This window comes from Zalophus californianus, chromosome 12, assembly GCF_009762305.2.
Source record: "Zalophus californianus isolate mZalCal1 chromosome 12, mZalCal1.pri.v2, whole genome shotgun sequence".
In the NCBI taxonomy this organism is placed as follows: domain Eukaryota; kingdom Metazoa; phylum Chordata; class Mammalia; order Carnivora; family Otariidae; genus Zalophus; species Zalophus californianus.
Window position 1 is genome coordinate 10495491 of NC_045606.1, and position 71623 is coordinate 10567113.

Sequence of the window (71623 nt, forward strand, 5' to 3'; positions counted from 1 at the left end):
ATGGAACCTTGCCTATCTACCAGGATATTCACTAAAAACTCTGAGAACCCCAAAGCAGTGTTTTGTGGTTGACCCAAATCAGGCCCTGTTAAGAACCCTGACCATATACAAGTCCCTGAAAGCACACATGCCCACAGTACCTATTGGGGATGGTAAGGAGAGCAATTGTGTCCCTGTGAGTGCCTGACTACCTGATAACTGTTGTTCAGTTATGGTTAAGCCCACCTCTTATAACTCTTAATATTAAAAAGTTGTTTTTTCTTTTCTGTCATGAGACTAAACTCGGTTAAGATAAGTTTTGGCTTCAGTGGAGAGCTGCCTTCAGGATTTTTAATTCCTTCATATCCACCTGATCTCAAAAGCTCGATATGGTAAGTAAATTATAAGAACAAGATGGAACACACTTGTCACAGAATCATCCACAGACGTTGAAGAAGGATCTACACTAACAAGAAAAGATGTTCATAACATTAGAAGTTAAACAAGCAAGTTATAAAACAATATATAAACCAGATCCCTTGTTAATTTAAACATTTACTGTGGGGGCACCTGGGTCGCTCAGTTGGTTAAGCGACTGCCTTTGGCTCAGGTCATGATCCTAGGGTCCTGGGATTGAGTCCCGCATCAGGGCTTTGCAGGGGAGCCTGCTTCTCCCTCTCCCTTTGCCTGGTGCTCCCCCTGCTTGTGTTCTCTCTGTCAAATAAATAAAATCTTTAAAATAATTTACTGTGGGTTTATAGCTGTGTGTAGATCTATATTAACAGATTTACATTTCGAAGCATATACACCAAAATATTAACATTGGTTAACAATGGTTATTTCTGATTGATAGGATTAGAGGGACTTATGCTTTACTTTTTGCTTATTTCTTTTTTTTCTAATTTCTCAGTGATAAATACATATTGTTCATTTTATAAAATAGTTATTCCTTAAGGAAGAAAGTCTGGGGACAGCAGAAATACACTGGAAAGTATGGTTACTTAAGTTATTGTGTTAGTGTCAAATGACAAAGCTAAAATAATTCATAATGAGTTTTATGTTCTTTACTTAAGACAACCCATGGATGGGGAGAGTGCTCACAGACAGTGGAGCACTCTCCCCAAGGGATTTAGGGTAAGAACAAGTTGTACACAGTTAGAAGAGGTAATATAGAAACAGATGGCTAGGAGGTCCTATTTTCTAGGATAGAGTAAGCTAGCCAAAGCTAAGTTGGAGGATTTCATTAGATAGGTTAGGTTTCCTTGACATGAGGCATTTCCTGTAAGTGCTGCAGCTGACTCAGGTTTAGGTTTGTAACTTGAGTCAGCAGACTGGGATGGCCTCTATCTTGTGGGTGCTGATATACAAATTAACTTTATCATTATAAACTTTAAAATCACTTAAAGACTGGATTCAAAACCTTGTTTGGATCCTGATGTGAGCTGAAAAACCAGCATGATATTGCAATTTATAAAAAGAATTATATATTTGGTTTTCCTCCCCATTTCTGGCACAGAACTCCTAAAACAATTGGGATTTCCTAAGTGATGAGGGCAATACAGATGTCTTTTGTTATGTTAATGAAGCAACTTTTGAGAAGCTCCTATAAAACCCAAGAATGGGATGGTTGCCAGTGAAGCCAACCATGAGATTAGAGGATTGGAACTTTTGGTCCCAACTCCAATCTCTAGGGAAGGAAAAGGGGCTGCAGATTAAGTTCAATAACCAATAGCCAATGACTTAATCAATCATGCCTATGTAGTAAAGCCTCCATAAAAACCCAAAAGGACAGGGTTCAGAGAGCTTCCAGGTTGGTGAACACCTGGAAATTTGGGGAGAATGGAGCACTCAGAGAGGGCATGGGAGCTTTTGTGCCTTGCCTTATGTATCTCTTCCATCTGACTCTTCCTGAGTTGGTTTATAATAAACCAACAATCTAGGGAGAACACTGGTTTCCTGAGTTCTGTGAGCTGCTCTAGCAAATTAATTGAGGGGAGTCATTGGAACCTGCAACCTAAAGCCAGTTGGTCAGAAGCACAGGTAACAGCCTGGACTTGTAATTGACATCTGAAGTCGAGGGCAGCCTGTGGGACTGAGACTTTAGCCTTGGAATCTGATACTGTCTCTGGGTTGGTAGTGTCAGAACTGAGATGAATTTTAAGACACCCAGCTGGTGTTCCAGAATTGCTTGGTGGTGTGGGAAAACCCCCATCAGAATTGGTGTCAGAATCATTAAATAGAAAAAAGACATTTTTGAGCCAATCTGGGAAATTTGATTATGGACTGGATATTAGATTGGGTTTTGCAAACTATGGCCTGATGCTTGTTTTCATAAATAAAGTTTAGCAGAACACAGCCACATTCTTTCATTTATGTATTGTCTAAGACTGCTTTCTCTCCATAGCAGTAGAAGTTGAGTCATTACAATAAAGAACATAGCGCTCACAAAGTCAAAAAGTTTACTATCTGGCCCTTTACAGAAAAAAAAAATTGTTCATCCATTGATGCTATTTGAAAAACATCCATAACATTTGGAGATGCAAACTGAGTAATCCCTATACCCTTTACTATGCATGTCTGCAATTTGCCTTAAAATCCTTCAGCAAAGGGAAAAAAAAAAAGCAAAACAGGTTTGATGAAACAAATCTTAATTATTGTTGAAGCTAAGTGAAGACTATATGGGGAATCATTGTATTATCCTCTCTACATTTGTTTGATTTTTTTTTTTTGTACAAAGGATACAGAACTGTGTTTAATTTGAATCAGTTAACATGTGTGATGGATTGTTTGCCAAAATGGCTGCCATCGCTTTCCTCCTTGTCCCCCAGCTGGGGACTGGATAAATAACTGCAGTACATCTATACAATGGCATGGTATTCAGCAATGGAAAGGAAGAACTACCAATACACTCAGCAACATGGATGAATCTTCAGTGCAAATTGCTAAGTGAAAGAAGCCTAAATTCAGAGGACTACATATTGTATGATTCCATGTATATGGCTTTCTGGAAAAGGCAAACTAGGGGTATAAAGAAGCCATCAGCGGCTGTCAGGGCTTAGGGGTTGACTGCAGAGGGGACATTTTGAGACATACGGAGACTTTGCAGTATCCTCACTGTGATGTGGCATGATTTTACACCTAGTTTCAGGTGGTTCTAGTTATTGTCAGTTCATCACCAGTGATCTGATCAGTTCCACATTAGAGAGAACATCAAGTTTCAGAGAGGCTGACACTGTAACCCTCACTCTCTAATGAGGTACTGCCTGCCTTGAGAAGTTTACAATCCTTTATATTATATTCCTTTTGTTATGGACTCCCCTCCACACAAAAACTGTCCATACAAGGTTTTCTCTGATAGCCCCCTCTCTCATCTGAATGCTTACTTGCCTTTGCGTTTGCCTCATAACCCTTTGTCCCTGGAATAGAGAGCTTTGAATGCAGAACCTTAGGTTGTCACTTAGGTGTCTTAGGACCAGCTGCTGGGGATTTGGGTCTAGTTCTTAAGGAAAAGGTGACTGAAATAAGCTGAACAAGTCAAGTGAGGGAACTGTACCTCAGAGGGTGATGCCAGAAAACTAAAGACCTGCCCTGCTTTATAGTTTAACAACAACAATAACAACAACAAGTATATTTACCCTGGGAGGCAAACTTTGGAGTGTAAGAGAGACTAGTCCCACAGAAGGAGGAGTTCTGACAAGTGAACCAGCCGGATGAATTGGATGGTGACTGAAGTGAGGCCACCAGGGGCCCTTCTGGGTACAGCAGCCATGACAAGTAGGACCACTGGGGTGTCTGTGGAGCACAGAGGGGTCCCAAGAGCACAAAAGGGTGACTCTGTTGACATCGTGGTGGAATCTAAGCTGCTCTAGGATCTTGCTGTAAGGAAAAATGAGATAGAGGACTGAGAGGCATTCAGGTAAAGGATTCCATGATGATGAAAATCACTTAACTGTATCCTGTACTACAGAACCAGGAAATGCAGTGTCATGACCAGGATTTTCATAGATGTGTATGATGTGATGGACACTCCTGGAGACCATCCCACCCAGGATCATTCTCACCCTTGCTATCTAAGCAGGGGAGGTGAGGCTTCTTACTACCATAGACAACCTCGAATGCCAGCCCCATGGGGAATAAAGCCTTATCAGCTTTTCTGAGAGAAGATGTGTGTTCCATCTGCACCTGCTCAGAATTCCACCCGCCTTTGGCCAACAGCGACCCTCAGTGCAAATCTCTCTTATCATCTAACTTTTCATTTACTATGCTGTGTCTTCTTCCATAATTCTTCCTAATTATGACATTCCTTTGATCCATCATTTTCTGAATCCTTCATTCCATCCCAATAAACTTTCCTTCATCTTCATCTTCTTCAAAGAATATTCTCTCCATGCCCATGCCTGGGCACATCGTCCTATCTCTGCGTTGTTCCTTCCTCTCCCTCCATAGGCTTAACCTCTTCCACCTTTGAGGTCTTGTCACTTAACCCTATCTCCCTGCTGCAGATTCCTGGCCACTCTCCCTCATTCACTGAGGACTAAGGTACCTGAATCTTCCAGCTCAAGGCCTGTTATCACTGGAAAACTTCAGCATTCATTTGTTCTCTGAACTCTGTGTTGTCTTTACTACCATTCCTCATTAGCCACCATTCCTGTGACCATATCCTGCATTGGGGATGGCAACCACGTAGCACTACTGCCCAAATTCCCACAGCCTGAGATCTCTGAGATGTCATATTATTCTTTCCTCTGACTGGATAGGGTACTAGAGCTCTTCCCAACTTAGAGGAATCTTAGCCACATTCCTATACTAGATGATTAGTCAGAACTGCACAAAGCCTGAGATCTTAAATTCCAGGAAACTATTCTCACTCTTTTTACCACCTGCTCTTCCAATTCATTGAGAACATCATTACTTCATCTACCTCTTTCTAGGCCACTTGATATCTAGTAGCCTTGTTCTTCTGGCAACCATCCCAATATGCCAAACCCAGGACCGAACAAACCGTCCCTGGTCTATGTTCCCACCTGTCTTTGCTCAGCAAATCACAGCTGGGAGTGATTTCACAATCATGCTAAAACAAAAGCATGGCCTCCATAAAGGATCAAGTGGTTCTTCAGTGTCATTTTGAAATCTTTTATGTGCCATATTTTCTGCCTGGCACATTTTAAATGCCTTTCTAGTAGTTGGAGAATTAAAAAATTTGCTTCCTCCTTTCCCTGGTCTTCTTTACAACTAAACCACAGACCTATGATCTAGGTGCCCCCAGTTGAACTCATTCATGTGAGACCTTAATTTGAAAGTCAACTATGAAAAGAAATGGGCTCCTGTGAGGTATCAGTTCGACTGGTGAGGGCAGAAGCAAAAACATCCAGATGTTGAAGTTGGCAGTGGCTACAAGATTGAAGGGACAGAAGTTCCTTCCACTGTGGGCCAAGGTAGACACATCAGGGGAATGGGAAAACATTTCCCATATTGCAATACAGTATGTCCCTTGATTGTCCATAATTTACCTTTTACAACCTCCATTCTTATGTACTTGGCTCACAGTAGGTGCTTAATAAATTTTTAGTATTGATGACTTGCCCAAAGTCACTCAAGGTAGAGAAGCCAATGTCAAATTCATTCTTACAACTCTAAAGCCACTAATCTTTCCCAGACATAGCTGGTAGAGCTATTCTCTGTATCTGACTCCCACCATTAGGCCTGGGATAAATAATGATGGGTGCTTACAATGAAGTGCTCACATCCTCTGGCCTTCCTGCTTCTGGCTCAGCAGCAGACATGGTAGGATAGTTGCAGAGGACATAGTGCATTCTATATTTGCTAAGGGGGATGATTCACTGTACCTTCTAAAAGAAATAGCTAAACTTGTGTCCTGAGACACAACCTTGAGGAAAGTGTGAAAAGCACTGTGGGAGGTCTGACTGGCGAGAAATGACCAGTGGCTTAGAGGCCTTCCCAGTGCCAGAGAGAGTTTGCAGAGGAAACATTCAGGGTTAAAGGAAAACAGTTCTCTTCCATCTCTAAATGAAAGAACCATAACACCTTGAAATGCATGCAACTAAATCTTCAGTTGTTTCAAAAGTATTTTTACAATAGTGTTGCTCAAGACTCTGCATGTGTTGCACTTTGAAACATGTGGTAGAGACAGTGGTGTGTCTTGGCCCATCCATTTCCTTTTTCTCCTACTACAGAAAAACTGCTCTTCCCAGGAAGTGTTTTTCTCTTCCATAAGAGGTCTACATACTGCTGCTGGTGCCACCACCCTGTCTCTGGTGGTCTCTGAGAAGTTCCAGCGCATTTGTGAGTACTCAACACCAACACCGATGGGCAGTGGAAAATAGTCTTTGCCATCATCATTGCAGTTGAGAGTATGGGGACAGATATGCTCCTGTGGTGTTGAGGAAAGCAGATGTCAGCCTCACCAACACTTCAGGGTTGCTCACTGAGGATGAGGTGAAACATATGATCACCATTACACAGAATCCAAACCAGTACAAGATCCAAGACTGGTTGCTAACAGATAGGAAGTGATGGATGGAGATTAGAGCCAGGTCAGGCCAAGGGTCTGGACAACAAGCTCTGTGAAGACCTGGATTGACTGAAGATTTGGGCCCATGAGGGCTGCACCACTTCCCATTGTATCCCCGTATTGCAGTAAATTTCTTTCTTTTCTTTTCTTTCTTTCCTTTTTTTTTTTTTTAGATTGCATTTATTTATTCGACACAGAGAGAGAGAGCACACGCACAAGCAGGGGAAGCAGCAGGCAGTGGGAGAGGGAGAAGCAGGCTCCCAGCTGAGCAGGGAACCCGATGAAGTGCTCAATCCCAGGACCCTGGGATCATGACCTGAGCTGAAAGCAGATGCTTAACCAACTGAGCCACCCAGGCGCCCCTGTAGTAAGTTTCTTAATTGTCCATAATTTACCTTTACAACATTGGCCTTTGTGTCAAAGGTCAGCACACAAAATCACAGGCTGCTGTGGCTGCACCATAGGTATGTCCAAGAAGAAATAAAACTGTAGGACTTTTCTGTTAATATATAGTTTATACACCTACAAAAGAAATCGGGTCATGTGACTTCTAGCCAACGGAAGGCAGATGAAAGTGATGTAACCACCGTTTGTGCGTCCAAAAACCTATGAGGTCCTCCAATTCCCCTCTGTCCATGGCTAGTCACACAGTAGAAGGAGCCAGAATGTCTGATGTCACCACTTGGAGAAGAGGCTCCTGAGGAATCACCCTGGAGACCTGACTAACTAAACTCTTTTTTTAGGCTGTGATGTGCTTGAGATATAACCCTTTCATTGAGATAGGACAGACACATTATGGATTGTATCAGTGACTGGCATCAATCATCCTGACTAACATAGACCATGACCAAGATTTTCATCTACTGCTTAAAAACCAGTGGATGGTACCATTTAAAATAAAGCTTACATTAGGGCAATTCAGTTTGGAAAATATTTATTAAGTGTTTACACTGTAAGTTCCTTTTTATCTTGGGAAACTCCTATCTGCCCTCTACATGGAATTTTCTTCTGCTCATGAGCCACCTCTCACTCACGCTGCAACTCTCAGCTTACTTCCCATGCCCACAGAGAAGGTTTTTCCAAAGGCAGGCTCCCTCACCATTTTCTCTCATAACACCTTGTTGGTTTCCTTACACAACACTAATTACAATTTATTTTTTTTAAAGATTTATTTATTTATTTTAGAGAGACAGAGCACACAGCAGGGGGAGAGGCAGAGGGAGAGGGAGAGAATCTCAAGCAGACTCCCCCACTGAGTGTGGAGCCTCACACAGGGCTTGATCTCATGACCCTGTGATCATAACCTGAGCCAAAATTAAAAGTTGGCCGCTTAACCGACTGAGCCACCCAGGTGCCCCTACAATTTCTAATAATACAGTTTTCTCTGTGTGTGTGTTTATTCTCCATTAGAGAGTAAGCTCTGTGAGACTGAAGCTCATCACTGCAGAGTCCTTACTCATGGAATGCAGCACATGGTGGGAGACAGTTGTATGAATGACTAAATGAATGAATACATACATGCTTTGGTCATTTGCACTGCAGAGAACAAAGATGAATACAATGAATTAATGATTAATAGTGAGGCTTAGTCAAGTATATAGAAAAGGACAAGATAAAATGCAATGTGGTATTTTTCAAAAGTTATAGAATAAGAAGCCAACCTAAAGGAGTTCTCAATGGCAAACACTGGAACAATTTGAGCAACCAAATAAATAATATAGTATTGTATTATAATCCAAAGTATAAAATAAATATCCATGAGTCCATACTGACATAAGTAAATGCTTGAATAAATAAATAAATGGGAAGAAGAGACAAACCTCACATACAGAAGAATTCTAAATAGCTCATGCAGGTCCTTCCCCTCAAAGAGACAGCATCTAATCCCTGCCACTTGAGTGTGGGTGTGCTTAGTGATTGCTTCCAAAAAGCAGAGTATGGAAAGAGGGGAGAAAGTAGCTTGGCAGTGGAGGAACCTGGCAAAAATTACCTCAGCTAGGTATTTTGTTATAGCAGTCTGAAGATAGTAAGCCTAGGTATGTGTATGTGTGTGTGTGCGCACACACTCACACAGGCAGATGCGCACGCGCACACACACACACACACACACGTATATATGAATTAATTATAAAGAATTGGCTCTTGTTGTTATGAAGGCTGGCAAGTCCAAGATCTGTAGAGCCAATATATGTACCAGTTCAAGTCCAAAGGCTGGCATGGCAGACTACTGTAGAACCAGGAAGAGCTGATGCCCTAATTCAAAGGTCATCAGGCAAAAGAAATTCTATGTCACTTGGGGGAGGGTCATCTTTTTAGTATATTCAAGCCTTCAACTGATTGGATGAGACCCACCACATTGTGAGGGCAATTTGCTTAACTCAGTCTACTAACTTAATTGTTGTTCTCATGTAAAAACACCCTCACAGAAACACCCAGTTGGTTTGCTCTGGGTTTCAGCACAAACAAACAAACAAACAAAAAGCAAAAATAAAACCATCCAAACAAACAAAAACACCCAGAATAATGTTTGACCATTAAATTAACCATCACAGAACCTAGGGAAACATGATAAATAACTGTAATGTGGTTTCCTAAATTGGATCTTGGAACAGAAAAGAACATTAGGCCAAAGTAAGGAAATCTGAGTAAAGTACAGACTTTATTTAATAATAATGTATCAATATTGGTTTATTGATTGGGACAAATGCATTACATTAATATAAATTGCTAGTAATAGAGGAAACTGTGTGAGGGGTATATGGGACTCTCTGTACTAATTTTGCGATTTTCCTAGAACTCTAAAACTATTCTAAAATAAAAAATACGTTTAAAAAACTGATAGAGTAGTATGTGTATAGGAAACACCACATCTGAGTAATGGTGTCAAGAAAGGTTTCCTGGACAAGGTAGTTTTTGAAATATCTATTTCAAATGCAGGTGAGCACCAGAACATGGAAGCCCTTGAATGTCAGGCTGGAAAGTTTTTATCTGAATGTCTTAGTTGGAGCTCTAGATATTAAAAATTAAATCAGAGAAAAAAGTGGGGAAAGGGAAGCCAAACAGATTATTGCTGGGTCCAAGGGAAGGTATGGAGGGATCCAATATGGTGCTAACAGTGGAAGCAGAAAGAAACTAATGGATTTGAGAGACACCAAGGAGTGAATTGATGGGATTTAGGAGCAGACTGGATATAATGAAAGATCCAAAGGATTTTAAAGGATTTTTCAGGGATTTTTAGCTTGAGAGACCTGAAGAATGGTGGTGACCAAAATTAAGGTAAGACAAGACCAAGAGCAGATTTAGAGAAGAATGAAATTTTACATTTGCGTTATCCTCAAACTATTCTGGACAGGACATCTGGAAAGCCTTGGAAAATATACATGTGGTATCTGGGACGGTGCCTCTGGTATTGGAGTCCTTGCCAGAGGTGGGAAATAGCTGGAGTCCCGGACATAGCAGAGACTGCTCAAAGGAGGTGGAAGGAAGAAGGTAAAGAACACAATGCTGGAGGACATGGATCTATAAGGGGAAATAACATAGAAACCAGAGGACTTTAAGAGGTCAGAGGAGAAATAGTGATGTAACTGAAGCTTAGTATAACCGTCTGCCCCCTCCTTGAAGAAATAAAGCAAAAGAAAACCAATAGCCCTGTAAAATATGCTGCAATTGATCAATCCAAACAAAAAAAAAAATCAGGAAAGGAGAAGTTATAGCCTATTGGGAAGTCCGTTACTGTTAAGTAAAAATGACCATTGAAGGTGTGTTTAACAAATTGAATGCAAAGGCAAAAAGAAAAAAAAAAAGATTTGGGGGAATGGGCAGTTGTTGATATAAAGAAGGGGACATTACAATAATAATCTAGACCTGTAAGTCAGAAATAAAATAGTGAATCATAGAATTAAAGGTACCTTTATAGTTAAAGAATAAGTGGGGCCCCTGAGTGGCTCAGTTGTTAAGCGTCTGCTTTTGGCTTGGGTCATGATCCTGGGGTCCTGGAATCGAGCCCCACATCGGGCTCCCTGCTCAGCGGGGAGTCTGCTCCTCCCTCTGACCCTCACCTCACTTGTGCTCTCTCTCTCTCTCTCTCAAATAAATAAAGTTTAAAAAAATAAGAGAAAAAAGAATAAACAAAATTTATCATATTATCCTGATACAGTTTATTATTTACTTTATACTCAAGTGCAAATGGTATTAAGCTGATGGTTTAAAGCATGATTTTTAATATCTGTTACTTCAAAAGAGAAAATAAATGAAAATATATATCAGATAGAAAACAAATTATACAGCAAAGAAGAATAAAGAGGAAACAATGTTTTAATATGCTTTAAGAAGCACCAGAAATATAGAAAATTTACTAATTTGATTGCAAGTGCAACTCAGTTAATAAACACTATTAAAATGCAAAAATATCAGATTAGGCTAAAATGCTAGTTCAAAAGAAAACAAAATATTATAACACAGAAAAGTTAAAAAACAAATAGGCAAAAATGTAAAATGTAAAATGATTTGTACACAAGGTTGTTCATCACGACATTAATAATACCAAAGCAATACAAACACCCGGTGTCTACCACTATGACATTTGTTGGATGAACTGTGGCACATCTACACAGTGCAGAACTATGTGCCCTTCAGGCCTTTACTGGTATAAGGATGATCTCTCTATCCTGCTGCAGAGATGCTTCTGGGACACATGGCTACAGGAGTCATTTAGGTATTCTCTCTCCCCAGACAGTGACAGGAGTGCACTTCCATGCCCACTTGAATTTTGCTATTGCCAATTCAGTGTGAGTGGAAGCATTGTGCCTCACCTCTGCGTGGAGTTGCTGCGAGGCAGTGTGTGACTGGACTCCTTTCTTTTCCTTCTGCTGAGCCCACACAGTGGTTCCAGATGGTAGTTAGTCCTTTAGCTTGGGGTTCCTAGCTGACTGGCAAGGGGCATGTAACATGGGTGAGACACAGACTTTTGCTGCATAAAGCCACTGAGGTTTTGTGTCAGTTTGTTGCTGCATCTTAACACAGTATCTTAGCAGATACATAAACTTGTAACCAGAAGTAGGGTGCCTTGGGATAGGATATTGTCTAAGGCCCAGCAGTAGAGGGTTTGGAAACTTAGTGGAAGCTGGAAGGATGGCGATCCATGCTATGCAGTGGTAAAACATCTGGTCACATTTGATCAAAGAGGATAATGCATAGAGAAGGACCTTCTTGAGGTCCAAAGAGTCATAAAAACAGTGGCCGGGGAGCCCCTGCAGAGAGCAGAGCAGTCCTGCTCAAGAAACAGCCCCTAGGTAGAGGGTCCTCATGACTGCTGCCCAGTGGGATCTCAGAGTTACTACGGAGATTGCTATGTTCCTCCCATTGGTCCACTTTCCAAATAGGAATGTCCACCATGACAATCTTACTCCATCCCTTCAGGGTATGTTGTTGGGTGTATGAGTGTGTGTGTGGTGGGTAGATGGTCAGATAACTTGTCATTTTGGCTCGTAAGTCTCTGGATCCAGGAAGCATAAAATGTGAATAAATACAACCACCTTAGAGAACTATTTGATAGGTAAACATAAATATGATATGAATTATTAAAAATAAAATATATTTATATCCCATAGCCCAGCAATTTCACTCCTAGATAAAAAACCCAAGAATGCATATAACCACCAAAAGACAGGTACAGCATGTTTATCCAAAATAACCCAAAATAAGAAACAGTCAAAATGTCCATCAATAGTAGAGTGAATAAATAAATTGTGGTAGTTTTACAATAGAATAGTATTGAACAATATACAGGAATGAACACTTACTACATAACAACATCTCACGGATATGATGTTGAGTGAAAGGAGTCAAACATAAAAGATTATATACTGTATGATTCCATTTATATGAAATTGAAGAACAGGCAACTATATTGATAGAAATCAAAATAGTAACTATCTCTGTGTTGGGAAAAGGGCACAAAGAAACCTTCCAGGGTGCTAGAAGTGTTCTGTTATACCTCAGAGACAAAATTTCAAATAAAATAAAATATAAACAAAATAAGAAAAGCCACTTCTGGATCCAGTGTAGAGACATACACTGACTCCCAGTGTAGGGGCTACCACCAATCAACCAAAGAGTCTGGACTTGGAGACTAAGTCCAGGAATGGGTTAGTTAGCATCCTCAGGTTAGACAAGTGTATTTGTATGCAGGAAAGAATTTGAAGCAAATATTTACTGCCAAGAAAAGTGGGCTCTGATAGTTATTATGACTGTTCACAGGTGTGCTGGCTTTCTCTCTTCCCAAGCATATTATAAGGTTGCACTTCTCTGAAAATAGCTATGGCCATATTTTCTACGGCCAGTGAAATGTGAGTGAAATGTGGTGAGTCCTTTGAAAAGCAGAGCAGGATCTGCCACATTCCCTTCCCTCTGCAACTCACCAGGTAGAGCTGCTCCCTCTGCTCGGGGCCAGAGGGAGCGCCTGAGAGGGACGCGGACTCTGAGATGGGAAGGCAACTTGTGTTTCAAACCACTGAGGTCTCGGTATTGTAGGCAGACGTATGCACACAGGCAGACACCAGCCTATCCTGATAGCTAGCAATCTTTAAGTAAAAAAGGCCAGTGGTAAGAAAACTATTTTTTATGTAACCTTATATGAAAGAAGGGGGAGGAATAGGAATAGATATGTATATTTGCTATTTTCAGAAAGAAACAGTGGAAGAATACCACAAAAACTAATTTTTAAAAAAATTATTGATAATGGAAAAGAAGAAAGAGTTAAGAGGACACAGGAGAAGCCAGAATTCTTTGACTATACCTTAACACACAGTTCTCTTGAGAGCGGCAAAATTATTTAGAGCTAAACACACACACACACACACACACACACACACAGAGTATAAACTGGCAGAACCCACAGAACAAGATCAGTGGGTTGAACAATGTTGATATTCTGGTTGTGATGTTATACTATAGTTTTACAAATGTTACTGTTGGGGGAAACTGAGTGAAACGTGTGCATGATCTCTCTGTATTATTTCTTACAACTGCATGCAAATCTATGAATATTTCATTAAATATCAAAATAAATCAAGAAGAATAAAAAGCATTCCCTATATATGAAAGCAAATTGTATCAAATGATTCAATTGTAGTTCAAGTTAGTGACCTAGTCATATGAAGAACAAAATTATTTCAAATAACTTTAAATATTTTGATTGCACATCCTCAGTGAAATATATTACAGAGGTAATTTAAGCTATGAAGAAAACTTTTTTTTTTTTTAAGATTTTGCTTTTAAGTAATCTCTACACCCAATAGGGGGTGCGAACTTACAAACCTGAGATCAAGAGTCACACATTCTACTGACTGAGCCAGCCAGATGCTCTGGCTATGAAGAAATCTTAAACTTTATTTAGTAACCTTACCATCCTTAATAATAGTGGTATGACTATGAAATACATTTTTCTAAACTGTAAGTTAAAGCAAATAAATACTTACATTAATACTGTTAGGAACTAAAATTCTCAGCATTCTGCAACAAAGCTGCAAGTGTAAAAATCAAAGAAATAAGAGTCCTGTAACACTGCATTCAAAATGAAAATAACAGTATGAAGTCATTATTATTTTCTTTTTAAAAACAATATACTTCTGGGCGCCTGGGTGACTCAGTTGTTAAGTGTCTGCTTTCAGCTCAGGTCATGATCCCAGGGTCCTGGGATAGAACCCCGCATCGGGCTCCCTGCTCCTCGGGAAGCCTGCTTCTCCCTCTCCCACTCCCCCTGCTTGTGTTCCCTCTCTCGCTGTGTCTCTCTCTGTCAAGTAAATAAATAAAATCTTAAAAAATATATATATATATTTCTCAGTTTTTTTCCATTTAAAAATCCTGAAGGCAGTGACAACCTGGGAGCAATCAGCACCCCAAGCAAACAGATCAGAACCTCTAAATATTATTCTCTCTGGTGATAGATTGCTTGCAATAATGGTCACAACCATTCCCCTGGTATTCATATGCTCCAGTGTTTCCCCTGGAGTCTAGACTTGGCCATGTGACTTGCTTTGGCCAATAGGACATTAACAAATGTGATGTAAGCAGAGACTTGAAAGCACTTTCTCCTTCAGATTTATTCTCTTGCTGCCCTTGGTGACTTTGTGACTGTCAACATATGAAGAACCCCCATAAACTGACTGGATGAAAGAAATATAGCCTATTTGCCCCTGGTGTCCTAGCCTACTGCCCACCAAAAGCTTGCCATGTGAGCAAGACAATCTACATAAATTTCAGGATTAGTACAAAATGAAAATGTGGGGCCCTTTGTTTAAAACATATTAAGGAGAGCATTTGTTATGATGAGCATTGGGTGTTGTATGTAAGTGATGAATCCCTGAATCCTACTCCAGAAACCAATATTGCACTGTATGTTAACTACCTAAAATTTAAATAGAAAGAAAGAAAGAAAGAAAGAAAGAAGAAAGAAAGAAAGAAAGAAAGAAAGGAAGAAAGGAAGGAAGGAAGGAAGGAAGGAAGGAAGGAAGGAAGGAAGGAAGGAAGGAAGGAAGGAAGGAAGAAGGAAGAAGGAAGGAAGGAAGGAAGGAAGGAAGGAAGGAAGGAAGGAAGGAAGGAAGGAAGGAAGGAAGAAAGAAAGAAAGAAAGAAAGAAAGAAAGAAAGAAAGAAAGAAAGAAAGAAAGAAAGAAAGAAAGAAAGAAAGAAAGAAAGAAAAAGAAAGAAACAAGAAAACCAGCAACAGCAGAGCCCTGGGGCCAAGTATGAGTCCTTTCAGAGCATGGGGCTCTGTGTGCCTGAAATGGTCACAAACCTGGCCCTGCATGCAAATAAGACTATCTTAGATCATCTAGTTACCTACATTGTTTATGACAGATGTGTGAAAGAGCTCAGCAGAGACAAGATGAGCAGTCTCAGAAAACCCACAGAATCATGAGCTAAAATATTGGTTAGTTTCAGCCACTAGGTTTTGGGACAGTTGCAGCAGAAGCTACCTGACTTAAGCACCAGGGTCTAAAATATTATGAACTACTGTCTAAACAACATCAGAAAAAAACCTATAAATATATATTGAAATCTAATTAATAATATCCTCAATGAAGTACTTAAGGGGAAATGTACTGATTTCTTTTTTTTTTAAGATTTATTTATCTGACAGAGAGATAGAGAGAGAGCACAAGTAGGCAGAGCAGCAGGTAGAGGGAGAGGGAGAAGCGGGCTCTCCGCTGAGCAGGGAGCCCGATGTGGGGCTTGATCCCAGGGCCCCAGGATCATGACCTGAGCCGAAGGCAGCCACTTAACCGACTGAGCCACCCAGGCGCCCCAAAATGTACTGATTTCTATAAGTTACTTTGAAATTCACTAGAAAAATAGCAAGGATTCATGGATCAATACAGCATGGATAGATGGATACATGTGAAAAAACAAGTATACTGAAATGTTAATGGCTGAATCTAGGAGATGAGTATATCAATGTTCACTGTACAATTCTTCCAAACTGTCTTTATGTTTAAAAATTCTCAAAACAAAATCTTGAATAAGAAGGGATGCAAGAGCCAAACACTGACTGAAACACATATTAAATAAATAAAACCCTGTGTAGTTACAATGATACTCAAAAAATGACTTAAGACTGGTCACCATTATTGATAACAAGGACACCAACTCCGTGTTCTAAAAATTGGCCGGTAAAGGGAAGGAATTCCATATCTATCCTGCTTTTCCTATATGACTAATATTTATCCTCATTGATAAGGCAAAGTTTGTTTATTTACAGGATAAGTCCAACTACTAAAAATGAGTAGGTGATAGAAACCCATCATTTTGCAAGTCCTAATGAACTAATTGATTCAGGCAAAGCTCCACTAATAAATGAAACCCTTAGATGAAAAGTTAATGGGGTACTTGACAGTGGAAGAATCAGACTGTTGCCACCAGAGCCCGCTGATCAGACTTCACATCACTGAGAGTGGGTCAAACACACATCAGGTGCCTTCTGATGTAATATACCAAGGACACAGAACTACCTATGTATTAATTGTGCCAAATACAATTGAATCTGCATCCAATCAATCACTAAGGTTAACTTCCTGTTTACATGGAAGGGGACAGTGGAACAAGCTGAATAACATAAGGCAGTGAACATAAAAATTCAAAATGTGAAACATTCTGCATAACAATAAACCAAGGCATGACAAAGATGGGGGTGGGGACCACACTAGATGAGCAATATGTAAGAGAACTAATGATCAAATGTAGTGTGTGGGTTTGTTTGCTTCCTAACTCAAACAACCTACCTATAAAATGATATTTTTAATTAATTAATTTATTCTTTTTAAGCTGGATGTGGAGCCCAGCGTGGGGCTTGAACTCAGGACCCTGAGATCAAGACCAGAGCTGAATTCAAGACTTGGACACTTAACCAACTGAGCCACCCAGGTGCCCCTAAAACGATATCTTTAAGCAGAGAAATTTTCATTTAGATTGGGTATTTGAGGATAACAAGGAATTGGTATATTTTGTTAAGTGTGATAACATTGTAACCATTAATAAAAATATCCATATTTGTAAGGGTAAAATGATAGAATGTCTGGGATTTGCTTGAAAGACTTTAAGAAAAAAGTTAATTCAAAAAAGGAAAAATGAAGTAAGTATAGCAAAATCTTGATACTTGTTGGCATATGGGGGAGTTGTTATAGTCCTTTTTTTAAATTTTATTTTATTATGTTAGTGTTATGTTCCTTTTGAAAAAAATTTATTTATGTTTGAAAAACTTTTTCAAAATAAAAATAGTAGTCTTCTGGATATTCAGGTGAAAAACAGCATCACAAGAAATTTTTAAATATCCAAAATACAAGGAGAAAACTTCCGAAACTCAATCATCACAGAAAGCTTTAACACATTACTCATAATTTGTGACAAGAGATTAAAAACATAGTTAGATTTGACTCATTTTACTATCCTTTGGATAGATGGTTATTTACAAAATAATGAAGGCAAAATTCGAATTGGACAAACAAAAGAGGGTTACTCTTATAAATGAGTAAAGTTGCTTCTTTCATTTTTAATCTTTTTTTTATTTTTTAAAGATTCTGTTTGTTTATTTGACAGAGAGACACAGTGAGAGAGGGAACACACGGGGGGGAGGAGGGGAGAGGGAGAAGCAGACTTCCTGCCGAGCATGGAGCCCGATGCGGGGCTGGATCCCAGGACCCTGGATCATGACCTGAGCCGAAGGCAGACGCTTAACAACTGAGCCACCCAGGTGCCCCAAGAAGTTGCTTCTTTTAAAGAAAACTTAATAAAACAGAAAAAAGTCTATAAAATATACTCAGGGTTGGTGATGTTAACAATGAGATGGTTTCACATATAAACCGGGGGAATTGTAAGTTAATCATTCATTTAACTACTATTGTCTTATGTATAAAAGAGAGAAATGAGTACAAGATGTTTGGACCTCAACATTTTGACACTAAGTACATTTTGAAGATACTTGATAGAGGAGTGTTCAGAATAAACTCCATTAGTTCCACTTAATTCCTTGATCAGTTTCTATCCAGCAGTGCCGACCTATAGAACTTTCTAGATGATGGAAGTATTCTATATCTGCACGATTTAATATGGTAGCCTCTAGCCACACAAAGCTACTGAGGACTTGGAATGTGGCTATGGCAACTGAAAAAGTGAACTGTTCATCTAATTTTATTTGCAGGCATTATTTATTTAGGTGTAAATAGACACATGTGGCTCATTGCTACCAATTGGATAGCAGCTACCAACACAGTCAAATCATTGCCAGTTATTCAAATATTTATTTTTATTTTGCTAAAATAATTTTCACAGAGATGAACTATTTTCCATTAGTGTTTTAGAAAAAATGTTTGATTCATTAGGCTTTATTTGTTTGTTTCTACCAAATTTTACACATTATAGCTTCTACTACCGTGTGTGTTGTTTTCATTTTTGCATTCTTTCTCCCAAGTCCACTTTTCTCAAGTAAAAATGTTAAGATCTATATTTTACCAAGAAGATTTAATTCGTCAACTTTTATTCAAAAACAAAATTTACTTTTGTAGCTTTGTCTATTTTAGTGATAAGGTTTAGACAGTCACTATGAATTGAATACAAGTTTACGAGTTTATAATTATTTCTTAGACACTAAGAAAATTGTGAAAATTTTTGTGATAGATATAAATAAGGAGATAAATAAAAAGACACAGAATCTGAGAAACAGATGCGCATAGGGTGAGGGGTGACAGAGAAAGACATGGTGACACAGAGTGACAGATACACAGAGGAAAAGCATGAGCTGTAGCATTCTAGGCCTCACATCTGCAAACAAGGTAGGAGAGGAAAGAGATCTCCCTTGCAAGATATCCCAAAGAGCTGGCACTTCTTTCCAGAAGTCTTCTGGAAACCTATCCTTACTCCTCACTGGGTGACATGCAAAATCTCTGTAACCAGGAGATTGCCCTGATCTGACAGGCATTCCCTTTTTTTTTTTAAAGATTTTTAATTCATCTGACAGAGAGAGACACAACGAGAGAGGGAACACAAGCAGGGGGAGCGGGAGAGGGAGAAGCAGTCTTCCTGCCGAGCAGGGAGCCCGACGTGGGGCTCTATCCCAGGACCCTGGGATCATGACCTGAGCCGAAGGCAGACGCTTAATGGCTGAGCCACCCAGGCGCTCCCTGACAGGTATTCCTGAACCAATTTCGCCTGTAAGGATGAGGAGGTAATCTTCAGGCTCTTAAATTAATCAAAGCCCAGCCCTGGCATGGATGTGAATGGAATGGTTGCTCCATCTTGGGGTCATGAGTGCAACGGATGTTTGGAAGGTAAGGTGATAGGTAGGGTTGGCCTGGGGCAGTCCCTGTGTATGTCCATTGCCCTAGTGTAATGATTTATATATCCCTCCATTTCACTTTCAAAAGCAACTTGGTTTAGATGACAAATTATATGGCAATCCTGTTAGGAAAAACCCACAAGGTCAATTGCACTTATTACTCTTTGTATAAACTGATACTAACTCTGAGAAAAGCAGTGTTACCTCCAGAAGTTACAATGAGAATGTGTGATTATCTCAATTTTCAATGAATCTTGGTATTTATATTGTTAAAGAATTAACATTTAAGGGAAGCCTGGGTGACTCAGTTGGTTAAGCGTCTGCCTTCGGCTCAGGTCATGATCCCAGGGTCCTGGCATCGAGCCCCGCATCGGGCTCATTGCTCGGTGGGGAGCCTGCTTCTCACTCTCCCTCTGCCTGCCGCTCCCAGTGCTTGTGCTCTCTCTCTCTGACAAGTAAACAAATAAAATCTTAAACAAACAAACAAACAAACAAACATTTTAAAAAGTCAAGCATGGCTGGGATTATGGTCCAAGTAGATAGTCCTAGACCCACCTCTAATATTCACTAGCTTTGTGATCTTTGTTAGGTCTAGGGTTAAATTTCCTGAGCTCCAAAATGAAGCCACTGGACTACATCATTTTCTTTCAAGCTCTAACAACCTATTCTACTATAAATACCCATATGCCATCTGGGAGGCTGGCCAGCATTTGTTCTATAGAATTAAAAAGTATAGCTTTTAGATTAGCACGTGCCAACACCAAGGAGGCAATGAGGCCCATGGGAGAGCCCAGGCTGGCTTTAGCTACCAGCTCCCGTCCAGAAGCTCCAGGCTGGGGGCGAGTTTGTGTCAGGTTTGCCATCTGTAAGTCCCAAGGCAGTCTACCATAGTGAGAAAGCCCCTAGGATTTAGGTTTTAGAATCAGTTTAATCTTAAACCTTAGCCTTTTTGCTCGTCTGACAATGGCAAGGCTTTGCTTGTGTGCCTCAGTCTACCTCACAGCGTGGCTTAATTTCTATTGTGAGGCTCCAGTGCTCCTTCCAGGGGTAGAGTTTGACAGGGGTCTGGGTGGGATGGGCAGGGCACAGACTCCTGCCCACTGTCTCAGACTCCTGCCCTCCTCTTCTCTGGCCTAGGGCTTTTCCATATGGTCCCTGGGGCAGGGCAGCCAACCTACTAAATAAATATGTGCCTTCCCCAATCATTCTCCCTGATATAATTCTTTGCTTTCTCCCCTAAAGGCCAAGATTTTGAAAAAGCCTCTTTCCCTCTCTTTCTGCTTTTCCTTCCTTGAGAAAGTAAATAAAATGTTCTGGCTCCCCAAATCAGATAAAAACCAAAAGATACAGGAAGTATCACAGAAAAAAAAACATTAAGTTTTTACAGCAATATATGCTATAAAATTTTAATTAGTAGTCTATATAAAACGTTCAACACTGTGCCTCGCGCATTGTCCACACGCATCTGTAATTATGAGTATCTGCTCTACAACGTTATTTTAAAGGGTATTTAAAACATATGCAAAATGCTTGACATGTTCAATAAACATCACTCATATTGAAGAAAAATGATTTTGACCTTAATATAAAGACTAAAATTGTTTTTGAAGGAGGAAGTTAACTGGACATAATAATTCTTTAAAAGCTTTGAGAATTTGTCTCCTATTGCTCATTTTTATCTCCTATAAACCACATCCTATGCTAACCTCCAGAATGTACAATTAGATGTCCCCGGCCTTCATGTTCTGGAAGCTAGTATCAGCAAAAATAACCATTAAGCCTCCCAAATGATACCTGACTTATAACACCAGCCATTAAATCATCAATACACTGGACTGAATGGAATTATTTGCTTTACCTAAATCTAATGGCAGGAAAATGGGCAAAGCAAAAGCATAGATTAGGCTGTGGTGAGAACAGATTCAGAGACCTAGGCTTCTAGGCATATTCCAGAAAAGTATGAAAATGAACCAGGCTTCTCAGATTTCTTCCAGCTTCTGGGGCTACTTCAGTAAACAGAACATGTCTGAGGGAGGTGAAAGCCATTCTGGCTAACTCACAGGACACAACCTCTCTCCACTGCCAACGGTTTGAGTCAAGGGCCCTGGGGTGGCCCTTGCAATGAATGTGTGGGTCTAAGGGAGGAAAACCAAAGAACCTTCATGAAGGCTAGGAAATAAGATTGGAACACATAAAGAAAAATGCCATGTTGCTATGCAGAAAGACTATGCCGAATTCACTAAGTTTTACGGTTAACATCCCATGCAAAGTCTCAAAGAATACAAAAGTAGACCTCTGTCTGTCCATCCATCATTTCATCACCAGTCTCCTCTTTTACTGTATAATGCCCATGAGCATAAACATGTTTGAGCTCTAGGTGTGCAGCACTCCTCTAGCTTTTACCTCATTTCTCGACTACCTTGCAGAGGAAAGCTTTTGGAAAGAGCTCTCCGGAAACACTGCTTCCCTCCTCAGTCTACCTATTCTTCAGTCCAGTTCAGTCTGGCTTCTGCCGCCAACACTCAATGATACGGGTTTTGCCAGATCACAGAAGAGATTTGTCATGATCATGGGGCCTCTTCGATCCTCATTCCCCCCGCATTTGACAGAATGGGAACTCCCTCTTCTTGACATGCTTTCCTCTCTTGGGATCTGTAGCTGGACAACCTCCTGATTTCCTCTTCAGTTTAGGGTTCCCTCCTCTCTCTTGAGTACGTGCCCTGGATAACCTCGTTCACTTCCATGCCTTAAATATATGGCTTTGGTAGAAACTGACGAATGTCTCCGGCCTTGCAGGACCTGGCGGGTTGTTATTTCTCTGGAGGCAATGCAGCTCACCTGCTGCCCCCTAGTGAGGCGGCTCGGGATGCCTGGTAAATTGTGGCGCTTGGCCGGGTTTGGTTTCCAGGCTGAAACTGTCAAGCTGGTTCTGAGCTTCGGTAACAGGGTCCAGGAGACCAGATCACCTTGGCCTCCTAGCTTTCCTCCTGACCTGGCTCCAAACTGCATCCCTAACACTCCCTCGCAACTTCACGAACACGGAGAGGGCGAAGGCAAAGGGCGTCAACGGGTCAGGAGAGGAGTAGGGTGACACCAGGGCATGGCCCCCGCAGGATGTGTTTCCAAGCCGATATAAACAGCCCGGGGGCGCCAGAACATGCTCTCTGTTGCCCTCTGCTGTAGAGACGAGCGAAGCCAGCGGCTGGAAGAGACGACTCCCTTTAGAGAGGCAAGAGCTGAAACAGAATGCAATATAGGCCACAGGATGACACTGCTCCTCGCGGGCTGCAGTAAAGGCAGAACATCTATTTTTGTGTGTTTGCCAGGGAAAGGAAGCACTCATCACAGACAGTAGAGTTCTTGAGCACAGATTTAGAAATTCTGACGGACTATCTTGTCCCTGAAACGTAACAACTGCGTATCGGAGGGTGGGGGCTGGGACGGGAGAGTTCTGTAAAAGGAGTGTTAGTGATCCCCACACCGGGAATGTCTGAAAGTCCCCTATTTTTGTACTTCATAAAAGAAATCTTGAATTTACAAGTCATACCTCACAAATTATGAAAGAAAAAATGGTTCATATTTTTAATAGATTTATCACAATTTCTTTAAATGGGAGTCATCCATAGTACACCGAGGTATCAAAACTCAGTTTACCCACAAAAAACATATATATTACATAATGCAAAAGTCCTCACGTGGGTATCTGCCTGTTTCATCGGAGTTAAGGTTTTGAATAAAGGAATTTGAAGAGAGGAGAGCCAAGACTTGCCCTGTCTTGAAACGGTTCTGGCTGCTGTGTAGGGGACAGACCACAGGAGATCAAGGTGGCAGCAAGGACAGCAGTTAGTGGGAGACTTTGATATTCTAGACAAGATAATGGGGGCTCTGATGGGGGTGGAAGCAGTGCAGATAGTGGTGAGTGGTCAGATTCTAAGTATATTCTTAAATATAGAACCAGTGGGATTTGCAGATTTGCTGCTCAGACTGAATGTGAGAGGGGAAGAGAGAGAGAGCAAAGCCGATGACTGAGGTGGGTTTTGGAACTGAGCCAACTAGGAGAATGGAGTTGCCATCAGCTGGAATGGAAAGTTCTAGGGAGTAGGGGAAGTAGAACTGGGAGAGAAGGAATTCGGAGTCCGGGATCCTGAGTTTAAGATACCTGCTAGACATTCGACTGGAGATGCCATGGAGCAACAGAGCACGAGTCTAGAGTTCAGGGAGAGGCCCATGCCAGAAACATTAGATTGGAAGGAGTCAACACACAGTGCTATTTAAGGCCCTAAGTCTGGATGAGATCACCAAGGCTGGAGCCTTGGGCACTCTAAAGGCTGGGGAGAAGAGGAGGAACAGTAAGGGAGTCCAGAGGACACTCAGGTAGGAGAAAGGCTGTGAAGCCAAGTGAAGGCGCTGGGAGGGGAGTGAAGCCTGCTGAGGTGGTGGTCAACAAACAGCTCCAGATGGTTGATTCCAAGTCTGAGAGATGGGGTGCGCACTGCCCTGTGGAGGGGGCAGGCACAAAGACTTGGACAGACTGTGAAGGCCCGGGAGGGTTTAACGAGGAGCCTGGTTTTGACCAGGGGAGTGGTACAATCACAAGTGTGCTTTAAACTACCTTGGGGCAGTGACACTTAGAAGCATATATACCAGGTAGTGTGATACAAGGTGTGGTGGCGGAGAAAGGATTTGTAACTTTCGTTTATATACTTTGCATTGTTTCATTAACTACAATCATGTATCACTTTTGTAATTTAAAAGCTATCCAAGAAAATTAATTAGAAATGTGGGAAGACTGGAAACTAATAATGGGAAAGTGCATAGTAACAATTCAGGAGAGAGATACGGGGTTAGAAGGAGGACGCCGGCAGGGAGATGGAATGAAGTCAGACACCAGATTTTCAGAACCTGGTGATCTGCTAGGACCCGGTTAAAGAGACAGGAAGATGGAGGGGGTGCTATTATGCTGAGGTGACACGCACCTCACCAGTCTCTCACAACTACAACATAATGTGAACCCTCGTGGAGACTTACTCTCCAAAAGTGCCTGGTAAAATGTCTCCACATCTTGAGGGCAGGCGTCAGGCAGGGAGGGGGATCATTTCCAATGTTCAGAAAAATTAACAAATCAGTTACATGAGTCATTTAATTCAAACTCATGATGCTTTTTTTTTTCCCTGATAGCAAAAACTGGTAGTATGAAGTAATAAAATGTTTTCAAAGACGACTTTAAGGGGACAACCTCTTTAAAAAAAAAAAAAAAAGATACACTCTTTTAGGACACTGTTTCCTAGCAGAAACTAGACATCTGGTTTTGCTGTCTAATTTGGGGATGTATTTTATGTAACATTTAGCTGTCCAAACAAGAAGTGACCCTGCCCACATATGCTCCCTGGGTCTCCCTGCATGTAGAGCACGCTGCTAAATCAAAGGACAATGTATTAGCTAGGGGCACACAATTCCAACACTCTGCTAAACAGGCAGCTGAGATGCTGAGTAGGCAGTGGACGATTCAGGGGTGTACGGAGATGGCTTCAGATTTCATGACTCACTGATTCCACCTGAAGTTTATTTATCTTGAGTTTGACACACAGCACTTCTAAAGCTCGTCAAGAGTTTAACAAATAATTATCTGCAGAGGAGTGCCTTAGTGTGAATACCCAGATAACCAATTCCTCCAGAATCTCCATTTCATGCTTAGATAGGACCAAACCTTGAAGAATTATTTACTGGGATTCCAACACTTTGGAAGTTTTAAGGATTTGTTTTTACTGAATTGTACTTCAACACAGTATTGGTCTATACTGTACCTCATGAAATTGATTCATTTTCCTTCTAGGGATACTAACATGGATTACTCCATCACAGAATTGTCATTATGAAGTACCACAGGAGAGACGGCCCTCAGGTTTTAGTACCGAGATAGTTGTGTATTTCTGGAACATGTTTCTTACCTTGTGAAGATTTATCCATATAGGTTCTTTCAAGGGAAAGAAAACTTGAGTTGAATTCACTGTTTCCAATAAGTATTCAGGCTAATGTGGCATGCATTTTATTTAAATCTATCTCTAGGCTTTATATTATTTTACCTACTGATTTTCCATTTAACTGTAATTCCCTTATCTCAGTGTGTGTTTTTTTTAAAAGATTTATTTATTTTAGAGAGAGAGTGGGTGTGCACAAGTGGGGGGAGGGGCAGAGGGAGAGACTCTTAGGCAGACTCCCCACTGAGCAGGGAGCCTGATGCAGGCTCCACCTCAGGACCCTGAGATCCTGACCTGCCCCGAAACCAAGAGTCGGACGCTCAACCGACTGTGCCACCCAGCTGCCCCTCTCAGTGTGTTTTAATAACTTATGTCACTTTTTTTTTTTTGAATGAGGCAGGAAACACATAAAATAGTAAACTTCGGGTTCAGGATAGATACAAGAATGGGGCAGGGAGAAGGAAATTTGAAATGAATTACATTAAGTTAAAGAGACCATTTTTACAAAGAGATAAATATGATATAATGAAAAATAAAGGGATATATTAGAAAAAAAATGCAGAAGACAACATTCTTAATACATGTTCTGTATACTAGTGAATCTACTCATAACTCCTTTTAAAAATCTCTCCCCAAACTATAAAATGCAAATCTCATGAGCCGTCTAACGAATTCTGAATGTCATTTTGATTTAGTGTAAAATATGAACAACTATTTCGAAGGAAATTAACATCATACATCCCATATAAAGTGAATTCCACCAAAGGCAATTTTAATTTGCTAAAACAAAACTGAACAGAACAAACCTCCTCTTACTGCCACAACCACCATCTTAAAAAATACCCAAAATTCAAATAACCCATTTCCAGGTGTTACTTAAATGAAAGTATCTGTGTATTTTTGTGTAAGAAAAACCACTGGCTGGCAAACAAACAAAATCAGAATCAAAACACGTAATTCTTGCTATGAATTTTAAATCATTTATTTTTCTGTACTGGAAATTTTATGTTTACTTAAAACCTTACAGTATAACAGAAAACAGACATATTAACACATTGTGCCTCTGTATAAACAAGTATTTTCAGAGTTTACTCCTGGTATTTTCTTCAAATTACCCCACAAAACTAACTGCTTTGAGAGAACATTTTACACTAGATTGATGATTTAAAAACAAGCTCAAAACCAACATGAAAACAAAGAATTTTCCTCTTTCAGGACAAATGTTTTTTATGAAGGTATCCTCTTCAAACACCTTTGGTCTTAATTCTGGGTGAACCAGGATGGTCGCTTCCTGTCTCGTTCAATGATTCTCTTACCGCGATCTTGTTCAGACGGTGCCTCTCCTGTGTACAGCACCACAGTCTCCACGGAAGGAGCCTTAAAAGGGCCCCCTTCTTGTTTCCCTATCTGTCTTCTGATTTCTGCAGTCTCCTTGCACACTTTCTCATAGCAATAGCCACAAAGGACGTGTTTCAGTTTCAGGTGACCACATTCAGGACAAACGTCAATATTGTTCTTTAAAAAAAACAACAGAAACATATTTTAACAAGAGGCGTAACAATGCACACGTAATCATGGACAGGAATAATGCTTGCATTTGAACTTTCTTGGACTGTTCATGTTGCATAAGGTCATATACCATCTAGTTCAACCTCACTTTACTTTTTTTTTTTAAAGTAGGCTCCATGCCCATTGCAGAGCCCAACTTGGGGCTTGAACTCACGGCCTGAGATGAGATCAAGAATTGGACACGCAACCGACTGAGCCACCCAGGCGCCCCTCAACGTCACTTTAAAAGGGAAACTGAGGACAAACAAGTTTGAGTTAATAGAAAAAGTGGGACTAGAACTCAGGTCTACCAACTGTGAACCTGGTACATTTTCACTTAAACACAGCAGCCATGTTAGATAAAATGATACTCTATTCCCCCACCTTCAAATACTAAATATCTAATAAGGAGTTCTTCAACACAATGGGAGGATCCATACAGCCAGCATCTTAATAATGAGACCAAGGGAAAGGGAACTCACTTTTTTTTTTTTTTCGGTCTACCCCTGGGGAAAACAAGGTGACAAACTTTACAGTTGGCTCCCCTGATTTATCAGTGTAACTTAAATTCCTGTATGAAGCCTCTGGTGGACTAGAGCATATGGTGTAATAGCTGGTATATGGTATAACTTTTTCTTTTTTACGAATGAACACTGCTTATTCCTTAATGTAAAACTCCCTTGTTACGCTACAATTTGAGAATGAGTTTTTACACACATCTACCCAACTTTCATAAGACAATTACAACCTCTGAAGAAATCCTTTCAATGTGCTCTAAAGGTAGATTTGAGGTGGAAAAGAACAATTTTAAGTAGGAGCAGCAAAGAAATTCCAAACACTTCATAAGATTAACATATATACGTTTGTGAGGCAATGACAAAAAAGAATTGCATTTTCTGAAAGGAGTAAAGAACCTTGTAAATGACTTGCCTCACCAACTTCTCATCTTCCTTGCTACACTGGACATCGGATTGCATGTCTAACCAAAGGTGTGGGAACGATACAACTGGTGCTCTCTTCCTGATCAAAGCACCAGCATATTATACTATGTGTAGCTGGAAGCAGTTCAGTGAAGAAAATGAATCCACAGGGTGCTATTCTTTTCCCTCAGAATAAACGCAGTGAGGGAATTCATGGAACAGCTTACCCTCATTCTTCAAATTTTAAATTCTCTCAACCAGATTGTATATATTATTGTTTTAATGACATACTTTTCAGTTTCAGACTTTAAGTCCAGTTCCAAATGTGACTCAGTAATACTTTTTGGCTTGAGTTCTAAGGGCCTGGTTTAATACTGAATGTTGGTAGTTTATGAAGTCAATTCTTTGTTCTTGAGTTTCATCTGCAGGGGAATGTCATGGAGCAAACAGTAACTCAGATCATGGCTGTTAAAACCATCAGTTAACAAATCAAAGGTAATAAACACTGTAATTTTTGTTTACTAGATCGATGAAGAGTATTTCCATGGGGGCAGAGAGAAGGGGTGGAATGGGAGTGGAGATCTGGAATTGTCTGAGGACAGGAACACACCAGAAAGTTTCAAGAGAAGAGTTCAAGGATCAGACTGCCTAGGCTCACATCCTCCCTCTATCACTTAATAGTTGTTTGTGACTACAGGCAAATTCTTTTTGCCTCATTTTTTTTCAATCCTAAAAATGAGCAAAGCTGTATTTACTTTGAAGGGCTATTGTGAGGATTTGGTGAGATAATTCACATAAAGCACTTAGACACATCAGGGGCACTTAACAGATGTTAGCTATTTTTATTACCTACCTAAGGATTTTTTTTTCACAGTATTTTATTTGTCACAGTGAGGGATAGAATAAATATGTATGGGTTAGTACAACTTGAGATCTAATATACCTACTGCTTCTGACTTTAATTTTAGACTTTGCTATGATTAAGTTTACCCACATATGACTCCAAATCACCAGCTCCTAACAAAAGTCACATAGGTTATTCACAAACCAGTCCTCCGTCCAGACTCCAGACTCTCTCCTTGACTGTGGTCCTAATATTTAGGCTACGGGACAGTAGACACATAAACATACACAATGAGAATGCTATTATTTTATTTAGGCCAGAGGGAAGTACATGTATAAGCTCTAAGAATGATTTACCCATAGGCTACGTAAGTACCACGAGGAGATGCAGTGGGGGATTTGAGAGAAAGCACATCCACAAAAATCAACATATTACCTTAACTTTAATAAGCTTCTGAGGGTTTCTTCTCCTACAGCGGTTAACTTCAATGCTGCGTCTGTTCTTAGGAGCTGCCATCCAAAAGATACTACTATCGGAAAGGCTGAAAACCTCCTTACTTCCATTGGTATCATTTGCTGGTTTTGTAAATATAGCTGGACCTTGGACTGCTAATGCCGGTCCTACAAAAACAAAAGGTGGAAATACACCATGGATTTCTAGTTTCTAAATGACTCCTTACATATCATCCTCCTTAACAATCAACAGTGATATGTCAATAGACACATAAAATCTAGAATATTATACTCAAGAGACATTAAACAGAAGCTTTAGCTATTGAAATACACTAAAACTTATACATAAAGCAATTTTAAACAACATGAATAGAATTTTTTCTTAGAGGCACCTGCTGAAATGAATCAGTAAAATTCTACCAAGAGTTTCTCACCTTCTGAAATACACAACTCAGGGGTTTAGTAGTAAACATGAATAAATCACTCAAACTGTCCACATTCTGCTTGGTAGGTAGTTCCTATTTACTTTACCAGTAAATCTAAGCTTGAGATTCCCAAAATATATTTCCAACCTGCACTCAGGTAACTGCCTCTTGGCACCTTTTTATTATATACCAACGGAGTTAGTTCCTTTGTCATACAGCCTGGTAGGCCCTTTAAGTCACTTAGTTCTTCATAATACTTGATTACTGTCCGTTCTCTAGAGAAAAGCACTAGCTCACCACTCATGATATTTACTTATATGACTACCAACGTTTCAGTTTTGCTTTATCCTTTCCCTGCTCTTCCTCAGACCTAGAATATGTGGAACTCTTAAAAAAACATACAAAGCTGTCTAACATTTAGCAACTGGCATTTCTTTTCAATATATCCGTTAAGGACTGCGAAGCACAGCTCAATGGTGACCAGCACAAGCTCTGGCCGGCCTGTGTGACCTTGGGACCTTCGTGAGCCTACTTCCTCAGCTGAAAAGCGGTGATACCTAACGGGATGGTGTGGAGATTTCCCAGGAAGCACACGTAGGCTTTGGCTTATCATGGGCTCTCCGTTCAGACTCCCTGGGTATTATGTTCGGTATACCTTAGAAATAAACGTAGACTGTAAATGACAAAACAATGACAATTTTAACATCCAAGATCCTTCTAACTAAAATTAGTTTCCGGGGAAAACAGAGGGATCAGCAGGATTCAACTGCAGAGCTCAAACACCACAAAGGAGGACACGCTGCTTCGGGGGGTGGGAGGACTAATACGGAAACAAGATCTAGATAGTGTCGAACCTGATCTAAGCTAAAAAGCTTGGTTACATTCTGTGTATGAATGGGACAATCAGTGGACTTTCTCTGTCTTCTGGGGTTGGGGAAGGCAAAACCAACCGCTTCCAGTTTCTAAGTAAGGCATTACCCCGGACAACGTCCCCCACGCGCCGCGGAGGATCAAAACGCGGGAGGAGCGCGAAATATAAGCTGTTGTCTACCAAGCTGCCCGGAGGCCCCTCATCCGATCTCTTTTCCACGGCGGCCTTCCTTACGTACCCCACGGAGGACTGGGAAAACCTGGTCCGCTCTGCCGAAGTTTCCGCTGTAGTAGTTCCCAACAGCTCCGGAGGAGTCCCCGGGCTGCCGGCCACGGTGGGACGACAAGCACCAGCATGGCCGACGCCATCTTCCTCGCCCGAAGACCACGCCCACCTCGCTGCTGCGTCCCGCCCCCACCTCGAGCATGCGCACAGACGCAGAGTCTGGCAAACCTGGCTGCTGGAACTACAACGCCCAGCATGTCCCTGGAGCGTCTCTGACTCTCCTCCAATCAGAGAGAGAGAAAGGAAATCGAGGTGAGGGGAAATGGAAAGAAACCGGCTCCAGTGCGCATGTGTGCGGATGTGCTTTGGCACTCCAGGTAAAGATGGCGGAGCGCGGTTACAGCTTTTCGCTGACTACATTCAGGTATGGAAGGGGCTCCCAAAGTCCTCCGCGGAGCGGAGGTTCTACGAGTTCCCTCTGCCCCGTTTTTTCCGTCCTAGTCTCTGGCTTGATGTTTCCGGGGGGCCCAGTAGGAAGTAGCGATGGAAATGCGACTTTGCAAAGTCATTTTCTTGGCCCGCCCGCGGCCTGGGAGCAGCGGTGCTGGGAAGCAGCGGGAACTCGGGTTTGGGGATCCAGGGCGACCTTGGGGCTGCGGGAGGGTAAGGTCCTCAACTAGCGATTTCCTTTCGCTTTGGGGACTGGAGAATAAGGCAGTTTTGGATTAGGTGCCTCCGGGTGTCCCGTTCGGAACTCGGGATTTCCTTCCTGACCTGTAGGCCTGATTGGGGAGCTTCTGGACCTTGGAATCTTGGTCAGATCTTTGGGGTCCTTTTTTTTCTCTTCGGAAAACCGCATCGTTACAGTTTGGTCTGAGTCTTACAGTCTCCATTTGGTACTTCGAAATCTCTTCCCACTTTCGGTTTCTTCCATGCCCCTGTTAGAACTTTAAGGACTAAAAATGAAAGCGCTAATCTTCCTGTCAGCTAGTGTTTGTGGGCCCCAGACTACGAGGTTACATTTCCGTTTTGGCCATGTTTTGGAGGGTGAGGAGGATATGTTTACTTTACAAAAGATTGTAGGCTTTTCTATTTTAGAACAAGGGATTAATAATAGTACATTTTTCAAAATACGGTTGAGATAAAACTATTGTTCCAAATGTAAGAAAACCATCAGCGAAGCGTTTAATAAATCGACCCGGTAATGATTTAGTTTGACCATTTTCTTACGGATCAGTAATCTCCCATTTAGTTGAAATGCAGTTCTCTCTGACAGCTGAAGGCAAGCGGGATCCAACTTGTTGAGTACTTTCTTGTGTGGGTGCACTTAACCTACTCTATTTCTTTCTACTACCATGTGTGATACATGTTATTTCAACATCTTACAGATGAATTAACCACAGGCTGAACAAATTAAAACTTGTCCAAGGTCATAGATGAGTAGCTGAGTTCACATTCGAACTGGGTTCTTTCTGATGATAAAATTAATACACTTCCTATTACTGTATGGTGTCTTTTTAAAATACTAAAATACTTTCCTTACACTTGGCAGTTTTCAATAATAAATGAGGATTTTTTTAACTTTTGTCTGTAACAACATACAATGATAGAGAACAGTGTTTGCTAAATAATCACTCTTCATGTTTGTGAACAAAGCAAACTTGGTTCTTTAAGAAGGTGTAATCCTTTCTTTAGGATAAGTGGAGCTGAAACATAAAACATCATCAGGGACTGAATACATCTGTAATAATTTATTAAAATTTGTTTTTTAACATAATGGTTCAACTCTTTTGATTTAAAAATTTTGTTTCTAGCCTATTGTAATCAGAATTAAACTATAGTGGTGGAAGTTATGAGGCTATATGATAGGATGAAAAAGTATTCTTGTGGATTACATTCAGTTGAGGATATGAGTAAACAAATTGGTGTCTACTAATCCATTCTGAAAAAAAGTTTTTCTCTTAGAAATTTTTATTAAAAAAGAGTAAAAGAAGAAACATAACTGTAGATTGGATCGTCAGGAAAAGCCAGTGTTTGGGGGTGAATTGTGAGACCAGAAGGTGAAAAAAGCCAACTATTTGAAGATTTAGGGGTAGAGAGACTGGTGGACAGAGGAAAGAGGATATGTGAAAGTCGTGAAGTTGGGAAAGAGCTTGAACTACAGGAATTGATAATAAGGCCAATCAACAAAGTTGAGGATTGAGTGACAGAGTATCCATAATTTTATGAAGATGAAAGAAATGACCTTCTGAAATTCAAGGTTATATTTGTGCTAGAGGGTAGTGAGCAACGAGTTAGCGTGGGTAGGGCCACTCTCACAGAGCCCTGGTTATATTTGTGCTAGAGGGTAGTGAGCAACGAGTTAGCGTGGGTAGGGCCACTCTCACAGAGCCCTGTAGACCAGAATAAGAAGTTTGTATTTTAGGTGAACCAGGGAGTTATAGCATTTAAGTGAGTGGTGATGTGGTACAATGGTAACTCTGGCTAGGGGGATTGAAGTAAGAGTGGAAAAGAGGAAAACTGGTTAGAAGGCTGTATCAGTTATCCGAGGTAGAGATGCTGGTTACTTTGGAATGGGCTAGTGGCATGACTGACTACAAAGATTGTTGATTGCTCAGTGAGCTCAAGACTGGTGAGCTTTCATATAGGAAGATGCAATGGTAGATGTGTGTGCAGGTGATTGTGGGAACAGAGAGAAGATATATTTAAGTTTACCTGAGCCTTTAAAATGTTCCCCAGGAGTATTTGAGTTAGATTTTGAACAATAATTGAAAGCTGGATGGACCCAGTGAGTCATGATAGGATTATTGAAATAGTGACTAATAAAGTAAAATATGTGCAGTCTAATTTTAAAAATTTAAATACCTTTGATGTTATTTCACTCAAGTTAACTAATTTTGTCATTTAAGAGTCTTTAAACTGCCACACCTAGGCTTATTCCATATATAGGTCTGGTTGTGTCTCTGTCAGCCAAATGATTGTGATTCCTGGAATAGGTTATATGTTAGAATATTGACCGAACAGAGCTTCCTCACACTTTGTTGAGGAAGACAAACGTTGTAAGACTAATTTAAGCATGATGAATCTTAGCCAGAGAGGAAGTATGGGACATCATAGGCATGAGCGTATGGGATTCAACCTAGTCTGGATGGTCAGGACAGCTTCTCTAAGAACATGACATTTCTACTAAAGATTGAAGGATGACCAGGAGAGAGTTCACCAGAGGAAGGTGAGATGCATTCCAGACAGAGATGTTAGTTTATCAAAGGGGTTTTTGAATTCTAAGAGTGGTCTGTGTGTCTGGAACAAAGTTGAGGATTGAGTGACAGAGTATCCATAATTTTATGAAGATGAAAGAAATGACCTTCTGAAATTCAAGGTTATATTTTCATTAGTAGACTGGAGATATAGACCAAGCTGTGTCATTCTAGACAAATTACTTTCACTCAAAAACTTTTTCTTTAGGGCGCCTGAGTGGCTCAGTTGGTTAAGCGACTGCCTTCAGCTCAGGTCATGATCCTGGAGTCCCGGGATCGAGTCCCACATCGGGCTTCCTGCTCAGCGGGGAGTCTGCTTCTCCCTCTGACCCTCTTCTCTCTTGTGCTATCTCCCATTCTCTCTCTCTCTCTGAAATAAATAAATAAAATCTTTAAAAAAAAAAACCTTTTTCTTTATCTGTAAAATTAGGTTAGTCTGTGAATTTGTAGTGTTTTAACTTAACAACTGGATTGAAATAAAGTATGATCTTAAAAGCCAGTTCAGGGCTAGTAATTGGCTACAAAACCCATGGAATCAGATATGTTAAGTATCACCAGCTCATAACTTCTAGAAATAGCCTTACATAGAAAATATTTTGTCATGGGTGATAACAAAGTCTTACATCTTAGGCCATGCCTACTTTCTAAAATGTGTAACTCCCCTCATATGAAATATATGCTGTTGTTTAACAGACACATACATGTTCTTAATAACGTAACTGTTTGGTATTTACTTACTGCTAATTTTGTGCCAGGAACAAAAGGCATCTCTTTATTTAATCTTCACAACAATCTTTTGAAATAGGTACAGTACTGTTATCCCCACTGTGAAAACTGAGACACAGTGGGGTTAAGTAACTAGCCCAAAGTCAGAAGGTTGGGAAGTGGTAAAAGGCAAAAACTAATGATGTAATATATGGTGATTAACATAACAATAAAAATTAAAAAAACTAATGATGTAATGTATGGTGATTAATATAACAATAAAAAATTTAAAAAAAAGGCAACAGTAATGATGATGTTGCTTTTAAGAAACAGACAAGAAGCGGGGGGTGGAAAGGAAAAATAAGGGCTTCACTATGAATATGTTCAAATTGCCTGGTAAACTCAATTTCTGTACAGCTTTATAATGTGAAAGCTCAGCTGTTCCTTGATATTTGGTTAATGGATTTGACCTATATATCTGCCCTCTCTCTGAGATATTTCTATTATACATATTTGAAGATATGTGAATTTAGCAAATACCTTTGTTTCTTTTTAAGCCCATCTGGTAAACTTGTCCAGATTGAATATGCTTTGGCTGCTGTAGCTGGAGGAGCCCCTTCAGTGGGAATTAAAGGTAATTAAATGTTTCATTCATTTCAGATGCCTGTTAATAGTTCTAAAGTTCTTTTGGAATTAATTAGTAATTAATATAAATAAATAGCTAGGGCAGCATAATTTTTAACAGTTCTTTCTGTTGATTTACAGTATTTTGAAGTTTAAAAAAAGTAATAAGCCAGTAAGTCTAAGAAGATGGTTAAAATTTTTTTTCAAAATAAATGTAGCTCCTTTATCTCTTAGTTGTAATAACAGTTAGGCTTTCCCATTGAGAAAACTGAATATTATTTTGTTTTTCTGCTAATTATATATAGTTTTTATCCTTTCTATAATTTAGAAAGTTAATGATAAAACTTAATCTAAAGATATACCCCCCTTTTTTTTAAAAGCCCGTATCATTGATTAAATTTCAAATTATAAAAACAGTAGCCAAGTAGGCAGGAGTCTGTTATTTTAAAATGTATGGACCCTTAGGTGTCCTGGAATAACTTGAAGAGATGTTGGGTAATGCATTTAGCTATGGGGATTCCTTAGCACAATATAGATGACCAGTGAGAGAAAAATGGATTTACTGTTTCTTAGGTGATTTTAATATAGAAAAGGTTTTATAAGGAAGAGGAAATAAAGGAGTTTGGATGAATTGCATCCATAATTAGAAAACTGTTGAAGCAGAGTCTTTAAGTGATTAAACATTTAGCACTTTTTTTTTTAAAGCTGCAAATGGTGTGGTATTAGCAACTGAGAAGAAACAGAAATCCATTCTGTATGACGAGCGAAGTGTACACAAAGTGGAACCAATTACCAAGCATATAGGCCTGGTGTATAGTGGCATGGGCCCAGATTACAGGTACTTTTACACTATTTGTTGTTTTTTCACCATTGTACGAACTGTTTGTAATTGTACCTTGAGGAGAAAAATCAAGGGATGTTTTTCCTTTAATCTCCCAACCCTTTATTTTTGTACTTTGTTTAGCAACCGCAGCATCATTGGCAGCAGAATTTAGCTTGCCTGCATAGACTACACGAAGGGTCGCTTTAAGGATAACTCAGTGCCACTCCATTGTAAAAGAGGAGATCCAGTACTTCTCTTAACCTCTGTTTAGTGATCTTTCCCTTCTGATCACAACCCCTCTACTATCCAAGGACGAGGCTGTTCTCTAATGCATTTTAAAAACAAAAGCAATAGAACTTATAATAAACTATATTTAGAAAAAGTTATCAGGCAGCAAAAGAAAGCAAGCATTACCATTCAGAGTTAACCCCAGTATATTTATTTGTGTTCTTAGCAAAGGGACAGAATTCTCAAAGGCCACTGGAGTGAAACATCAGGGCCTTTGTTATATAAGGGTACTAGCAAGTTGAAAGAGATTGGCAGCTTTCTCTGTTTGTCATTTAACAAGTAAAAAGGGTATTTTAATTACTTCATTCCTGATTTTTGGGAAACAACACAGGTAGAACTGAAGTTTCACTCAGAAAAAGCAACGGTGTTGCTGGAATGTCGTCAGGCTTCACTACAGTAGATCCTATTACCCTTGTATGGAAGGGATGCCGCAGTGTACTCACGGAATACACTGATAGGACAGGAGCACTGAGGATAAACTGAGTCTTATACCGAGGGGAAATGTGCATAGGTCAGATCCGCAGTACAGGAGCAGGTAAAGGTACATTCTGTTTGTCTTGCTAATGTTTTTGATTATCATATACAATATTCTTGATATTTTTTAATAATTAAAAAAATTTTTTAAGTTATGGATAGTTTCTTGCTGTTCCTTAATCTCTGAAGGGTACTCTTTGAAGTGAAATCTGTGGAAAGGATGGAAGCAGAGTGAAAAAAAATGTGTGTGTACGTTGTGTGTGTGTGTGTGTACGTACGTACATACGTGTACTATCATGTGGGCTTTTGTGTGTTTTGGCTTGACTGAGATATAAAGACAAGATGACTGCCCTCAGGAAAGGGGGCACAATCTTGAAGAAGCCTTGGAGGGAGGTAGAGCTCCCATTGTGTACACTAAATCTATTACTGCCGAGCTGAGTGGTACCCCTTGTCGCTAATTTTCTTCCGTTTGTCTTATCCTTGACACATCTCCTATGGCTCAGCTCCTCTGTGTTGCTCTGGTGTCTTCTTGTAAGTTAACTGGAATCAGATATCAGAGCAAGACTAGCTTTGAGCTGATTGCTACTATTACACAGATACATATAAGTCTTGTGCTGTACGTATATATCTATAGGAGGAGAAGAGTCGTTAAATAACAGAGTGTCGAGATTTTAATTAAATCTTACTTCCTTGTTTGTTAGAGTGCTCGTGCACAGAGCTCGAAAACTAGCTCAGCAATACTATCTCGTTTACCAAGAACCCATTCCCACAGCTCAGCTGGTACAGAGAGTAGCTTCAGTGATGCAAGAATACACTCAGTCAGGGTAAGTTGATTTTATTATTTGAAATGTGTCATGAATTAGAAAAAAGAAACCATTTTAGAAGAGTGGATATATTTAAAAAGGGGACTTACTATTCCTGTATTTATTTAATAGGTAGAGAAGATCACTATGATGGATATTTCTGATCTTAATTGGATCTAGAACATTTTCTTAAGGAAAAAATTAGAGTGATTTCTTGATATAATTGCAGAAAGCAGCTTCTAGATAATTTTCTTTTGCCAGTGATTAAAACACTTCTTTATGGGCAGACAGTGATTGCTGCTTCCAAACTTATCTTTCCAACCAGAAATGATTATGAGCACATGATGAAAGCAATAACTCTTTGATACATCCATATTCTTTTAATTCTCGAATCTGGGTGTGCATGTGGATGAGATGGTATAAAGGTAGTTGCTGATACATAAAGCTAGTGGAAAAGCTGCATTTTTTGAAAGTTGTCATTTTGCTAAGACACAAGATGTTACTCCAGATTTATTAACCCCGATATTTGTGTCTCTCCATTTACCAAAATGATTTGATTAGTGTTCCTTAGTACCATAAAGAGAATTTGTTTTGAATTGATTTGTTCAGAAGGGTATGAAATCCTTCTTAAGGAATTTACAAGACTAATTCATTTTACCTGATGATATGCTTCATTAATACTTAAGAGTATTAATAAATCCTTACCTTAGGTTGACTTTAACACCATGAAGATGCCAAGTAATTTCATTTTTCTTTTTTTCAGTGGTGTTCGTCCATTTGGAGTTTCCCTACTAATTTGTGGTTGGAATGAGGGGCGACCATATTTATTTCAGTCAGATCCATCTGTAAGTATCATCAGACATATTGGAGGGATTTGTTAAAGTACTCTTTGAACATCTAATAAAAACAATAACCACGAAAAGTTTAAAATTTAGCAGTATGTCCTTTTTTCTTTTCCACTGGGGCTTTAGAATGTATGGAGTAGTGCATATTCATTTGCACATTTAAAATGTTGGTAATACAGTCTCGTGATGAAGAGGGTACATTAGTTCTGCCCTGTTTTTCTGCCTTTTCTTATTCATTAACCTCACATACTTGAATGATTTGTTGGAATAGTTGTTATCAAATATCTTCAAGTTGGTGGAATTTTGTTACTTTGACAAATGTGATGAAAAACTTGTGTCTAGAGGACAGTGCTGTGCTCCTTGCTATCTATTTAATCCTGGGGCTGGCTTGAGTGGGACTCTTCCTGCACAAACACAGATGTAACTCGTGAAGCCAGTGCTCTGCAAAGTGGGTGAGCTTGTCTCTTTGAAAGCAGAAGATTGGTATCTGAGTTAGAAGGTGTTTGTAGATGCTGCTACTGCTTCACAACCATCTCATTTGCTGTGAGGAAAACCAGAGGAAAAAAAAATCATGATTAGGAACGGATCTTTCCAAGTGTGTGGATCATTAAATAATTACAAGTTCATCCAGTGTCAATCTTAAACTCTAACCTTGTAATCTGAGAAAGCAAAAGAAAAATATTTTGGTTGGCTGTTACTTAAATGAGAAAACTTAAGTATTTTGAGAGGTAACCGTGTCTGTGACCCCATCTCTGAGCTGCTGAAGCTAAATGACAAGCCCTCTTCCCTTCCTTCCATTGGGGTAGCAGAAGCCACCGTCACTGGCATCCAGGTTTCATTTTTTGCCCTTTTCTTCCCTGTTCTATCTAAAAGGCAGCTGTTTTAAAGTATGTTTCTTTAAGTGTTTTTCTTGTGTGTGTGCATATGTATTTTTTTCAACAGATGAGGCCATGTTATACACAATTTATTGTTGCTTTCATTTAATGTTAGGTTACAAAATACCAAAACTGAAATAATTTTAACGAAATGCTGTCTCTTTTTAATTTATTCAGCAGTAATAAAGACTTGCTCATCATTTTTCATACATATATGATAGATTTTTAGAGCCCTTCAATCCTAGTAAGCTGAAATAATACTTTTGCTTATTTGCCTTAAGTTAACCTGTTTCCTTTAACTGACTTTCTCACATAAATTGTATACCATGAATTACACATATTCAAAATGTACAGTTTAATGAGTTTTGATGGGTGTAAATACCTGAGAAAGATGTCACTACAATCCAAATACTGAACCTCTCCATAACCTCCCGAAGTGTCTTCATGCCTTTTTGTTACTTACCTTTTCTAAAAATAGTCTATTTTGTGACATATTCCATTGCATTCCAATATTCTGTGAACTTAGAAGTCAGAGACAAATCTATAGAACTAAAGAAGAAATGGCAGGGTGCTCTAGTAAGATTAATGATCTAAAATATGGCTTATTCTCTTCTCTTCCTGATTAGGGAGCTTACTTTGCCTGGAAAGCTACAGCAATGGGAAAGAACTATGTGAATGGGAAGACTTTCCTCGAGAAAAGGTAGGCTAACTGTAACTAGATTTAGCCAGTTTACTTTGTGGTTCTCAGCTCTCCTTAAATCATTAATATGAATCTAAACACATTTGTTTTATTACTTTGTATTCAAATACTCACTTGTGTAGCCTACTTAGAAATAAAATAAACAAAAACTTCTCTCCACCCTGGCTTCCTAGTCTTCAGTATATTAAGTGGTAATACTAGATATTTAAGAACTTTTCTTTCTACATTCTTACAGTTGTTTCCTAAACGTTGTTTCTAATTTTTACTTTGTTTCTTCTCCTACAATCTAAAAAAAAAAATGAAAAATCGTTGGATTTGGAGTAAGAAATTTGCGAGGAAAGTTTGAGTGAGTTAAGTGATAATAGTTTACATTATGACAATTATAGAAAAAAATTGTGAAGCCAAATACCTGGTATTAATGGTAGATTAAATATATGCTATATATGCTTGATGAAAAGTGGAGTACTATGTAAAAATCTGTCACTACCATAGCACAACAACCTGCTCTTATTTCCAGCTGTATTCTGGACTCAGCATTAGTCCACCATTTTGAATGGCAGAAGTTTGTAATTGACTGGAAACAACAGATGAACCTTCTCAGTACATTTTTCACATAATGTTAAGATTACTAAAAATCTTAAACCTGGGATTAATTGGTACACTTAAATAATTTCAAGATCTTTCTTAAAGCACTTTCCTTTTACATATTAATAGTGAGTCTTCAAACATTTCACGGGTTACAAGCTTCATGATTTTAGGAATGCAGGCCAAATAATTCTTATTTGGGGACAGCTATTGCAGTGAGTGGACTAAAAGAATTAATCTGTAGCTTAGTGTTTTTAGGAGTGTTTTAGATTTTTAAAAATTCTTAATGCTGCTGTCAGGTTTAAATAATCATAAATAATGTAAATTGTGCCATAAATCATTGTTTTTTCAAAAAATTCTTTAGATATAATGAAGACCTGGAACTTGAAGATGCCATTCATACAGCCATATTAACCCTAAAGGTTAGCACAATTTCTAACAATGGGATTTATAATGAGTTTTATAAGTAAATGCTTGGAAAATTGACCTTTTGCCCTCCCTCTTCAATAGGAAAGCTTTGAAGGGCAAATGACAGAAGACAACATAGAGGTTGGAATCTGCAATGAAGCCGGATTCAGGAGGCTCACTCCGACTGAAGTTAAGGATTACTTGGCGGCCATAGCATAATAACTAAGTGACTGAAAAATCCGGAATTTCAGATAATCCCTCTACTTAAACATGTTTAAAGTATGTTTTGTTTTGCAGACTTTTTGCATACTTATTTCTACATGGTTTAATGGACTGATGTTTTTAAAATGACACTTATAAATCATAATAAACTGTTAAATCCAACTTCCAGCTTTTTAGGAGTTAGTAAAATTTTGAAATAGTCATTTCCTGCTTTTTATCACAGTTGACTTCTGGAAACTGCATTGCAGAGCAGAATGGTGAAATCACTTGTTAGTCTTCATGCAATTTTGGTTCAGTCAAATCTTGCTACACTCTTTACTGTCAGATGTCTCTGTGTCAGTAAAGCAAAATGCTGATTTTGGTAAACATCACTGCGTTTAGAGCTGGGAGAATCTAATGCTTTCGTGGTTTCATGAGACGATAGGAAGCATAGGTGTTTTGTAGGTGCTGTTAGGTGTGCATCAGTGAAACCCAAGGACACAGGTTGCACTCGAGCTGTGAAGGGTGCTAGGCCCAAGAGTCTCCTATAGGAAATCCGTGATGCAAGTAAATAAAAAATGGTGGACTGGTTTCTGTTGGTTTCTCCATCACAAGTAGGTAAACGTATTTAAAAGGAGTCCCTTAGATTCTACTAGACTTTTTAAACTCAAGGATGAACATAAGTGCTGGAAATAAAATCCTAATATTTAAACATCAAAGCTATGGCTTAAGGCTCTCCCTCATTCATGTAAGCTCAGTGTAATCAGAACCTTTGCTGCAAATTAAGGCTTGTACAAGTAGGCAAATAATGTGAACTCTATTTTTATTATATGTGAAGACATACAGCTTAATTTTTTTTTTAAGATTTTATTTATTTATTTTGACAGAGACAGCGAGAGAGGGAACACAAGCAGGGGGAGCGGGAGAGGGAGAAGCAGGCTTCCCGCTGAGCAGAGAGCCCGACACGGGGCTCGATCCCAGGACCCTGGGATCATGACCCGAGCTGAGGGCAGACACTTAACGACTGAGCCACCCAGGCGCCCCAAATTTTGTTTGTTTTTAAGGCATTTTAGGATAAGAGAAATCATCATTAGTCTGGCCCACAGAACAGAGTTTATGAATATCATCATTTCTTACTAACAGACCTATATAGTAGGCAGTTCCATGATTCAAATGTGGCTCAAAAGGTTTTAAGATTTACCTGACTGTAGGAGAAAAGAGTCTTACCTTGAAGTGTTTTGGTCAGGTTTCCCAGTTCTCCCCACCATCACGATAGCTCTGTATCTTAGTATAGGAGGCAGCAACTTTATTATGGGAGATGGGAGATGGCAGCTTGACCTCTGACATCAAGGTGTTTGTCTTGAAGGCCTTATCCAGTCATCTCTCCTGTGGGCTCTTGGTCTGTTGAGACTCCAGCACACTAGAACAAGAACATAGTAGTAGAAAGGAATGGTTTTTGGGTCAGGTCTTAACTCTCCCACTTACCGGCTCAGAGGGTTTTCTAAGGACAAAATTTGATGATGCAAATGAAAGGTCTGCAGGGTTCATGGTCAAGTATTCTGTATGGTTTAGCTGCCTTTGGATTAGTTTAATAAACCCTCTCTAATGTCCAATATTCAAAACCAGAAGAATACCAAAATTCTACAAGTCAAAGAAGGGAAAAGTAAAGGCAGGCATATTAAGGAGAAAAGTGTGTGTAGATTCCTACTAAGGGCTAACAGAAGAAGCCCACAGAATAAAGGGAGGAAAAATTCACAGAAGCAGCTCTATGTCCATATTCTGTTCTCGGGCTCTTGCTCGTCCATGCAAAGCCTCGTTCAATTGAAGCTGCCTAGAACACTTTTACCTTTGTTCTCAGTTGAGTCTTTTCATTGACCTTAAAATTAAGCCATTCCTTCTTGTCCCAGTTCTTGGGGAACTCAGTTCTTTGGTCTTGCGACCCACTGCATCCCTGAATGTCTCACAACTCTTCTCTCATTCTAGCTTGTGGAGTTGAGCTTCTTTCAACCTCCTTAAGCATCACAGTGCTCCTGATGTTCATGGCCCCTCTCTGATATTGGTTCACATTTTATCTTCCCACTCTTAAGAACTTTGCCTCTACTGGTTCTGTCCTTTCTCTTTTCTAGTTCCTCAATGAGCCATGAATTTAAGTTTCCAAAATTATTAGTTACGAAACAGGGAAATCTTTAAAATTAACGTGGGGGCAGGAAGGAGTGGCAAAGGAGAATAAGGAAAAGGAGTAATAACTGATCCTTATAATTATCAAGTGCTGGTTCACTGGGCTGTGGGTGATAAGGAGGATCAAAGGAGTTTTCATCTGTTCAGTGATGTTCGTGGACAAAAACCGCCAACTCAATCCTTAATCTCACCTCTTTATCAGATATCCAGGTGAGTAATAGCTTTCCAAGCATGAGCATATTTTACAAATTAGATAATTTTGGGGTACCTGGGTGGTTCAGTCATTAAGTGTCTGCCTTTCGCTCAGGTCATGATCCCAGGGTCCTGGGATCGAGCCCTGCATCAGGCTCCCTGCTCGGCGGGAAACCTGCTTCTCCCTCTCCCACTCCCCCTGCTTGTGTTCCTGTTCTCACTGTGTCTCTCTCTGTCAAATAAATAAAATCTTTAAAAAAAAAATTAGATAATTTTAACACTTCATTTGAGGCCATGCCCCTGAGTTTCATTACTTTTAACTTTTTTAGGTATTCCAGCTGGTACTCTCCATATTTTAAGTAGTAGGCTTATACAGTTATCTCTGGATTCCTGAAGGTTCGCCACTATATAAACTTTATATTCTGCAAGATGAGAATTTAGAACTCTTATACCATCCTCACTTTGTCTCAGTTTAATTAGATCACAGTGTTCAGTTTAAAAGTTTTTATTATGGCTTTGTAAGTATACTGTTATATTTCCTAAATAATTTTCCTGGAGATGATAATTGCTTCGCTTTTCTGTATTCTGTGTAGCTGTCACCAGTTCTTCCCAGATTCCCCCAACAGGATTGTAAAACCTTTTGCATACTGTTTTCCTCAGTATATCGTGTCAAGTGAGTTTCACGGTTCTCTCCCTAATCCTCCAGTACCCCTTCCTCCCCTCCAAACACCTCCAGAAGTTTCTCTCTTGGAACCCTCTTTCTGCTCTGCTCCAGGCTAGTTGCAGGTTTGAAACTGTATTCTCAGTTGGCTGGGTTTAAAAATTCTAGGTTAGAAACGGTCTCCACATTTTGTAGGCATTACTCCTAGATTCCCGTGTTGCTGATGAGAAACCTAATGCTGTTGTGTATGTGTGCCAAATCCTTTCTTTAAACCTTTTTTCCCCCTCTGCAGTTAGGACCTTTTATTTGCAACATTCTGAAATTTCACAGTGATGTGTCCTTTTCTGTGGGTTTCTTAACATTGTGCTGAGCATTCAGTAGGCCCTTTCACTATAGAAACTAAAATCTTTCAGTTTTTGGCAAATTTCCTAGTGTTTGAGAAATTTCCTTTTTGTTTCTGCTGTATTTTTTACTTGTCTTTATTGTACATTCTAGTACAGTTTTACCCACCTTTTCCTACTCTTACTGATACTTTAAAATTGGGGATATCATTTTTAATTTTGAAAAACTTTTGTATACTCTCATCTCCCCTTAAAGAAGTCCTAAAATCCCCATGTTTCATGAAAGAAATACATTTTATCTGAGGATGCTAGTTATAGAATACTTTTAAAAGCCATTCTGTTCTGCTTTCTGGTTTACTTCAATTCCAAACAGAAAAATGTTTGGAAGTGCTATGTTTGTGAGTCCCAAATCTATTTACTGGGGGATGTTGCTGTAAACCATTGCTCTGTGGTCTTTCATTTGCTCCGTTTCTCCAGAGAAAAATAGGGCTTGGGGAGAGGAGTGTCAGCATTCTGGGAGAGGCAGAGAAGGAACTAATAATAGTATTTCACATTCCACAGAAAACTGTTACTCTTCATAATGTGTCTGGAACCCCTCTGACTCCCTGCCTTCAGCACGGTAAACTCTAGTTTTTTGCCAGGGGAAGGATGGCTAACTGCCTAGCTGCATTGGACCTGAGAGAGGACTTGGATGTTTGTTCTTACAGGCTTGTAAGCAGTGCCCATTTTCATTCCTGCCTCACTGCTCCCCTCCCTTCTACCTTCTAGGTTAACCTGCAGTTCCAAAGCCTTTCTGGGGTTCTGCTTTGTGAGTCACTTGCTGCAGACACTTTTCTCCACCGCGCAAACCCCTCCGTTTACAGAGAGGCTGCCTGATTTAAATAACCTCTCTGTGGTGGACTTAGCTTTAAAATATATCTACCTTTTGCTTTGTGAAGAGGATTAAATGAGTTAATATGTGAAAAGCACTTAGAATAATGCCTGCCATAAAATAAGCATTGAATAAGTGTTACTGCTCTTTGTCTTCCAAAAATGTGTTGTTGACATCTCATGCAGTCATTTCTTGTTCTTGTTACTTTTGTGGGTTTATTCCTTTTCCTTTCCCAAGGCTGTCAAGTAAGGTTTGGGAGTAGACGTACATAGGATTGTTAATTTGAAGTCCTTTTTTAATTTTTTTTAAATTAGCTTTACTTTATCAAAAGTCCTATTCTTTTGGTTGACTTTGGACACTCTTACTAGGCTAATATAAGTTTCTCCCTCAGAAGCCATTCGATCATTTGTCCTCCAGAAAGGGAGCACATCTCTGGTATTACACTTTCTATGGAGAGCCCAGAATCGCGCAGTAGAAAGTGCTTTGGCTTGGAATCAGCAGTCCCAGCTCTAGCACTTAACACCTGTGAAACCTTTGACAAGCTTTCTACCTGTTTCCTCTTATATTAAAATGAGCTGAAAATTTTTCCAAGACAACCAGTGCCAGCCACTTGGTTAGGGGTTTGAGCTTGACAGCAGAAATAAGGTAGTTGGGCGCAACCGGGAGATACTCTCCACCAAAATGCACGACTTCCGTCCCAGGAAAAGTCCAAACCGAGCCTAAGGGCTAGGGCGCGGGGTCAGCCTGCCCAGGACCGAGTGGCCGGCGCCCTACTGGGAGTGATGCCTGGCCCCGAGAGCTCCACCTCTGCTTCCCCCGGGCGAGGTGGCCACGAATTCGCGGTCTCTTACAGCCGCGGGAGTGGGAGGAGCCGGGTGCCCTCAACAAACATGGCGGCCGCGTTAGCGTCAGCCACGCTCGGGAGGCCACGCTGCCGCCTGGGATTCGCGGACTCGGCGTCACCCGGCGCGGGGCCACGTGACGCAGGAGGCTCCCGAGGCGGCGGCGCTCGCGCCGGCTGAGCGGCGGCTAGAGTGGGGTGGGGTCTGCCCGGCGAGGTTTCCCGGCGGGTCCCGGCCTCGCGCGCGCACGTGCCTGTCTGCTCGCGCTCGCGGTCCTGGAGCTGCCGGTGAGGAGCCGGGGAGGCGGAGGGAGGGAGCGGGACGCCACTTCCGAGGCCGGGAGGGGGCTGGGCCGGCCTCCCCGGCCGGGAGGGGCCGGCTGCGGGCCGCCGCGCGCCCCCGGTCCTGGCCTCCACGCCCAGCGCTGGTCTCGGGGGCTGTTTGAGCCTGAGTCTGCGTAGCCGGGCCCAGCTGTGCGGGCGGACCCGGTACGGCTGCAGGGCCCGGTGCCCGCCCGGAAGGCCCCGCCGACCTCCGGGTAGCCGCGGGCTGCACTCGCGGGGTCTAGTTTATCCTCGGGCTTTTCCTTCCTGCGAGCCGGAGCCGAGTTGGTGGGCCCCTTCGGTCTTTTAAAATGTACTGGGTTGACGTCAAATGCAGGAACGAGGCGGTCTTGATGCCTTGGCGGGTGTACCGGGTGCCCGTGGGACAGCACGAGGCAGTCGGGTAAAGGAGACCCACTCACGAAGGAGGAAAAGGTTAGAAAGGCTTAGAGTGGTCATTTGAGGAGACATTTTTGGTTTGGACAATTTGCTGACCAGCTAGTCTGTGTGGATATTTTTAATTTAATCACGTTCTCTTCACTTTCCGAGCCTTTTATTAAAATTGTTCTACAACCAAACAGTAAAGCTGCTGATGAGGGGATTCCTTAGGTAGTAGGTTGCCGAACTCCTGCATTTATCCTCACCCGGGACATGTTGAACATGACCTTCAAACTTTAGAGATAAAGGTCTAACAAGTGTGTCGGAATCCAACATACCAAAAGAAGAGTTCTGAAACGTAGGTATCATCCTTTCCTTAGTTGTCACAGGAGGGAGTCACTCCAAAATCAGCCATACAGAAGTCCGGGTTCATAGATTCAGCCCCCGTAAGCTTTGTTGCTAGATTGAAGTTTAATAATCCTCAGTGAAGAATTGATTGCCATGATTTTTGAGGACTGTTTCGATTTGCCTTCTTTTTTTTTTTTCCATAGGAAAGGAATAATGCTGTCAGCATGTCTGCACACTCCATGCTCTGTGAACGAATCGCCATAGCCAAGGAACTGATCAAGAGAGCAGAATCACTTTCTAGATCAAGAAAAGGTGGCATAGAAGGTGGTGCAAAGCTGTGCAGCAAATTGAAGGCAGAATTAAAATTCTTACAGAAAGTAGAAGCTGGGAAAGTAGCTATTAAGGAATCCCATTTACAGAGCACTAATCTAACACACCTAAGAGCCATTGTGGAATCAGCAGAAAACTTGGAGGAAGTTGTTAGTGTTCTTCATGTCTTTGGTTACACAGATACCTTGGGAGAAAAGCAGACCCTTGTGGTGGATGTAGTTGCAAATGGTGGTCATACTTGGGTGAAAGCCATTGGCCGAAAGGCTGAAGCCCTCCATAACATTTGGCTGGGCAGGGGCCAGTATGGTGACAAAAGTATCATTGAACAGGCTGAAGACTTCCTCCAGGCCAGTCACCAGCAGCCAGTGCAGTATAGCAACCCTCACATCATCTTTGCATTTTACAACAGTGTCTCCAGCCCCATGGCAGAGAAGCTTAAAGAAATGGGCATTTCTGTGAGAGGAGACATAGTGGCAGTTAACTCTCTGTTAGATCACCCTGAAGAGCTCCAACCGAGTGAGAGTGAGTCAGATGACGAGGGCCCTGAACTTTTGCAGGTGACCAGAGTGGACCGAGAAAATATTCTAGCAAGTGTTGCGTTTCCAACGGAAATTAAGGTTGATGTGTGCAGAAGAGTAAATCTGGACATTACTACTTTAATCACATATGTATCTGCCCTCAGCTATGGAGGCTGCCACTTTATCTTCAAAGAGAAAGTGCTTACGGAACAAGCAGAGCAAGAGAGGAAAGAGCAGGTTTTACCACAGCTGGAAGCATTTATGAAGGACAAGGAGTTGTTTGCTTGTGAATCTGCTGTCAAGGACTTTCAGTCTATTCTAGATACCTTAGGAGGACCTGGGGAAAGAGAGAGGGCCACTATGCTAATTAAACAAATTAATGTGGTGCCAGACCAGCCTTCTGAGCGTGCCTTGAGACTAGTGGCCAGTTCAAAAATCAATAGCCGCTCATTAACAATTTTTGGGACAGGAGACACTCTAAAAGCCATCACAATGACTGCCAATAGTGGTTTTGTCAGAGCTGCCAACAACCAGGGTGTTAAGTTTAGTGTGTTTATCCATCAGCCCAGAGCACTTACTGAGAGCAAAGAGGCTCTAGCCACCCCCTTACCAAAAGACTACACAACTGACAGTGAACACTAATGATATCCTTTAAATATTGTCATGGAAAACCAAAGGCTGGGTCTTCCCATCTTAAATGGGGAGGAGGAAAAGGTCTATAGTAAAAATAATACTCTTAAAACCAGTAGAACTCTTAAACCAGTAGAGTTGATTGTGTGTGTCATCTATAAAATATATAACCTAAAGTAGAAAAAGCACAAGAGACAAGCTCATTTATCAAACTGCCTACATTACAGCAATTAAGAACAGAACTACATCCATATGAAGCTTTTAGCTGTGTTGCAGTAGTTTTATTTGATTCAGTAGGGCAACAACCGCCTAGTGGTAATCAGCATTTCATGGGGTATGGCTACACTGCGTCTCGCATTAAATATCTGGAGAAAACTGAAGCTTGTTTTTCGTTATATTGGTTCATCTGTTCATGTGGGTTGAGGCTGGGAAGTTTATAATTAGTTTTTGGTTATAAAGTTATGGCCATTGTTAATGAAAAGAAACTTCCTTGATTGCTATACGTCAGGCATACTCTGGTGGGTGTGTTTACGAAGAGTACGTTAATATAGAAGAAAATAAAGTGAATACTGGTCACGTGAGTCCCATGAACCTATGTATGCACCTTTGTGAAAAGAAAGAGCAGTCCCGCTACTGTACACCGGGGACATTTAATGTAAAATATTAATATGAATAAATTGTATAAGAATTAGAGAAAACATTTTAAAGGAATTCAAATTTTAAGTACAAATAGTTCCCATATTGGAGGTATTTGACTTATAAATACTGCCTTTACTCTTTCTTTTGCAAGTGGCAAGTGACAACTGCATTACTTCACTCTTGTGAAATGGTGGTAGGAGATTCCATGCCTGTTGCATGACACAAGTTGTAATGAAAAATAAATTTTTATGTCCATGTTGCCCTAGGTGCTTTATTTGCAGCAAAGCAAAATAGATTAGCAAAGGGGATATGTATTGACCGTATTTTAAAAATTGGGATATTAGAGCTTAAGTATTAATGCAAGCTAAGTGTAGGAGCCGGTATTAGGACACATTGCCACAGCCTGACCTCGTTATCTTGTGCCAACTTTACTGTTTTATGAGAAGGGAACTCCGTTTCCGGCTACAGGTTTGTTGGCAGGGGGAGGGGTGGAATTTGATTATAGGATGTCAGTGAACACTGCAATGAATGGAAAAGTAAACTTGGAGATGTTTCTCTTGGAGAGATTGCATTATTAACTTGAACACATTTCCTAGGGGAAAAGGCTCTGACTGGGATTCCAATTTAGTAAAGAGAGGTGGATTTAATTTGTATTGCACCTGAAATTGTATAGTGTTAAAAATTGGGCTTAGGCCTTTTTGAGCACCTATTAAGATACTAAGGTGCTTGGTACTGAGCATTTAATAATTTGGTTTAAAAAAATGAGTAATTGGTCTTTGCTCTAAGGAATTCTTAGTCTGATACGGAGTTGAACAACAACTGAAGTGTAATTTATTGAGTGTTGTCATGTGCCAGGCGCAGTATGAAAGGCTGAGCTTTTAAGGAGTAGCAGGAAAAAGGTAGATTTCTATCCCTTTCCACGATGAATTAATACTGAAGAACTTGAATCTTTGCCAACCAGAATGTATACAGCCATGGCACTCTTGGAAGAGACTGATTTCTGAAGTGGCCATGATCTCATGATCATTTTCCTTTCCTAGACATTCAGTGATTACGGTTGCTAACAATATAATCAATGCAAGCAGTAGATATGGACATGTGGTGGGGCACTGGATTCTGGAATATAAAGTAAGGAGTAGTGCCTTCTCTAGAAACACACACACACACGACCTGCGTGTATCCTAGACCCACCACAGCTGACCAAAATTATATATATATATCGTGCATATACACAAAGGTAAAATATAAATAATAAAAGAATTAGCAAAGTTAAGAGAATGTTGTTAAATACCAGTTAAAAACTGTCAAGTCCAAGGAATCATGGTTTTAAAGCAAAGCGAATGTCCAAAAGATTATGAACGTGAAGATGTATAATGTAAAAGCTATGATTAAGACGAAGAATTGGAAGTGGTGGGTGAAAGAAAAAGCATGTTAAAAATCCTCATCTTACTTAGAAGGGAGTCAACAGCAACTTTGTGATTTTTGCCATTGGAAAATAGTGCAATATAATTTGAGGTGTCAAACAGGAAATGTGACTGACGGTACAAGTTAAACCAAGCAGACTCGCTTTCAAATGAAGGGTGAGTTTGGAGAATAAATGCAGTTCATATAGGGAAAGACAAGTCAAAGGAGTTCTCAAGGAAGCATAAAAACCAGAAAGCATAAAATAAGAGACATATAAGACCAAAAAGGATATAAAATAGCTGGGGAGAAGATAAATTATTACAGGGAAATATACTGTATCTGCATACTGTTTGGGTAAATTTGGAAACCTCAATGAAATAGGGATTAGAATTAAATGGAAAACCTAAATAGCCAATGACCATTGAAAAAAATTGTTGAAGTTATTCAATAATGACCTCCAAAAAGTTGTCCAGGCCCAGTTAGCTTCATTAGATAAGTTTTTGCTTACTTCTAAATATCAATTAATGCTCTTGCTCTAAAAAGTAATATGAGCGCAACACATAAGCAAGGTGGACAGTATTCAACATGGTAGCTGGGGTGTTCTCTTTACCTCCCCACCCCTGTCCTACGAGGAGAACTCTGGGTGCTCTGCTTGAGGACAGAGCCTTGGTGGAGGACTGGAGCCCATTTGTGTAATAGTAGCCTGGTCACCTCAGATCATTACTGTATCGGGAATGTTTTCAAATTCATTTTATGGAATATAAACATAATTCTGATACTAAAACCTGACATAGTGTCCTAAAAAGAAAGCTGCCACAAAATTTCAGGTGAATATATGCCATGAACATCCCAGTTCAAATAGAGCCCAGGCAGAGAATACCTCACCCTGGGGGATTTTGTTTCCCAGAGGATGAAAGGCAGAGAGGGAGTCCCCCAACCTTAATCCTGGGGACTGGGGAATTAGACTCCATGCTGGGTTAGAATCGGAGTCATAAAGCTTGCTTGAAGCGAGGTAATCCCAAGACCCCTGCACGAAGCCAGAACCTTTGAAAACTCTGCGGCTCCCATGAAGAAAATCTTGCAAACATCGCCCAGGGAGACAGCAAGGAAATTAGGACTCTAGTGACTCTGAGTGGAAGAAAAGAGAAATGAAGCCCAGCCCGTGCTTTGTGTGGGTATAGAGTCAAATTCTATAGCTTTTGAGGAAGGACCACCTGTTATGAGAAATTTGTATAAAATGTCCCCAGGCAAGTACTGTCCTGCAGACACCTGACAGAAAACACACAGGGCATCATTCTGGATTTGGGGACACTTCGGTTTCCCAAGCCTCACAAGAGCCCAGTGGGAAAATGAAACTGCTTTGCAGAGTTTTTTAGTGAGACATGGTAAAAACATATGAAGAAACCTGCCCATGAGTGAGCTCCTCAGTATTGGAGTCTTCGATGTGTTCCACATGTATGTTCTGAAAAAAAAGTACTGAAAAAAAGGAATATATATGTTTCTAATATATGTATGTTCTGAAAATAGAAAAGGAATAAATCAGAGTGGCAGATGGAGGCTAAATAACCACTTGCAAACAAAATATTTGCATATAGCTAGTTGGAGAATGTGGTTTCTATCTGCGGAAAAGAGAGCAGAACCCCAGGGTTCCGTAGGTGCTACCGACCTAGTCCCAGGTAGTGCTGGCTATGTGCGGGAGCTTGTCCCCTGCAGAGCACACCTCACCCATGGGAAGCTTGTCCCAAGAGGAAAATGGACAAGATAAGCCATCCATCCCAGGCTGTCTTCTCAAATTTGGTGATCACACAAATGACTCTATTCCCATGGCAGAAAAGGGACAGAAGTGTACTGGTGTGGGAGGGAGAGAGCCCCCACTCCCCCCCCATCATGGAAATCACAGTAGGAAAAAGGCATTTCTGTCTCCACGTAAATAAAAAATGTTTACAGAACATAAACCAAAGAGAGCAGTAGGCAAACAGGGCTTCTTGAAATAGGAAAACTATCTGTAAAAAAAAACAAAAACAAAAAAGCTGAGAAATAAACTTTTAAAGAGTTGATTAGACAAAACTAAGCAAAGATTCTGAACTGAAATATAGATCTTAATAAATTTCCCAGAATTCAGCGAAAAAGTGAAATGATGGAAAACAGGAGAGGATGACACTTGAGGACACCTAGAAAGGTCCAGCAAGAGGCACAGCAGATATGGCTGGTGCTCTGAGCCGGGTCCCCGTTCCCTCTTCCTCTACCTGCCTGTCCTGTAGAGAGTGAAAACCCTCATTCCTCCGTTCATGCCTTTATCCAGAAGTGCCCGAATTCCTTGCTAAGGAGACAGAAGTGGACCCCTGTTCATCCGCCTTCTCCTCATGCCTTCTTCCTGGTCAGTGTGGGTGATGGCAAGGCTCACTTGCAGGAAAATTATAGCTAATAAGCGTAAAGGAGATGGTAGAATTGGGGAAATCACCATGTTTCCATTCTAAATTAAATAACTTTATGAGACGAGAGAAAAGCCAACGGAATCTTGTAGACTTTGGTGCCGACTGGCATATGCTTTCTTCAAGATTTGTTGCTGTGTGAAAAAAATAAAACCCCCATGTGTTGAAGCCACTTTGGCTTTTTCAGTTACCTGTAGTTGTAATATTTCTAACTGAAGCTAAGGTCGGGCAGGATTTCCTTCTTTTTTTTTAAGATTTTATTTATTCATTTGAGACACAGAGATACAGAGAGAGAGAGAGAGCATGAGCAGGGGGAGAAGCAGAGGGAGAGGGAGAAGCAGGCTCCTGCTGAGCCAGGAGCCCGATGTGGGACTTGATCCCAGGACTCTGGGATCATGACCTGAGCTGAAGGCAGACGCTTAACCATCTGAGCCACCCAGGCGCCCTGATTTCCTTCTTTTTTATGACTAAATAATCTTCCATCGTATGTCAGTGTGCCACATTTTCTTGATTCATTTATCCATAGATGGACACTCAGGTTGTTTCTGTGTCTTGGCTCTTGTAAAAAATGCTGCTCTTGCTATGAGCATGGGGGTGCAGATATATTTGCAAGCTGATTTCTTTCTGATGAATACCCAGAGGTGAAATTGCTGGAGCACATGGAAGTTCTATTTTTATTTTTATTTCTTGAGGAAGCTCCATATTGTTTTCCACAGTGGCTGCACCAGGTGTGCGCTCCCACCAACAGTGCACTATGGGTCCCTTTTCTCCTCATCCTCGCCAGCACGTGTTATCTCTTGTCTTCTTGTTGGTTGCCATTCTGACAGGTGTGGGGTGATGGCTCACTGTTCTGATTCCTGAGCTTAGAGGAAAAGTCTGTAGTTTTTCACCTTTAAGTAGGATGTTGCCTGTGGGCTTGACATATAGGACCTGTATTATGTTGAGGTACAGTCCCTCCAAACTCAGTTTTCTGAGAGTTTTTAATCATGCATGAATGATGAAATTTGTCAGGTGCTTGTTCTGCGTCTATTGAGGTAATCATGTGATTTTCAGTCTTCATTTTGTTAATGGGGCATATCACATTGATTGATTTGTGGATGTTAGACTATCCTTGCATCCCTGGAATAAATCCCACTTAATCATGGTGTGTAATCCTTTTAAGGTATTGTTGAATTTGGTTTGCTATATTTTGTTGAAGATTTTTAGATTTTGGCTTGTAATTTTCTTTCCTTGCAATGTTTTGGTATCAGGATAACACTGGCTTCATAAGATGTGTTTGGAAGTGCTCCTTCCTCTTTAGTTTTTTGGAAGAGTATGGGGATTGGTATTAATTCTTCTTTAAATATTTGCTAGTAGTCACCAATGAAGCCATCTGGTCCTGGATATTTCTCTGTCAGGAGGTTTTTGATTACTTATTCAATCACCTTATTAGTAATTGATCTGTTCAGATTTTCTATTTCTTCATGAATCAGTCTTGGTAGGTTATATGTTTCTAGGAATTTTCCCCATTTTTTCTAGACTGATCAATTTGTTGGTGTATAATTGTTAGTCTTTATGATCGTATGTGTTTCTGTAGTATCAGTTGTCATGTCTCTTCTTTCATTTCTAATTTATTTATTTGAGTTCTGTCTCTTTTTTCATGGCAAGTCTAGCTAAAGGCATGTATATTTTGTTTAACTTTTCAAAAACCCACCTTAGTCTCATTATTCTTTTCTATTGTCTTTTTAGGGTCTATTGATTCTGCTCTGATCTTCCTTCCTTCCTTCTTTCTACTAACTTTGGGCTTAGTTGGTTCTTCTTTTTAGGTTGTTTATTTCTGGTTTCACAATTCAAGGGTTACCTCTTCTGGTGTCGAATAGGTAGATGCAGTTTCTTTAATACATTGTGCCACGTTGTGTCTGTGGGGAGGCGGTGTGTATGTGTGTGTATCTGTGTATGTTTGTTATGGATCCCTCTAATTCTTCAGGGTTAGCACATTTTAGTAGGGCCATTACCAACAGCTTCTCCCTTCCTTCCTTCATCATCAGATTCTCTCTCCAAGCGATTCCACAGCCTTGCTCTCTTCCCAAACTCAGTGCCTGCTCAGTACTGCCACTTCAAGTAAGGAGGACTTTCCAAGTCTTTTCTTTTTTGATTCTGCTATTCGCAGCCCTCAGACCCTCCTGGTCTCAGATTGGCTCTCCATAGTTCCCACTTCTAGTGCTGCCCTCTGCTTTTGGGAATGGAACCTTTTTGTCTTTCTCTTGGGTCTCTTTCCCCCAGGACCCTCTCACCTCTCTGCTTTTCCATGAAGTTTCTGCCAAATCTGCTGGTCTTAGATGTGTATTTCCCCCCATTCATTTCTAAAATGATATTTATGTTCTTCTCTGTATTATAATTATGCTATAGGAAGAGGTTGTGTTTTATTTGCTCTCCTTTCTGTTCCATATGGTTTAGAGGAGAACATGTAGTGAAAATGACAGCAAAGCTGTCACTAATTGCTTAATAGCCCTCCATTGAACAGATATATCATAATTTTTATGAACTTCTTTACAATCTATTGATGAACTTTTAGGAAGTTTGTAGTACTTGGCTTCATAAACAGTTCTGAAAAAAATATGTCCAACACTAGGGCTATTGTTGTGTAATTCTAAACCAAGAAATTTGAAAATAAGATGCTAAGACAACAGGACTATCTTGTTGAACCTGGCTGTCCTGGGAAAATTGGACTCTCTACCTTGCACAGCATATAAATTCCTAATAATAGAAGTAAAGTATTGAATGTTATGTGCCTATACATTTTACAATTTACTGCCAAATTGCCCTCCAATAAATGTCACCAATTTACAATTGCAGAAATTATTTACAAAAGTGTCTTTAACCTACATTCTCACCAATGCTGAGTATCATACAAGCTTTAGAAAATTTTAATAAATACGATAAAAAAGATTTCATTATCTAAAAGAATGTATTTAATTGTGAGTCAGGTTGCTGATAGGTTTATTTGCCGTTTACACTTCCCTTGCTCTGAATTGCTTAATATGTTTTGAGCATTCCTTTCTCTTTCTTTATTGATTTATAGGTGCTTTTTGTATAAGAAGGAAATTAGTTTTCTGTGTGTTATGTATTGCTAAATCTTCTGGTTTGCCATTTTGTTGTTGTTGTTGTTGTTACTGAGAAAATGCTGTTATGTTTATCAAACACCATTGCCTTTTTGCTCCTGAGCACACAGTTGAACCACATTTTTTCAGCCTCCTCTGAAGTTAGATGGGGCCATAGAATATGGGTAGAAGTGAAATATGCCACTTCCATGCTCGGCTTTCAACCTTCTTGCCTAATTCTTCACATTCTTTTTCTCATCTCTGGCCAGATACAAAAGAAACTAGTGGAGGATTCTGAGTCTGTGGGTTGGTGAAGTTACCAAATAAAACAAACTGGGTTCATGATGTCCACGGTGTTGAAAAAGAAATAACAGGCCCCAAATGGAGTCACTAGTGTCAAGCCTCATATTAGTAAACCAAGATTTAATACCCCTAACCTAATTGCAGCTTCAACCTCTTTCAGGATGTAACCTGTAACCAGTGAGCCTGGAATTACCCATTCAGCACTAGTGAGATCATCTACCCAGTAGACCCTTTCTATTCACCCTAGGAGGGTGACCTTGCCTGAAACAATGCATTCTTTGCTAATAACTTCCTTTTTCTGCCCCTTTCCACCTTTTTTTTAGAAGATTTTATTTATTTATTTGAGAGAGAGAGCACGAATGGGGCGAGGGATAGAGGGAGAGTGAGAAGCAAACTCCCCTGCTGAGCAGGGAGCCTGACACAGGGCTCTATCCCAGGACCCGGGGTCATGATTAACCAGCTGAGCCAGCCAGGTGCCTCTCTCTGCCCCTTTCCACCTTTAAAAATCTTTCCTACAGCTCAGCAGAGCTCCTTCCTATTACTAGATGGGATGCTTCACAATTCATGAATCATTGGATAAAGCCAATTTGATCTTTAAATTTACTCAGGTGGATTTTTGTTTTTTAACAATGGTGAGCAGCATCTACCTGCTTACCTCCACTGTATGGTGATTTGAGCAAGAAATAAAAAACTGATAATCCACTAATGAATATACGCTTTGCCTTAATTGATGGTATTTCTTTTGTCTTGGAGGCGTTTTGTATTTCATACAAATTATTAGTCTCTCTTCCTTCCTGGGTTCTGCATCAGACTTGAAAAGGCTTTCTGAAAATCCTATTGTCAGATTGCCAGTTTCCATTTCCTTAAATAATATATGGCAGTGCTTAACTCCCTATAGCCTTACCGGAATTAGGCCTCTTTAATTTTTTCAGTTGTTAAAAAAAAAAAAAATGAAATCCCATTTATCTGATTACCAGTGAGTCTGGGATTCTTTATATATGTTTAATGGTCATTGTGTTTCTGCCATAAATTGCTTGTTAATTGCTTCTCTCCCTCACCTGATTGATTTTATTGATCTTTTCATTGATTTATAAAATCTTTATATAAATTAAGGATTATACCAGTTATCTATTGTTATATAACAAACTATTCCACAATTTGGTGGCTTAACATAATCACCATTTTATTGTATATTATGATTTTATAGGTTAGGAATTCAAGCAGGGCTTCCCTCTGTGATTCTTCTCTTCCAAGTGGCATTGCCTGGGGTCACTCAGAGGTGCTTAGCTGGAGGACCCACAACGGCTCTGCTCACAAGGCTGTCACCTTGGCTGGGACGACTGGAAGGCCATGCTCAGCCGGTCCCTCTCCCTCTTCACGTGGTCTCTCCAGCAGGGTAGTTGAACTTTTTATGTTGCAACTTAGGGATCTAAGCGAGAGTGTTCCAAGAGACAGGAAGTGAAAGCCTAAGGTCTCTTAAGGCCCAGCTAGGCCCAGAAACCAGTATAGCATCTTCCCTATTCTAGCAGTTAAAGCAGCACTAGTAGCTCACTTCAGTGGGAGGCGAAATAGGGGCCAGCACTTGATGGAAAGCCTGTTATAAAATTTGTGAGCATTTTAAATCCATCATGAGGATTCAAACCTTTTCCTGTTAAATACATTGCTGATATCTTTTCCTGATTCTTGATTTTTTTTTTTTTTTTTGGTCTTTCAGTGTTTTCAATGTTGTGGTTTTTTTTTTTTTTTTTGGTTACACAGATATGTTAAATTTTTATGTAATAAAATATGTTGTTTTTTTATTTTTCATTATGGCTTCTGGATTTTGTGTCATGTTGAGAAAGGCCTTCTCCATCCAAAATTATTTTTTAAAAATTCCCCTATACATCTTTCTGGTATTTGGTTTTATTTTAGTGGGCATATGTTTGATATATATGTAACCTATATATGAAGTCAGAACCTATAAAGTATTTTCCAAAAGAAAATGAATATCAATATTTTAGCTCTTTTTATTCAATTATATTATTGCTCCATGAACAAAATTCTATTTTGTGCTTCCATATTATACTAATAGCATTTTAGATGTACCTCAACATAATTTTAAGGACCAGCCCAATATAAATGAGCTCTACTCATAGATGTTTAAAGTATTCTGCTAAACTGTTGAAAACTATTTTTTTAAAGGTTTTATTTATTTGAGATAGAGTGAGAGTGAGAAAGAGAGTGAGAGCGCATGAGTAGGTTGGGGGCAGAGGGAGAAGGAGAAGTAGGCTCTCCACTGAGCAGGGAGCCCGACACAGGGCTCCATCCCAGAACAAGGACAGAATCTGAAGGCAGACACTTAACTGACTGAGCCACCCAGCTGCCCCTAAACTGTTGAAAACTATTTTAAGAGCATTTCCACTGGGTATAACTGAATTGTGCTTCCATTTTTTTCCTCCCTTGCTGAACTCCATTCAGTTTTTTTTTCCCCAACTTGATTTTTTTTATTATGTTAATCACCATACATGACATCATTAGTTTTTGATGTAGTGTTCTATGATTCATTGTTTGTGCATAACACCCAGTGCTCCACGCAGAACGTGCCCTCTTTAATACCCATCACCAGGCTAACCCATCCCCCCACCCCCCTCCCCTCTAGAACCCTCAGTTTGTTTCTCAGAGTCCATCGTCTCTCATGGTTCGTCTCCCCCTCAGTTTTTAGGGATATTATCTTCACACTTCTTTGTATTTTGAAAGATTCTTTGGATGTGATCTGTTCTTTTCTCTCTTTCCAGAGTTTTGGCTGATTGTTTGGGTCATCCTAAGAAGAAAGCAATTACAGATATCACTATAAAAGATTTTTCAACTTGGATGTTAAGATTAGCTCAGGAGACAAACACTTTTACCACAAAACATTTCATTTTAGGAAAGACTTTCTTTGTACCTCCAACTAAGGATACGTAAACAGAAGGGCCATACAAAATGACTTTAGATCCAAACTAAAATTAATTTCAATTTTTTTTTTTTGGTGGACAACTGCATGTACCAGTGAACTATAGAGCAAACACAACACACACCCACAACACAGACATACGTGGTTATGCACATACACACCTGTATGTATATATTTTGCATAGTTTTCTCCCTTTAAATAAAAAAAGCAAAATGAAATTTTTTTCTACAAAAGTCTCTTCAAAGAATCTCTGCTAAAGAAAATAATTGTCCATAACTTCTGAATTAAGGGTGGAATTCTTTTGGAGTGGTGTGTGTGTGGAGGGAGCGGTCAAGGTGGGCAGAGGGTTGTGGTTCCTAAATCTCTTGCTCAGAAGAAAGAGCAAGGAGCTTTGGATAATTTTTTTCCTGGGATATTTCGCAGTGGATGAAACAAGAATTCTCAGCCAGTAGGGCGTCCTTAGAAGATGAAGATGGTGGGAATAGCTACAATGTTATTAACAATAGCAATACCAATGACAACAAAAATGTCCTCTCCTCTCCGAGGCTAACTCAGTCACAGAGTGAACTAAATAAATTATTTTAAAGATTTTTTTTAATTATTCATTTGAGACACAGAGACACACACAGAGAGAGAGCATGAGCAGGGGGAGAGGGAGAAGCAGGCTCCCCACTGAGCAGGGAGCCCGATGCGGGGCTCCATCCCAGGACCCTGGGATCATCACCTGAGCCGAAGGCAGACGCTCAACGACTGAGCCACCCAGGCGCCCCTAAATAAATTATTTTAAATTTCAATTCTAGCTCCATTGTTTTCAGTTTTTCTTTTTCTAAAAAAAAAGGGGGGGAGCACAGAGGTGGTTTAAGATTTAATGATCTTACATTAATCTCTGAGGATGCACTAGTCATTCGGGAGCCCCCCCTGGTGTGAAAGACACTGTTCTCCGTGCCAGGAATGCACAGGTGAATGAGATTGTCTTGCTTCTGGTCCTCATGGAGCTTTATGTATATCCCGATAATTATAGTCTCAGGACTAACGTGCAAGACACCCTGATTAGCCTTAATATGGAATTTATAAATCCAGGCTGAATGAATTGCCATCAGTTTGGTCAGAAAGTCAGGATACTTAAGAATCAGTTTGCTACGTGAATGTTTTCCTATCTCTGGTGCAAGTAAGAATGCTGGAAATAAAAAGGACTTTGCGAATCATGTTTTTTTTTTTTTTTTTTTAAGATTTTATTTATTTATTTGAGAGAGAGAGAATGAGAGACAGAGAACATGAGAGGGAAGAGGGTCAGAGAGAGAAGCCGACTTCCCACTGAGCAGGGAGCCCGACGTGGGACTCGATCCCGGGACTCCAGGATCACGACCTGAGCCGAAGGCAGTCGCTCAACCAACTGAGCCACCCAGGCGCCCCAATCATGTTTGCCCAACCCACCTCTGAGGTGAAAATAAGGTTCTAGAGAAATGAGTAAGAGAGCCGGAATTCCGATTTGCTAATTACCAGCTCCTCCCACTGGGGGGCAGCACCATGCAATGGTCAGACCTTGGGAGCCTCGCAGGCCCGGATTTCGTTTCTCAGTGGGCACCTTGTGTGAGCCCTGGGCAAAGGACTTAACCTCACCAAGCTTTAGTTTCCTTATCTGTAAAGTAAGAAGAGTACTTATTTTGTAGGATTGTTATGAGGATTTGAATGAAATAAGATACTGTATGCACAGCATTTAAAACAGTAACCATCAGTTCTCACGATCATACTTCCTATACCTTTTATATATAATTGCCCTTAATGTTTGTGCTACTTACAGGTGGTCGGCGCCCCTAACCCCCGCGATGTTCAAGAGTTAACTGTACTCCCCTTTCCTTAACTCCTGGTAGTGATTCTGGCAATAATTCAGACACGGCCAGTGGAAGATTTTGTGAGGCTTGAGATTGGCACTCCATGACCACACAGCTCCCCAAACAAGGTCCTAACGAGTTTTAATGAGGGCTATTGTCCTTTTCTGTGATGAAGAGCACATTGGCCTGGGATCTTTCCTGTATGTCTCTGTGTATTTGGGGGTACAAGGGTACGGAGTGGAGGGGAGCATGGGACCTTTGTGGGCAGGTAAACTGTATGTGGGGGGCAGTTTCAAAGCTGGTGGCAAACAGTTCGATGGTGTTCCCCAGATTCAAGACCATTCATTTACACGTGTGCTGCTTGCTAGCTGTTCAGTGAGTTCTGGGATTTTCCTTTACCCACCAGCACACATGAAACCTCTGGTAGGCGTGGTGGGAAAGAGGAGGCAGCCCCTTCTCAGCTGTGCACACTAACGCCACCCAGAGGAAGCATGCAGAGCTACCGTGGCATCTAGTTAAGATGAGCTTAAAGTTCCTATCATTCGTCCTTCTAAACTTATAAACTGCCTGAAATCCCTTTTTGAATCAAAGTGGTGATACAAGTAAAATAAGATCCTACTAAATATTCTGTGATTTTAATACCCATCAATTTATTATTCAAAGGCACGTATGACAAGAAGGGTGAATCACACAGTGTCGTCAGCGAGCATTTTTAGATGTGATGTGTGATTCCATGTTCCATATTTTACCACGAACAGTTCAAAGGAATTGAAAATATTTGGCTAATAGACTAATTTGGGATGGAGGGAGCCACCCCACAATATTTATATTCTTTGTGTCATTTTCTGACTTTGTCATCGGTTCTATTTGCTCCATTACTAATACCACCATCTGGTGAGATTCTAGCCCTCTTGGCCTTTCTTCTGTTGAAGATTCTTGTGATCTTAATCTATAAAAGCAAAACAAATGGGTAACGTGTGAGTTGGGATCAGAAACTAAATTTAGTTCTGCCTGCTTAAGAGGGTACCTGTGCATTCTCTGCTGTGCCTCTTTCTCTTTCAATTTTGCACAATGCATATTGAGCTAAGGGAACTTACTCTTCCTGCATAATTCTTAGAATAAAGAACATTGGTTCAAAAGAAAAAAAGTGTGACAGTAAGACAAGGTTACATTCCTGAAGAAAATCCTGCTGGAAGAAAATCAAATGGGAGATGCTAATAGATCCTATTCCTTTTTGAATTTCTGAGATCTGAGGCAGGTTATGGCTTGACTACCACAGACAGGTTGTTCTTATCTCCACATTTATCAGGGTGATAGGATGGGAGCCAAGCAGAGTGGTGGCTTGTAAATGGTGCACAAGTGAAGAGGGAAAACCAACAAAAATAGGCTAATCGAAACAAAAGCAAAATTCGAACTGGAAAGTCAACCAAGTGTCTCTGTGTCCAGTCAGGGAGCAGAATGTGGTTACAGGCAATGGAATCCTCAAGTGGGTCTGTGGTTGGTGCTTCACCCAACTCAGTAACACTGCTGGCTTGGTGCCTGGGTTGGCACTCGACTGGTTTCCTCAGTAGAGAAGGCAGATGGCCCCTCTGTGGTTGCTTTGTTTTCCACTGGCGCTGTAACCACAGCCTAGTCATTCATGGAGCCTTGGCTAGCTGGAGTAGTCATTTCTTCTGTAAGCAGTGGACTTAGGGTCTTAGGTGGCAAAGTTCAAGATAACTGAAAAATAACAACAATGATAACAACTATAAGGACAACGAATGAAATGTGGCTCTGTGTTTGATTGTTTTCTCCATTCTGCTGAGGTTATCCTATTTTTTTTTAAAGATTTTATTTATTTATTTGACAGAGAGAGACACAGCGAGAGAGGGAACACAAGCAGGGGGAGCGGGAGAGGGAGAAGCAGGCTCCCCGCTGAGCAGGGAGCCCGATGCGGGGCTCGATCCCGGGACCCTGGGATTGTGACCTGAGCCCAAGGCAGACTCTTAATGACTGAGCCACCCAGGCGCCCCAAGTTTATCCTATTTTTAAATCAAGGAAATTAAATAATAGAAAGGGGATAATGACAGAGTATTTCAGGAAAATTTTGCTTTCACTTCAAAATCATGCCTGCGTCACAATGGTCCAGTTAATGTAAGCCCTCCTCCACTCTTGTTCATAGGGATTGTTTTTGGCCTCTAACTGTTGGTACAAGTGATCAGACCACCAGGTATGGAAAATAGTGAATTTACCAAATTTGTACCTTGTGAGGCATTTTATATGATAAATCAAGGCATCGTCTGTCCATAAAATCGGCACTTGTATTTGAACGTGTCCTAGGAAGGAAAATAATCTCTCCTAACCCAGCATAGTTAATTCCCAAAATAATTTCCCCTACCACCCTTGCTTTTCCTGGTTCAAATCTATTCAGACAGTGGTTTAGGTGGCTGGAGTGTTCTGTGCTTAGCCATCAACGGGGCTGTTGCAAACTAGCAACACGGAGAATAGACTTTTCATTCAGGAAGAAACAAAGTCCTACTGAGCATATTTTCTTATTAATGAACTCCTAAACTGAAAACTATAGAACAGGAAGTTTTCAACTTCAGGATTGATATAGCAAAACACAAGCCAGTAAAGAGAAATAAAGGTTATACCTACCTCGCCCCTTTTACTGATTCCATTCAAATCAGAACCCGAAAAACTCAAAGATGCTTCAGCATTTGGGCCAGTTTTTGAAAGTGTGAGTAGTAGGAGGAACCTGAGGTCCGTAGCAACTAGTTGAGTCAAATTGGTCATCTTGAGTGAGCCCAGGCTTGAGGTGGGAAGGTGTTAAGAGAGGAGCACAGGCATGATCTGCAGTTACAGAAGAGGCCAGGAGGTGGGGCTGGCCAGTGGGCAGGGCATCCTCCCGGGTCCTGCTGTCGAAGGCTGAGCGCCAGTCCCACCCTGGATGAGGGAGGCCGAGCTTCTGGAAAGTCAGCACCGCCTGCTGAGAAATGGACCTGCCTCGGCATTTCAGCTCTGCCTCTGGGAGCTGGGTGGCCTCCGCCTGGTTGTTGAGTGTCTCCTTCTTGGACCCCATCCCCTCATGTAGAACCTGACTGATGACAGGTGGGGCATAATTCAAAGATAGCAGGACCTAGTTTCCAAGCACCTATTTGTTCCTGTAATACATGGAATCTACACAACGTTGAAAACTGGGCGTATACCCTTCAGCTTTTAATCTTTGGTCATAGCCATAGTACCAAGGTTCTGATTTCAGCTAACACTTTGTAACGTAAAGAAAAATTACTTGTAAATGATACTGACAGAAATAACTTCATTCAACATGAAAACCAATGTTCTAATCCCATAGGCTTCCTTTCTAAAGACTTTCCTGGGGGTGGCTACTCGACAGCAAGAGTTATCATGTCCACTTAGCTCTAGCACCTTCAGACTTCGGCTTTTTTGCTTGTGCACATTTTAAACTTGAGAAAGAGGTGTGGCCATATGACAAGTCTGCTAGCTCATCTCAGGAAGGTGTGGTCTACGTACACGGTCCAAAGGCAGGTATGGGATCAGGGTGGAAGATCACATGTTATGCTATTACAGGTCTAGAACAGACAATTGGTGAAATTATGGTCACACCAGGGACTGAGAGCAGGTTGTTGAATAGAAGCATCTGATTTTACATGTGAGCATTGAAAAGGAGATAGTAATTGTTATCGTGCAATTTAATATTGATTGCAATAAGCGGTTATAATAACTAAGTCTAATTAATACATACCCTAACAATTTAAAACTACCTGTAATTCTAAAATGCGCATATGCAGTTTATCGCCCTGCTGATGGGGGATAGGTTTCCAAAGCAAACTAGTAATGCGAAACGGGAGAAAGTGAACAGGATGTTCTGGGCACCGTGCCAGACACTCTTCTGTCTCATTTACTCCTGACAAAAACTCTGTGAATTGTTACACTTACCCATTTTTTACAGATGGCAAAACTGATGCTCAGAGAGGCAACTCACTTGCCCAGTGGAGCCTGAAGCCCAGGCCAAGGACAAAGCCCAAATCTAATATTTTAAGAATTAAGGGCAGCCACCTGTTTTTAGTCACTCTAACGGTGGTCTCTACTTGATAACGCAGGAGGTGCTCATTGCAATATTTTAAAATATGGTCAAAAGAAAGCGAAGATGTCTGGCAGCCCAAAGTCAACTAGAGGGTAGAAGCACTACATTTTTTAAAGGACTCCAACATAAATTCATTTGTTCTGAAAATAGGAGCCTCATTAAAGGGTTCCCTAAAGGGAATTAAAAATTCAAGTTCAAATTTGGGAGGATGCAAACTCAGGTGCCGGGCTGGAGGCATTAAAGCCACCAAATGTAGGCAAGAGGGATGACCTTGCCCAGCAGCTGATAATTATTAGCCCTGCATTTGGATCACAATGTCTGTGACTTCTGTCAGCCCAGGCCTTAATTAGTCATCCACCTTTCTCTCCGTGTTTCCTTGGTGCGGCATGGAGGAACCACCTCCAAATGTATCCTGGGAGGATGTGTCCAGAAGGCAGAGGTTTGAGGGAGATAAGTGAGGGGTATTGTCTGAGCTCACCCTCCATTCCCATTGCTTCTCTACATTGGATATTTCTTCTCAGATCTAGTTAATAATTTCTCCTGCCTTAGGACCATTCCTGAGGCCACCGGGGGTCTGGGCCCTCTCCAGGACCTGGGCTCACTCTCCTGTGGGGCACAGGGTAGAAGAGACTGACAAGCACATGACTCTCTGAGGCAGGTAAGAGTTGGGCAGACTGTGAACGCCCCCCGGGGCTAATGAATTCATTAACAAAGGCCTGTTGGCAAAGCCATTGTGCTCCTTTCCTAGCTTGGCACTGACCTCACCCTGTGGCTGTCCTGCTGGGTGAACTATGGTCAGGGCAGGGCTGGGGAGCAGAGGTATGGAGTGCGCCATCTTGCCCCCTCTGTACCTCCACACAGGGCAAAGTCTTTTCTAGCATAAACGGTTATTGGGCAGCTTTTCTCTGCTAGTTTCATTTGCATGGGCAAATCTGTACTTTGAAATGAGATTATCAAAATAACCTACTTCCAATACCCATAGGATAGAGCACCTCAAAGTAAAGCCAACTTTTTGTTCTGATTGCAAAAGCTTAAAAATGAAAGCTTCACAGAAATATGTAACATAAGAGCTTGAAAGGTCTTTGTCAACCATTTAGTTATACACCCACCCCGATATGTTCATGTCATGTGCTATGTCCTCGTTATAAATGAGGGGAATACTACAGATATCGCTGAGGAATCTCAACCCAACCTCCCATTAAAATGCATATATCTTGGGCTTTAATTATGTCAATTCCAAAATCCTGTCTTCAGCCACCCCAGGGCAAAGGGCCAATTTTTTCACACACACACACAAATGTTTTGCTTTGTTTTGTTTCTGTAGAAATGTACCTTTTCTCTTTCTAGATCAGGTTTTTGCATTGTGTAAATAGAATAGTTTTTGGAGGAAATCACCATTGTGTGGTGCTAACTGAAGACCCTGTGTATCTCTCTTTTATCTCCAAGATAAAGAGGCTCGAACAAGGATAAAGCAAGAGCCTTTCTAAGGACAGAGCCTACCACCTCCCCTAGAACTAGTGCTGCACATTTCTGAAAGTTTTTTTAGTTTTCGTTCCTTGAAATTTCAGGATGCCATTAAGGATTTAGAAATAATTTGGTCCAGTCTTTAAGTAGCAATACATTTTCATAAAATATACAATATTAATAAATAAACATTAGACAAGGAGCTCAAATCCTAGACTCTCTGCTTTGTCACAAACATGAAAAGAAATTCATGAGAATTCTAAATTGAGAAAACAATCATTGTCCTACCAAAATAATTTCTGGTCTCTTTGCTGACACTTTTGTTATCTATTCCGTTCAATGTTTCTGTCACAGCCCGTGAGATTGTTACTGATCATGTAGTTTCTGTCAGAGAAACCTCCTCCTCATGGAGATTATTCAAGACATTTTTAAATAAACAAAAGGGAAGTCAAAAGGGCCTGAAGACAGGGGATGTGAAATGGCTCACCAATTAGCCATCTGGGTTAGATGTTCAGGAAATGTGAGTGAGGGGATTTGGTTTATGAGCACTTTATTTTTCTTTTGAAGGATTATTGTTGACTTCAACAAGCCCTAATGTGCATCTGATCCCTCTACAAGGTCTCAACTGTTGGGGGGTTTGTGTTGCTCCGTAGACATAATAGTAACCTCTTATTGGATTGGAGATGTCGCTGCTCTGACCAGCCCACTGACTCCATCAAAAGGTTTCACATTTCTCTTTCTTCTAGGCCCATCTTGCACCTGGGAAAATACACACAACCTACATCCGGAGACGTCCTAACCAACGCTTTCTTATCACAATATTTTAGTAAGGTGTCTGAGGAACCAGACATAGCAGCCCCAGATGCTCACCTGCTAGTGAACCCGAAATGCTCACCGTGTCCCCTGGCCCCTCAGGCTCCCTCCCGTCTGAGTCACGGACAGGAGCTGGGCCAGACGTCTGAGCAGCCTCTGTAAGAACCTCACCAGGGAGCCTGCTGGCCACTGTCGGTCCTTGTTGTCCCAAACACCATGGCCGTGCTCTAGCACGTCACTGGTCTTAACGGGGACTGCTTTGGGAAAGGAGAAACAAAGATTCCTCCGATGCATCTTTCATTTCTCTGTTCTCTTGTCTGCATCCATCAGGTCTCTAGGGCTCTTCCTTTTAGGGGCTCTGAAGCGTCTTCCCAAAGCTCCTTGAGAATACTGTCTGCTCCCCGGGGGCTGTGTGCCTTCCCCTGGACTTGGTTCACTTCCGAGCGAGCGGGACAGAGAAGGACAGCCACACCAGACGTTAGGGACGGTGCTGTTAGCAGGCGTGGGGCCCACACGGCCACGCACCGAGGTGCTCTGTGCTGTGGAACTCAGTCTTGGTGAGGAAGTGGAGTCTCTGGGCTGACGAGTGACAAACCCACAGCGACGGGGTCCTTATCACGCTGCTGGGACAGGGGACCAGCTCTCCTAATTCCTGCCCACTTCCGTGCCCACCCTCTACAAAGACAGCTCTGCTGGAAACAGATACAACCAGGCAGGATGGGAACATGAGTGGTACAGAGAATTTTGAGTTAAAAACACATTTATGCTTCAGAAATGATGACTATATACATGTGTCTTTAGATCAGGAAATCCACCAAGAATGTAACACTTCACCAACTGAGGTAACTTTCTATGACTTGAGATATATATCTACACAAGGGTTTGTTTTTCTAAGAATGAGCTAGAGTTTGTTTCTACCATAGATAATCCCTGGGAAGATAACTTTTCTATAGTCTCTTAATTATAGACTTCTACCACTCTGACAATTTCTAAATTCCTGTCATATTTTAAAGCATTGTAATAGATATTCCTGTTTTTGAAAATCCAAATTTGGAGCTTTGGCTCTAAAAGTGCCCTTGTTTTACTTGTTTTAGCCAGCTTTCACAGATAACAGGCATTAACATATATTTTAATATAGAATTACACTTATTTTTATTTTTCCAATTATAAAAGTAATATGTGTTATAAGAAGAAATCTGGGAGCCCATAGAAAGTAGAAAGGATTTTAAAATATCCCATAATTCTAGTCCCATAGTTAGCATTTTAATACTTCCAGTCTTTTTGTCTTTTCTGATGATACTTAATATTATACATGTGTAAAATCTATACTGTATGTAATATATTATATGCAATTTCTTATATGTAAATTTCATATATGTGAGCATCGCTGTATATATAAATATATATGGTAATTTGTACATTTGTAATAGCAACACTAATAAAGATTATTCAAATGGTATTATAAAAATATAGATAGTAAAGACTGTTTTTAAAATAAGGAATATGGTTAAAATGATGGAGCTTGTCTTCAGATTCAATAGTTACACTGAAAGACTACAACAGCTATATTTAACATATGCTAAAAACCAGTTTTGCTTAGTATGAAGTATCAGTATATGCATACCAGAACTTACGGTGAAATTTATAGTATCTGTTTACAAAACACTGTGTTCCCAAAGGTCGTTTGTAGATTGTGCTAGCGGATGGGAATTGGGAGGCAGAGAACACAGCCCCTGCAGAAGGGCAGGTCCTCCCATGTCCACCCTCTGGCTGAGGGTCCTGCGCTGGGCTGGGGAGGCTCTCAGGTGGAAGCAAGGAGCAGGCAGAGGGGAGGAATAGAATGGGGCTCCACGGAGGGTTTTCTCTGTGGCTGCTTCTCTCTTTCCTTTTGCCTTCCTCCTCCCTTCCCCCATCTCCTCCAGGCCACCACAGAGGGCAGCCCTGAAGTGAAAGGGGGTCAGGGAAGGGAGATAGCGGGGGGTTCCCTTCCCTTTCTTTCACTGTCTTCTCTCTTCTTCTTCACTTTTTCTACCAGATCTGCCTCCAGGAGACTAGGAGGGCTTGGGCCTCAAGACCCAGGGTAATGGGCAAAGAGGAGTAAGCACGGTGAGGGTGGGCTTGAGTTTGTACAAGGATAGCGGGGTGGAGCACATAGAGGAGACCCTCTTAGCTTCTGAGAGAGAAGAGATATATGCAGGTCAGCAAACAGCCACTGATATGTAAGGGTCACATGTGATTTGTGGCAGACAATCCAACTGGATCACTTTGATTGAAATTCTGATCACATCGGTCAGTAGAAATATACCCAGCTCTCGGCGGTGAAAAGACAAAAAAGCTAAGTTCTGTGAAGTGCAGGGAAATGAGATGTTCTTTCTTTTGTTAAATTGAAAAGTTAACATACAGCGTTAGATTAGTTTCAGGTGTACAATATAATGATTCAACAATTCTACACATTACTCGGTGCTCATCATGATGAGTGTACTCTCAATCTCCTTCACCTATTTCACTCAACCCCCCAGTCACCTCCCTTCTGGTAACCACCAGTTTGTTCTCTGTATCTAAGAGTCTGTTTTTGCATTTCTTTCTTTTTTTCTTTGCTCATTTGTTTAGTTTCTTAACTTCCACATATGAGTGAAATCATATGGTATTTGTCCTTTTATGACTGACTTATTTCACTGAGCATTATACCTTCTAGATCCATCCATGTTGTTACAAAAGGGCCAACTCTCATTCTTTTTTATGGCTAAGTGATATTCCATTGTGTATATGTACCATATCTTCTTTATCCATTCATCTATTATTGAACACTGAGTTGCTTCCATATCTTGGCTATTGTAAATAATTCTTCAGTAAATATAGGGGTGCATATATCTTTTCAAATTAGTGTTTTCATTTTCTTTGGGTAAATACCCAGTAGTGGAATTACTGGATCATAGGGTAGTTCTATTTTTAACTTTTTGAGGAAACTCTATAGTGTTTTCCAGAGAGGCTGCCCCAGTTTGCATTCCCACCAACAGTGTAAGAGGGTTCTCCTTTCTCCACCTCCTCACCAGCACCTGTTATTTTTTTGTCTTTTTGAGTCTAGCCATTCTGACAGGTGTAAAGTGATACCTCGTTGTGGTTTTGATTTGTATTTCCCTGATGATGAGTGATGTTGAGAATCTTTTCATGTGTCTATTGGTCATCTCTATGTCTTCTTTGGAGAAACGGCTATTTAGGTCCTCTGCCCATTTTAAAAGGATTATTTGTTTTTTTGGTGTTGAGTTTTAAAGTTTTTTATATATTTTGGACACTAAGTCCTTACCAATATGATATTTGCAGATATCTTCTCCCATTCAGTAGGTTGCATTTTTGTTTCATTAATGGTTTCCTTCACTGTGCAAAAGATTTTATTTTGCTGCAGTCCCAACACTTTGTTTTTATTTTGCTTTCCCTTAACCTAAGGAGACATATCTAGAAAAATGTTGTAACAGCTGATGTCAAAGAAATTTTTGCTTGTTTTTTTCTAGGAGTTTTATGGTTTCATGTCTCACATTTATGTCTTTAATCCACTCTTTAGTTTATTTTGTGTATGGTGTAAGAAAGTGGTCTAGTTCCATTCTTTTTTTTTAAGATTTATTTATTTATTTACTTGAGAGAGAGAGAGAGAGAAAGTGAGACTGGGGGCGGGGGGGCGGGCAGAGGGAAAGAGAGAGAATCTCAAGCAGACTCCCCACTGATGAGGGAGCCCAACACTGGGCTCAATTTCACGACCCTGAGATCATGACCTGAGCTGAAACCAAGAGTTGGATGCTTAACTGAGTGAGCCACCCAGGCACCCCCTAGTTCCATTCTTT

The 71623-nt window shown here is 40.6% G+C and overlaps 3 protein-coding genes across 5 annotated transcripts; 2 read left to right on the plus strand and 1 right to left on the minus strand.

The window, feature by feature from the left end:
• Window positions 1-26255: 26255 nt before the first annotated feature.
• Window positions 26256-30780, minus strand: MRPL32 (mitochondrial ribosomal protein L32). The gene is made up of 3 exons (XM_035723300.1): window positions 30615-30780; window positions 29064-29248; window positions 26256-26831 (listed from the first exon to the last, which is right to left on the minus strand). Exons 1-3 carry the CDS (start codon window positions 30742-30744, stop codon window positions 26577-26579), a joined length of 570 nt encoding a protein of 189 aa, XP_035579193.1. The 5' UTR covers window positions 30745-30780; the 3' UTR covers window positions 26256-26576.
• Window positions 30781-30883: 103 nt separating this feature from the next.
• On the plus strand, window positions 30884-41372 carry PSMA2 (proteasome 20S subunit alpha 2). Its single transcript, XM_027574138.1, has 8 exons — window positions 30884-31025; window positions 35121-35197; window positions 35893-36025; window positions 37474-37596; window positions 38339-38420; window positions 39922-39995; window positions 40945-41002; window positions 41091-41372. The coding sequence occupies exons 1-8, from the start codon at window positions 30985-30987 to the stop codon at window positions 41205-41207; spliced, it is 705 nt and encodes a 234-aa protein (XP_027429939.1). The 5' UTR covers window positions 30884-30984; the 3' UTR covers window positions 41208-41372.
• Window positions 41373-46410: 5038 nt separating this feature from the next.
• C12H7orf25 (chromosome 12 C7orf25 homolog) lies at window positions 46411-49699 on the plus strand. Of its 3 annotated transcripts, none has more exons than XM_027573659.1 (2): window positions 46411-46561; window positions 47527-49699. In XM_027573659.1, exon 2 carries the CDS (start codon window positions 47548-47550, stop codon window positions 48811-48813), a length of 1266 nt encoding a protein of 421 aa, XP_027429460.1. In that variant the 5' UTR covers window positions 46411-46561; window positions 47527-47547; the 3' UTR covers window positions 48814-49699. The 3 variants fall into 3 exon arrangements, with proteins under 3 accessions (XP_027429460.1, XP_027429463.1, XP_027429462.1); XM_027573662.2 differs by lacking the exon at window positions 46411-46561 and adding an exon at window positions 46615-46762; XM_027573661.2 differs by lacking the exon at window positions 46411-46561 and adding an exon at window positions 46852-47032.
• The last annotated feature ends 21924 nt before the right edge of the window (window positions 49700-71623 follow it).

Bases quoted from the DNA above. Each gene is read 5' to 3' on its own strand.
- MRPL32 (XM_035723300.1), bottom strand. From the start codon at position 30,744: ATGGCGTCGGCCATGCTGGTGCTTGTCGTCCCACCGTGGCCGGCAGCC. The intron at 29,249-30,614 runs GTACGTAAGGAA...TTGTTTTTGTAG, and splicing joins TTTTCCCAGTCCTCCGTGGG to GACCGGCATTAGCAGTCCAA. The intron at 26,832-29,063 runs GTAATATGTTGA...TTTTTTTTAAAG, and splicing joins AGAAGCTTATTAAAGTTAAG to AACAATATTGACGTTTGTCC.
- PSMA2 (XM_027574138.1), top strand. From the start codon at position 30,985: ATGGCGGAGCGCGGTTACAGCTTTTCGCTGACTACATTCAG. The intron at 31,026-35,120 runs GTATGGAAGGGG...TTTCTTTTTAAG, and splicing joins TTTTCGCTGACTACATTCAG to CCCATCTGGTAAACTTGTCC. The intron at 37,597-38,338 runs GTAAGTTGATTT...TCTTTTTTTCAG, and splicing joins CAAGAATACACTCAGTCAGG to TGGTGTTCGTCCATTTGGAG.
- C12H7orf25 (XM_027573659.1), top strand. From the start codon at position 47,548: ATGTCTGCACACTCCATGCTCTGTGAACGAATCGCCATAGCCAAGGAA.